General features: G+C 35.8%; 2 protein-coding genes and 1 long non-coding RNA gene across 3 annotated transcripts; 2 read left to right on the top strand and 1 right to left on the bottom strand.

Moving 5' to 3' along the window:
- Positions 1 to 24,677: 24,677 nt before the first annotated feature.
- Positions 24,678 to 24,914, bottom strand: LOC149956629 (uncharacterized). The gene is made up of 2 exons (XR_016478190.1): positions 24,883 to 24,914; positions 24,678 to 24,813 (listed from the first exon to the last, which is right to left on the bottom strand). It is a non-coding gene; the product is annotated as an uncharacterized LOC149956629 (long non-coding RNA).
- An 8,232-nt stretch (positions 24,915 to 33,146) lies between these two features.
- On the top strand, positions 33,147 to 33,993 carry LOC149956628 (uncharacterized). The gene is made up of 2 exons (XM_090166892.1): positions 33,147 to 33,217; positions 33,287 to 33,993. Exons 1-2 carry the CDS (start codon positions 33,199 to 33,201, stop codon positions 33,991 to 33,993), a joined length of 726 nt encoding a protein of 241 aa, XP_090023018.1. The 5' UTR covers positions 33,147 to 33,198.
- Positions 33,994 to 34,741: 748 nt separating this feature from the next.
- On the top strand, positions 34,742 to 35,401 carry LOC149956627 (death-associated inhibitor of apoptosis 2-like). The gene is made up of 2 exons (XM_090164731.1): positions 34,742 to 34,762; positions 34,947 to 35,401. Exon 2 carries the CDS (start codon positions 34,955 to 34,957, stop codon positions 35,315 to 35,317), a length of 363 nt encoding a protein of 120 aa, XP_090020857.1. The 5' UTR covers positions 34,742 to 34,762; positions 34,947 to 34,954; the 3' UTR covers positions 35,318 to 35,401.
- The last annotated feature ends 36,688 nt before the right edge of the window (positions 35,402 to 72,089 follow it).

Here is a 72,089-nt window from a genome sequence, read left to right as displayed (position 1 = left end):
AGTAAAATGACCGTTTAATCTTAAATTAATAAGTGTAATTACTTTTTATTAATTGCCGAATAATACGGAAATCTCTTTCGGATAGCGATATTCGCAAATTTATTTTGAACGGGTTCCTTTACGGCGTACACACTCGAAGTTAAATTCTTTTCAACCAGCTTTAAAACAGTTTCTTTTCTCATTGTCAAGAAAGCCAATCTTTGTTCGATTACTCGATTTAAATGATCGTCTTCGGGACTTAATAGTTTCAAGGATCTTCCAATGAAATCCGGAAACAATGTCTAAAAACCATAAAATACTTATTGAGTAATGTGCATTTTTATTAAGTAGAAATTGGAATTTAATTTTCTATTAAATGTACTAACTGTGACTATTTCCATAAAATGATCTTTTTATTTACATATTATGAGCTACTTTATTTTCTAGCTTTGTACACTGACTAGTTTTTAAAGCGCTAATTAACCGGGATGCTCGGTTTTGAAAATATGAAATAGGGTTAGTTGTGAAATCTTATACCGCCGCGTAGGCACACCTTGCAGAAGTATAATTTTTGTAAATATTACGGTCTTCCAAACCGTCTGCCACGCATTTTTATGTTTCGACCGTATGGGGTTTCATATATCTTGGCAAATTAGCAACGAATGATCCGTTTTAAGCCAGCTCCATTATAGAAGGCAAAAAATGAGGCTTTTAAATAACTGATGAAGAATTAGTCGATCTTAAACGGCGAAAGATAATTGGTCGTTTCCGTAAGACCAAACCTGTTCAACCAGCCCTTACGCTGCCATCGTCGAATCTTTAGGCTTTAATTCAGTTGATTTGAAGTATTTCCGAAGCAAGCATTTTGAGAAAGAGCCTGATTTTATCAAAGCGGGTGACTCATTTCCCTCTCGTTGCGTTTGGTTAATCATCGCAATCCAAGAATACCTCATGTTAAGTTAAAAGAAACCACCTATGGGCTGAATTGCAAAGGATGATAACATTAGCGAAGAAGTAGATTAGTCCGTAATAAAAAGGGATAAAAAAGCTTAACGCTAAACTAGGTCTTCGAGCAAACATAAAGACGCGTAACTCAGACCTAATAGATCTTAAAGTGAAACACTAAATTAAATTAAATAAATAAGATAAATTCCAATTGTAAACTGTTTCGTCCTATTTGGGACTCGTCAGTATCGTGCGGGAAATCTGGCTTGCTACTATTACACCGCAAAGAGAAACTAAGCCTAAACCTTAAAATAATCAAAACGCGTAGACTGATTTTTACAGTCAGATCGAATTTTCAATATATTTCCACGTTAGTTTAAAGAAATAATTAAAACAATCTTTACTAAATATTATCATAAGATACGGTGTTTAAATTTGCTCAAAAAAGTAAATATAATCTTAAATTATAATTTCTTCTGGGAATTTCATTTTTAAAATATCAAAGAAATATATTTTTTCACCTCTAGATAATTGTAGACAAAAGTTACAAGTAGGCTAGAAAATTACCCTTTTTTTTTGGTTTATGATAATCATCGCAGCTCAAAGTTTTTCTTTCAATTAAAAATTTAATTGAAGCCTAATAGCAATGGGAAAAAACTTCCACGATAGAGCTACTATGTTACAAAAAACACGTTTTCGCATTTAAATGTCATATACGAAGGTTTGCTTTCCTTTTATTTCCCAAGCGACGCCTTTCTTAATTAAATTAAATCTCGAACGTTACTTAAGAATAAACAATTTATTCAAAAAAACATCTATACACTTTGTGACGAAGCCAGTAGTGAGTGAAGACTGAGTACGTCAGTCGTTTAGAATTGGCTGTATTAACTAACGTAAGTATCTAGTCATAAGATCATCCTCTGAGCTGTTTGAAACTTCAACTTTTTCAGTATCAATTATAGGTTCTGTAGAGGTGGTCGTTAAAACATCGATATGGATGACGCTCTCCTAGCATACTTTATTGCACACCCTGAAGTTGCACTAAAAGCCCACATGACCATCAGGGTTTGACATCCTACCGTGTCCACATGGCTCTTCACAATGACAATATCAATTGTTTCGAGCAATTTTCTACCAATTCCATTATAAAGAAGATAAGTAACGAAGTGCAACCAACGACGGGATAATTCCCCAACGCATACCGTGTCGGTTGGGATAACAAGTACGGTCTTGAATATATGCCTACCCTTGCTCAAAGATATTAATTCACCAAGGCGCTGGAAGATGGCGACACAGTGCGAGTCGTGGCCTTTCGTGGCGTGAATCATATCAGGGACAAGGGAAAGGAGGGAGATCGGAATTCAGAATGGAAGCTTTTGTTTTTAATCAATCACAAAATCTTTATTTAACACTTATAAAAACACTAAACATTAATAAACAAAATACGGGGGAAATTATAATATTTTCTTTTCTTTTCTTTCGAGAGATATAATTCTACTTTACTCTCGTGGAGGGTTAGGCCACCACAATATCGACACTAATATTAAATGAAAAACACTACAATTAAAACGGGCGACAATTATATCTTTAAAACAAAAACCACTAATTTCAAATGGCTAGAGCGAGGGCAAAAACGAACGAAAGTGGTAATCCTAACGGTACAAACATATAAGTGGGATGAGCTCTCAAAAAAAAATATATATATAATCAGCGAGGCTAATACCCAAGGCACCACCTTAGGTCAGAGTCATCATGCGACCTTTGAAGCCCTTAATTCAGGTGGCCGGGTTACAATGCGTAGGAGGGTGGTGGCAAGCCCTGCATGCCACGCGATCGAACCAACAACTCCCTACACTAACTATTACCGTTAACCTAGACAAGTTTTTACGGAAGGGGAAACCGAAGAACTCAGGGGAAAACCCCTTAAACCAGTGGGGGAGAGAACTTGCAAACTCAACGCAGAAGGAGTTGTTCCGAGTTTTCACCAAGTGCCACAAGCTGGGATCGAACCCGGCTCCTCTTGCTGCTAGGCGAAAGGGCTAACCACTCCGCCAATCTAAAGGGGACCTGTCTTTGGCCCTTTCTCGAACAATAGCGAGGGCTTTAACCTTCTTTCTAGGAATTATCCTCTACGTTTCACTGGCTATTTCAGATTTGGTCCCTAGGTACTCTACAAGTGGAGAGGGATTTATGGTAAATTTATATTCATCTGTTGATTCTATTCGTGGCTGCTCTTCGGCTTAAGGGATTCCGGATTACGGGAGGTTCCGGATTACGCAAGTCACACGCGCACGCGGTTTCAACGGAGGGGTTCAAAGGGGGCTTCTAATTGTTTCGCGGTGACAGTTCTAAATTGTCAATTCGTCTCGCTTGCAGCGCGGGTTTCCGGATTACGTTAACTTATGAGGCGGATTACGGTATGGATGTGCGGGCTCAGGAACTTTGGGTTTTGGTCTTGCGGTTGTGGGGTGGTGTTGAAATAAAAACAAATGGTGACCTATTTTTTATGTGGGTCATTGGTTCTTTTAAAACTCGAGTCCTGTCATGCTACGGATTTCGTCGTTTGACCTGGGAAGATTCGCTCGTGATTGCGCGCGGGGGGGGGGGAGATGGCAGATGGTCTTGGGATTGTTTTTAGTGTCGACTTTGTGGCGGCAGCCTTGGAACGTAGCGCTTTCGTTTTGGTCTTGTTACCTGGTAGTAGGTCTGAGGCCTGTGAACATGAAAATGGTTTCATGTGGTCTCTGTGAGCTGAGGTTGTGTTAAAAATTATTTTTTCATTAAGGATAAATAACCAAATAAACGTTCTTATAGAGTCTAATTCAACGATAAAGTTTCAAAATTTAACTTAATACTTTAGTATATCGTTGTTAAAAATACTACAGCAAAACTTCTAAAACTTATTTTTGGTCTTACAATTTTTTATTTACCATATTTTCACCCGAAGTAAGTTGCCTATTCGTAATTTATCCATCTGTAGAAAAAAAATTCATTTCATCCCCTATCTCAAGCTGCATAGCTCAAGTGATGTGTTATAATAATTTATTTTATTGTCGGGTATAGAAAGTGATTGAACACTTGTTGTACCCCGAAACGGGATTCTAGATGTTACAATTGTAATGCGCGTAGGAGTGTGGTGGCAAGCCCTTCATGCCACGCGCACGCGGACCAACAACTCCCTATACATGCGACCAATCGAAGTTGGCTGTGGCTCTGCCCAGGTAGAGATTATCTAAAGTGAAAGTAAAAGCAGTACCTACGCATTTGTACTATAGGCAGTGGTAAAAGTATCTCGCCATTAGGCATTAGCACGGTCGGTTTTAAACAATAGATAGTGCCTGTAATTTGAATGAATATGGTAACTTTTGGTAAGTATTAAATATATTATCAAGTTAATGATAAGCTTATAAAACATGAATAGATATTTACTAAATGTCATTTGACATGATCACTTGGGATTTAATAATGGATTATCGTGACCCAGCAGTTAAGCCTTTGTATCACTTTCCAGAGTCTCATTTGCATTAACAAACTTTTTTTTAAAACTATGATTTTATGAATTTATTCAAGCTATAAATCGGTTCACATGGTGTGCAATAAATTAACTTAGGTTCAATTTGTTTCCAATAAGTTTAAAATTTAGAAATGATGCTTTTTATTTGAACGTTGAGTATTGAAATTGAGAAAAACTACATTTTTCTAAATTTTAAAAAGGAATTATTATTACCAGGGCTATATTTACTGCTAATCTTGAAAAATAAAGGCCATCACAAATTCATATTATTAATTAAAAAGTTTAGCAATAGAAAGTTGTGACAAAAAATTCAAATATTTAGCTCTGATTTCATGATTCTTGGTATGCGATACAGCGGGTGAGCAAAATACCTGTGTATTTAATGTGAACATATTAAAATCTGGGAGAAAATATAATTCCATTCCCAAATTGATAACTCTACATTAGTTCACCATGTTTGCATTAAGTGATTTTAGGGAAAAAAAAATAGAAATAATGCTTTTTAATTCAATGTTGAGAGTTGAAATTTGGAAACATTCTACATTTTTCTTAACCCTAAAATATGACATTATTTTCATTAGGGCTATATATACTGCTAATCTTAAATACTATAGGCCATCACAAATTCCTAATAAAAAGTTGTGTAATAGTCAGTTGTGATAAATAAAAATAAAAATCAATCTTCATCCGCAGTTTCTTAGTTAGTACTAAATAAGTTTGAGGAATTTATAAATGTCATTATTGTTATATTTTGAAGTTTTTTTTTCTGTTGTCATTGAGTTTAGGTGATTTGTGTACCTTTAATAATGAAATAGACTTTGTAATACCATGTTTATGTTTTTCAAAATTGGGATTTAAGATTATCTCATTTGATGGAAATTAATTTCAAAGTTTTTTTTATTAATTTGAATAAGATTTAATATTTAGGAAGTAACGACAAGTAAGATTAAACTTTTTTAAGATGTTTGACCAAATTGATGGAGATTTTAGATTAAGTATTGCAATAAATACCGTGTATATTTTCCGCAAAAAGCGGTTTGTGATATTTTAGAAACATGTGAGATATTAATATTCGCTGTATACATCGAAATTAATATTTAAAATTCGTCAATAAAATGTCGTTTAGTTTAAAATATTCTCGATTATTGGAAATACGATTTAAGTATTTCGAAATAACGTTTATTCAAGTTTTAAGTAGATCCAATTTTTTATTTTCCAAAAAGTGATTTGTGTTGATTTAATTAACTGATATGTTTTAGTAGTTCATATTGCATTGTAACCCAAAAGTTTTATAAAAAGTACTGTTCTTTCTTTGCTTAACTTAAATTTTTTCCAGTGTCGGTTAATATTTTTATGGCTATCAATAAATTTTTATGTGAGAGATACATTAAATAAAAGTTGAGCTATTTCGGAGATCACGCCTGCTTTAATTAATATGTAAAAGGCATACATTCTAGTATAGGAACGACGTTATTTTAACTCCTAAAATACGTTGATTTATAGTTGGTTTTAATTAGAGCACTAACTTTAGAAGAACGTTTTATGGTAGTTTATTGAACGTTTAATAAAGGATTTTTTTGTATAACGTTTTATTTACGTTGCAAAAGTAACGTTACTATTAGAAAAATATTAACGTTAACTAAACGTCTTTCTAACGGTTTTTTTATAGTATAAATCACCGGACATGATCTACGTTATTATAACGTTTGATTTCCTACTATTTATCAACGGTTTTAAAGCGGTTTTTTAAACAAATTTTACTACCTGGGAAGTTATTTAAGTTTTTAGTAAATGTTAATGCCAAAGTAAAAAACACATAAAATAAAATAAAATAAATGTAAATATGTGGGGGATGATGAACCTGAAGGGTTACAGAAATAATGACCTTATATAACTGGCGTCACATCATGTCTGAAAACTATAAATTTTATAAACCTACTGTTATCGTCCGAGAATAAACAAATGTGGAGAAATGTAGACCATCAATGCAGATTCGCTCACCTACACCATATAAAATTTTATATTAACGCCTGCGATCGACTAATTTAACTCGATTTTCTTCCAGATCGTCTAAACGGGCAGAACAACTAAGCGCTCTAGCATAATAGAGTACTGAACGTGTTCTTAAACATTCATTTAGTCAAAAATAAACAAATGTAGTTTCAACATGACGAATTCCTACCACAAAATACATATTCAGTCACAGTGGCGTCGCTTGAGCCACCTCTAACATTTTTGAAGCGCCACCTAAAATTTTCGAAAAGTACCTCCTAAAATTCAGAAATTTTTGAATTCACTTGGAGAAAAGTTTCTTCGAAATGCTTCCTTAAAAAAGCTTAACAAAAACTTCATTTTTCGTAGTCGGCCTCGATGTTTCAACAACCAAACCTTTTGGAGAGGGCCCCTTCTCCCATATCACTCATTGGGATGCCACTGACCATTCAGGGCTCATGGCTTAAGCGCCTCTAGTTTTGAAATCCTGGTGACGCCACTAATTAGTTGTAAAGTTTTCAAACCTCAACATTAGATTAAAAAAAGGGAACCGTGTAACGGCCACCAAGATTACCAGATCTTACAGATTTGCCCCTTATGAGCTCCTTATCTGTTAAATCAAAAAAAGAATTATCTAATTTTTTGGGAATGCAATACATTTTTTACATTTAAAGTCTGGTTTTCAGTTATGGGTTAAAAATACATATTTCAAAAAACTTTCCCAATAAAAAGATGAGCCTTAAATTATTCCATTTTTGAAGTTTAACAACGTGGATTTTTGGCCAGATTTTCCAAACACCAGTCTGGAAACGATAATAATCTAGAGATCAGGAGTGCCCAAATAGAAATTTATTATATCAACCATGATAATGATAATATCGACTTTCAAAACTTATAAATTTAAATCATGATCTTGACCTTCAAAATAGCCACCGTGAGAATTGGTAATCTTGAACACCCTTGAAATAACTAATTTCAGACAAAATCTTCCCAAACTTATTAAGATGATAAACCGTGAAGGGAACCTCTTTTATTGGAAATTACCACGTATCTGTTCTTAAAATTATTTGCTATTAGATTTATTCGAAAAAGGTTTGTGCAGGATGACCGTTAGATGGTGCTGAATAATGTTTGGTACCTGAATAGTTTTTGCAGAGAGTGTTCCCCGAATCGCTCCCGCAGTGTAGTACCCTCTTTTTATTTGCCAATATAAATCTTGGAGGGTCTCTACAAGGGGCTCTGTGAATTGAATGGTGCTTGTAGATTGTAGTCTTGAATTGTAAACGCACACAACGGTGAAAGATAAGATACAGGAACAAATCCGCATTATTGTAACAGAAACCACGAAGAAACGAAATTTCTAAATAAAAATTGTAAGTCTATGAACCAGAAATATCAAGAATTTTTGATCAATTAACTATAATGAGCTGTGATTGAATCTATATCTCAATCAAGAAACCTGAACCTTTGGTTTTAATGTAACTGTTAGAGCGTGTTAGTTCTCCGTCTTTTACGTGTACATTTCTACTTGAACTAGAGTTCAGATTTTGAAGCACGCGTGCTACTTGATCATGCGAAATCTAAATTAATAGAGCTCGGCTTTGCAACGTAAGAGAAACGTGTTATATTCCTTTATTTAATTAAATCAGTAAGAAACTATAATTTTACTTTAGGCAACCTGGTGAAAAGAAACATAATTTACAGTTTTGGATATTTAGTATAGTTCGCATACGCCACACTCTTTTCAAACAAACGGCTTAAGCAGCTACTAAGTTCATCAACAATGGGCCGTGTACATCATTAACAAGTGTTTCGTACACACAACTATTTCTAGGGTCATTCCATGTGAAATCGAGAGGTTCGGAGGCACTACCTCACCGATTTTTACATGAATTTTTTTGTGTTAATGTAGGCTTGAATTAATGACAATTCCCAAAATTTAAGAACTCTAGCTGTCAAATTGGGCGTTTAATGATTTATTGAAATTTACACACAACGAAGGCTTCGTGGCTCCAAAAATTCAAATATGTGACCATAACTCGCAGTGAAATTACCCAATACAAATAATAATGAGTCACTGCATTACAAATTCGACATGAAATCCGAATCTGGCAATGAAATTTAAATCGGACAATTATTGTAGAAGATATTAAGGTATTAGGGCGGTTCATTTGACCCCCAAAAATCGAAAATGAAGTCACCTTCGATTAGTTAGTTCTTCTGACTTAAATAACTTAGATTTAAAATATCAATAATTTAGGTATAACACTTAGTTTATTTTATTTTGAAAAAAATATTTCTAATTTGTAATGTTGCATATAGAGGTCACTTTTTCAATAAAATGCAATTTAAATGTTTTGTATTGATCATAAAAAAAATTGAATATCAATCTCTTATTTATTTCAATTTTAATTTTAACATTAAAAACCATTCAGTGTATCTTAATTTGGCCCCGAATTTTTTTAGATCATTACTGTAGAAGACATTAGGGGGTTCTTTAGACCCCCAAAAACGGGAATGACGTCACCTTCAATTATTTCGATTTTTTAATATGTTAATTAGTTATTTTGGCAAAAATAGCTTATATTTAAAATATCAACAATGAGAAACGATTTATACTATGAAAATTTTTAATTATGGTGTTTGGATTTAATTTTTTTATTTAAATTGTAATTTCATCATTAAACTCCATTAAGCATAATTTAAGAGTATGATTAGTTCATTAGCTTTTCACTAGATGTAGTGAAGATAAATTTCGGCTATGCTCCACTTCTCGAAGAACGGTTGAAAGGAGCTAGAACAGTTTAAGGCACAACGAGTCACTACTCCTTTGTACCAAAGGATTTAAATCATATGTCGATTTCTAGACTTTCCGGAGATAACGATTATTTACGGTTTCTGTTTGGTAACAGAGAAACTTCATTTTTAATGTCTCAAACCTGGAAATACGCGGCTCGCGTTTATGGGGCAAAATTATACTTTGGCGTTCTTCTTGATCTTAGAGAAGACCAGGACTAAGCTCTTATTAAGGGTCTGCACCCTCACCAATTTGTGCATTCACACAAATCACCAAGGAGAGACGATCTGTGCTGATCCCATTGTTGATATTTAATATATAATCTACTTGGGGCAGGATAACAGTTATCCTGCCCCAAAACATCGAAATACTCGAAGGTGACGTCATTCCCGTTTTTTGGGGTCTAAAGAACCCTCTTATGTCTTTTACAGTAATGATCTAAAACAAATTTCGGGGCCAAATTAAGATACACTGAATGGTTTTTAATGGTACAGTTATAATTGAAATAAATAAGAGATTGTTATTCAAATTAATTTATGATAAATACAAAGCTTTTAAATTGCACTTTATTGAAAAAGCGACCTCTATATGCAACATTACAAATTAAATTAGTTTTTCAAAATAAAATAAACTAAGTGTTCTATCAAGAATGTATTTATTTATACTCAGAGAGAATGACTATGTCGAGACTATCGACGGACACGTTGAGGCCCTAACCCCGTCACGCTAAGGGGGGGGGGGGGGGAGGCGGTCTTATTTTTCTCCTCGCAGCAGCGTTAATCGCGTCGAAAAACGTAATTTTTATGAACCAATGAGATTGCAGTATTATTTGATTTTATTAAAGCGGAGGAGCATACCGGGGGGCCCAACGGGTGGAATTGGAGAAACGCTAAAAATAATCTCGACATATTCATTCTCCCTGAGTATAAATAAATACATTCTTGGTTATACTTAAAATAAAAGTTTCTCATTGTTGATATTTTAAATCTACGTTACTTGGATAAGGCAAAATAACATACACAAAAATTAAAAAAAATCGAAGGTGACGTCATTTCCGTTTTTAGGGGTCAAATGAACCCCCCTAATGTCTTCTACAAAAATGATCTAAAACAAATTTCGGTGTGAAATTAAGATACACTGAATGGTTTTTAATGTTCAACGATAATTAAAATAATTAAAAGATACATATATAAATTCATTCATGATATATAAATTCATTCATGATGTATAAATTCATTCATGATAAATAAATTCATTCATGATATATTAATTCATTCATGATATATAAATTCATTCATGATATATAAATTCATTCATGATAAATACAAAACATTTAAATTGCACTGTATTGAAAAAGCGACCTCTATTTTCAACATTACAAATTAAAAAAAATTTCAAAATAAAATAAACTAAGTGTTATACTTAAAATAAAAGTTTCTCATTGTTGATATTTTAAATAAAAAGTTACTTGGGTCAGGAGAAATAACATAAGAAAAATAAAAAAATCGAAAGTGACGACATTTTCGATTTTTGGGGGTCAAATGAACCCCCCTAATACCTTAATATCTTCTACAATAATTGTCCGATTTAAATTTCATTGCGAGATTCGGATTTCTTGTCGAATTTGTGATAAATTGACTCATTATTATTAGTATTGGGTAATTTCACTGTGAGTTATGGTCAAATATTTGAATTTTTGGGGCCGCGAAGTCTTCGTTGTGTGTCAATTTCAATAAATCATAAAACACCCAATTTTACAGCTAGAGGGCTTAAATTTTGGAAGTTGTCATTAATTCAAGCCTACATTAACACAAAAAATGCATGTAGTGCCTCCCAACCTCTCGATTTCACATGGAATGACCCTCTAGCATTTGATTTTCCTCCCACTAAAAGTCGTTTTAGGTATTTTATTATATTAGTGATAAACATGTTTCTTTCGAGGAACCCAATAAATTCTAACCTTTATGTGTTCTTTACAAATATATCTTTGAAACCTTAAGTATGCTACAATGTTTTTAAAAACCTTGTAAAATGGTTCAAGGTTTCTCAAATTTACCGTAGCGATTTCTTTTGAACATGTATACCTTCAAAATTTCCCAATTTGGACACCTTTTCTATAAATGCAATCATGCACAATATAATATTTATATACAGAGTGTTCCAGAGAAGTCTGGCACAAACTAACAGGCGTGTTCTTTGGGTAACAAGGAGTGAAAAAGGCCCGAGAAAAGTTATCCTAAATTGAACCATATCCGAGTAATTGTCCGCCAAAAATCGGCCTCCAAAACGTCGGAAAACGCGCAAATGTGCAGTTTCTAATAATCCTTGGACCCAATTGTTTCCTTTTACTAAGCTTTTTTTTTATCGAGAAAGATAAGAAAACGATAAAAAGTTCGTTATTAATTTCTACCTGTAGAAATAAACAATAACAAGGTGTTTTATAGTGACCACGCCAATAGACGATTTCAGAAACGATAGAGACCTACGGCGGCATATTTTTCCGATTTATGTAGATGTATCGGCTGCTAGATTGGAGTTTTGAAGGGGCCTGGAAATAAGCGTACCGAGTCACTGATTAGCGAGCTGCAGCGAACTTTGCAGCTGGTCTGGATTCAGCTGAGCTGCAGAAAACAAAAAGTGTCGTCTGCTAGTTAACATTATCGATTTGTTTAGGCCTTGTATGCTTGTCGTAGCTTTCGATTTGGTGGTAAAATAAAAGTTTCCAAAATCAGGGTAAGTTTATGAAATATTGGAAATTAGACCAAAATATTACGCAACTTTAACGAAAATTTGTGTAAGGAACCTGCCAAGCATCTTTCACTCTGAAAAAACAGTATTCGGTTTTTGCTATCATTACCCTGAAAGGTACAGTGTCTTATGGAAAATGTGGTTGAAAATCTGGAGCTGGTAGAAGGTGGAAATGTTCCTGATACAAGCGCCGCTCTTCCAGCGCATTTCCCTGAGTCAGTCCTTACATAAGATACATATCCGCATATTCTTCATGTGTGAAGAACGTCATAGCAGGCTTTAGATACGAAATGTGAATTTAATTGTTGAGGTTAAATTATTAATTATATAATTCAAACCTTGTACCCGTCCAAATAACTATTTGAACATGACTAACCCTGTAGACTTAAAATATTTTTGGTGGACTATTCAAAGAGACCATTAGTTACGCAAGCCAACTACATTAAGTGTACTAGCATTCGGGGAACAAACAAGGAGATGATCTCGATAGGTTCCAAAACCAGTGGTGTAGTCGGGCCAGGGCGGGCCAGGGCGTCGCCCTGGTGCTTTTTTCAAAGGCAGGGCGCCGCCCCGCCTTGGTTTTTCCATTTTGCCAGGGCGCGCCCTGCCTCTTTTTTTCAACTTTCCAGGGCGCGCCTTGCTACTATTTCGTAAATCATTTTTCTCGAATAAAGGGTGTGTGAATTTATTATAAATACCATAACAATTTCAAATAGTTACCTAGGTACGGCCAGCTTCGATCACGCTAAAAATCGAAGTTGAATGTACATTTATAGGTTTTATTTTTTATTGTTGCCGTATAATTCAATATACCCTTTTGAAACAGGGCGGCTCCAGTGGGAGCGCAGCATTAAAATTACAAAATAAAATAATATTTACAAGGTAAAATAGCTCTTTTTTTTCTTTTTTTACAAACTTTGAGCTTTAAAATTTATGTTATTTACAATATTTACATTGGTGATTAGGAGAGCGACCGAAGTTTGTTCCTTTTACATTGCCAGATTTCCAGGATTTTCTGCACCACAGCTAAATCCCACTTTGCACCCTTAAGTCCAAGAATTACGCTAAGCGAGTTCCCAAAATTATCTGCCCGCCAATCCCAAATAGACTGGTCCACTTCTGTCTCAGGACCTTCCAACAGTACATGGTACAGGTCTTCGTCGACTAATCCACATAGCTGTGCAAAAATTCGGACCTAACAGCTGTACCTGACGTTTGCTGGTAATGAGAGCCCCAGTACGGGCTTGGAAAATGAGGCCACTTCCCCATGAACCATTGTAGCTGCTTTTTGACTTAATAATGGCACAAGCTTTCCTTTCCACCAACTTGTGATTTCCAGAGTACTAGCGCCCGTTTCTTTACCTCCTTTTCCACCCATTCCTTATAGGAACTCGCCCGGTCTCTCTTTGATCCCCCACAAAATTGACGGTCAATACGTTCAATGGCACGCGTCCACTCCGTACTCAGTCCACCTGCACGGATATACGTATACATTTTACAAGCTAAACGACTAAGGTGCATAAATTTGAGCCTTCCCAGGTACTTAATCTCGCTACGAGCCTCTCTTGTAGCCATTGTATTCCATCCCATTTCTCCGTCCACAGCAGTATTAGCTGCAAATGGGCCTGCATTCAGTGCTATTTTGCCTACCAATCTTTGAGATCGCTCTAGTATGTTTCTAGTCTTTGCCTAGTAGCATATACTACTTCATTGCCATATGTTATGGTTGGAACCGCTACACTCTTCCAGAGTGTGCGGCCTACGGAGTATTTCTTGTAGGAATGTTCTGAGAGATTACGGACCGCCCAACGCCTCTTATTGCTTTTACTAGCCACTGTCTCCTCCATGGTTGTTAGGTAATGGTCATTGCTACTAATAGTTATCCCAAGGTATGTATAACGAGTCACCTGTGGCATACATTTTCCGTTGAGGACATAGGGCTGGGGGTCATTTTTATCCGCGTAAAGGCTCATTGTATTTGATTTCTCCATGCTGAAGACCAAATTTCTATTCCTGGCAAAATCAGAGCATACGTCAAGCAGTGGCCGTAGATCGGAGTGCTTGTTTGAGAGCAGTACAATATCATCTGCATAAAACAGGCATGACACAACCAAATCAGACCGGTGGTCCATGGACCCCCAAAGCGTAGCACCGCAGCCAGCGTCCATAAGTACGTGATCCAAATCATCGAAATACACTGAACAGCGTGGCGGACATCGGACACCCTTGCCGTAGGCCAACGCGGCTCTCAATTTCTTCAGTTTCCGTTCCATTTAGGTGGTAAGTATACCTGCACTCCGTGTACAGCGCCTCAATTTCCGATTTCAGTGTATCCGGAACTGCCTTGGAATTCTGACATTCCCACAATATGTGACGGTCAACGCTGTCATAAGCTTTCCTTAGATCCAGAAATGCAATTTCCAGCTGGGTAGACATTTTTTTAGTTAGATCAATTCGCTGTGTGATGATGAATAAATGGTCTCCAGTCTGTGTGTCCTGACGAAAGCCGCCCTGAGCGTCGCAGAGCACACGATTGTTCTCCAAAAAAGCAGTGAGGCGACCCTTTAACAGCATAGCATACACTTTGTAGATTACCGAGGGCACAGCAATGGGGCGATATGAATTTTTACCTTTACCTTTATAGATAAGCGATACCCGTGCAGTGAGCCAAGACTGGGGTATGGTTTTACCTCTCTTAATGGTATTTAAGAGGAAGCATAGTGTCGATCTTGCACCGGGTCCAAGTGCCTGTAGACACTCCGCATATACGCCATCCATTCCCGCCTTCCCTGTCTTCAAAGTGAACAGAACCATATTAAATTCCTGGATGGAGAAATCATCCTCGGGGGTTGATACGTAGTTGGTGTTACTTGGGGATTCTGTAGTCAGATTACAACTCTTTATGGCATTATCAGGCATTGGTACTGATCCTGACAGTAACTCAACCTCTAGCTCTGCAATGTACTCCATGATTCGTATAGAGATAGTTTTTTTGTCCCACAATAGTGATCCATTCTTGGCCCTAATCCCCTTGAAAGTCTTTTACACTGCCCGCCCCTGTTTTTTCAAAGATTTCATGTATATCCAGAAGTTCTCAGAACTTTCGCCCTTTGTCTTTGGCAGCTCTCTCAATTTCATTTTCCATTTTGAAGTTGACTTTTTTCATTTCCCTTGCTATCACAGCTTTTGCATTTTCCTTAGCGGCTTTATAGGATGTCCAGTGACCTAGAATAACCTCACTTCTATCCTCTTTGGCTAGGGACTGTCGATGTGAAAATCTGCCTCTAGTAGTATGCTGTTATGATCACTTGTCACGCTTTTTGAGCCAGCTTCATCAATCTCTATTTTGGTAACAAAATCCTCCAAGGCCTCATTATATAAAATAAAAACCACTGTAGTTTGAACTCTCGAATTTTGCCAAGTATATCTTTCCTTACAGGTAGGAGATAGATTACCAATTGTCAACCCAAACTCTTCAGCAAACTGCTTCAGTTGACAACCAATTAAATTATCTGTCCCATACTCTGATATGTGACCATTGAAGTCACCCATTATGCATACATTGTGTACATTCATTACTGCTTCAACAACATCACTACTAAGGCAATCAAAAATATGCGTATTCAACGTCTTAGCTGCTACCGACTCTCCTGTAGCGCCAACTTCGATTACGTGCGAAATCGAAGTTGGCCGTACCCAGGTAGCGCCCCGGTTCTTTTTTTCTTAGGACTACACCACTGTCCAAAACACCTCACAAGGTGTTAAATTTGTACTTACTTATGTAAAAAATTAAGAAAACGAAATTCAATAATTCCTTGTTATTGCTAAAACGTATTTCTATATGTAGCTTACTTCTTTCATTTTAACAAGTTTTATTTTTATCGAAAAATATAATAAACCAATGCTCAGTGTAAGGAAACAATTGGGTCGAAGGAATAATAGAAACTACACATTTGCGCATTTTTCGACGTTTTGGAAGCCAAATTTTGACAGCCAATTACTCGGATACGGTTCAATATAGGAAAACGTTTCATCGGACCTTTTTCACTCATTGCTACCCACATAAAACGTCTGTAAATTTGAGATTTCTCTATATATTTATATATCTATTCCTCATTGATTCCCTGACAGTGGTAATTTTTTTACACTTCTTATGAGGGCTTTGCTCCGTATGTGTAAGATTCGGGAACAGATTTGAGAACGTGCAAATGTCTTGGTAGTGCTTTATTTCGGTATCACCTTTTCAAGATTCAGAATCCGTACTAAACACTTTTCCAAGACTAAAGTATTTTTTTAGATGTTTTTGAATAGTAAACCTTTTTCAGCTTCACTTAAACGATTGCGCATTTTCTTTCTTTTAGTGCGCATTCCTTTGTTTTTCCTTTACGCGGACTCTACACTTTATTTTCGAGAACATTGTAATGAAATGACAAAAACATCTTTAACATACCTGTCCGAAGACTCCACGACCTTCAAGGCGCTGGGGCCAAATATTAATTAACTTCTGGGAAACTTTTATTATGATTTGGAAAATAAGAATGGTTATCCATATCTATAAAATACTAAATATAATTAAGTTCAAATTTTTGAAAAACTATGTGCATAAACTTGTTTCAATTCTGCTTAATATTTTTAATTAGTAAATTCTTCATTATTTATTATTCATAATTATTCAATAATTTAATTCGTAAAATATCTATTGTTAACTTACGTGAAAAGAGAATGGTCGTAAAAAGAATTGTGCGGAACGATTTTCGGAGTATTCAGGGTAACGAATGAAGAACGATGATTTGTCGTCCAAAAAAGGAACTGTAAAATCCGCCACTTGCAATCGGTCCGGATATGCTCCCATTGTGTCGACTGCGACAGACACTTCCTTCAAAAGAAAATTCAAAATGAGATATTATAAAGATAGTTTCGTAAGTAGCTTATTAACCATTATTTTCAAATGCAATCTTCTAAAAAAATATTTTATTAAGTAACGCAATGACCACTATTCTATCAAGACATAAATATTTAGAGATAATGTCATATGTAACCTAATACCAAATAGAAAATTTAATAAAATCTATTATAAATAGTTTAATTAATTTTAAAATACCAAATGAAAATTTCATAATAATTATTATTATAAATAACGTAAAAATATGATATCAAACCGACATGTTTAGAAATATTATTATACGACGAAAGCAATATAGACTGGTTCACTCTTCGTCAAAATAGGATTCTAGCGGCATTTTGGGTAACATTTGGCTAAATGAGTTTTTTTTACTAGTTCGGACCTCCTGAACACGGATTTCGATGTTGGCACTCCCGATTTTGGACCGGAAGCTCAGAATTCAAGATGGCGCCCAATATGGCGGATGCTATTCCGTAAATGCCGTTTTCAGGGTTATTTACGTCATAGAATGCGAAAATAATTGTTATAGACTGTACAAGCAATTTATTAGCCCTGGTCCGAAACTTAAAATTCAAAATGGCGTCCATGATGGTGAACATAATATTTTAATCCAGGAGCAACAAACACAAGGAGAACGCAGTTACCCTTTAAACGCGCTAACGAAGGGTTGTGTACAACTATCATTGGACGGACCTTTACGCTGCATGTTTTACGGAGAGGGGGAAAACAATCTCCGAAATTCCCCTTCCGACGGCAGCAGGCGCTAAAGCGTCTAACCAATGAAAACTGTACACAAGAAAATGCACGACTTTTGACGGGTTGCGTTCTCCTTGTGTGGAGTGCTGTGTTTGTTGCTCCTAGATGTTAGTTAACATAGGAAAATCAAAATATTTAAAATTTTCTAATGCTATTTTTTTAAAAAAGTGGTTAAATTTGGGCATATATAATTAAACTGGGTAAGTTAATGTAAAATGGGTAAATTTGGGTAAATGCAAGTAAATTTTGAAAAATTAGCGAAATTTTAAGAAATTGACAAAATGTATGTGAATTCGGGATAAAATAGAGCAAATTTACTTGAAATATCTAAAATTGGGTAAATTTATATTCTATGTCTAAATTTGCGTAGAATTAAAGAAAATATAGACGAAATATTGGAAATTTGATAAAGTTTTGGGAGTTATATAAATTTATAAAAATTTGGTAAAATTGATAGAGATTGGTCAAAACTTTATAATTTTCTGTAAATTTGGTTAAAATTGTATAAATTGATGAAATTATTCGATAAATTCGTGTAATTTTGGGTTAACTTTAGTAAATACGTGAAAAGGTAGAAATGTTCCAAATTAAAAGAGAAGCAAAAAAAACTAAATCCACAACAAATTTAAAGTCATTTCAAAATGAATAACCCGTACTAGGAATCTATACCTCTACTTGGAATGCTTATCCTACCGTATAGCGTATGGTAAGATCACTTTGACGGTTTTGGCACGCCTAAGAGACCAAAAATCCCCTTAGCGCGCGCTACGCTCTCACGATGTTGGTTGTTAAGTTAACATAGTGACGTCAAAAAAACCGTCAGCCACATCGAGACGATTATCTGCCGCGATTAGCATTCCAAGTAGAGGTATGGATTCCTGCTTGTACCAATAAGTCTTCGAAAAAATATAAAAACGCAAAAATCGGGTCAAATAGATCTTCGAGTCAAAAACTAATTTAGAAAAATTATAACCGACAGAATTTCCCAAAAGGTAAACCGCTTTCGCCATATTTGGGGCTCATCAGTACCGTGCACGTAATCTGGCATGTGACTAACTAATCTGAAAAGAAAAACTAAGCCTAAGCATAAAAAATTCAAAACTGGTTGGGTAGCAACGTAAAGCCAAATAGGAGAATAGTCTTGGATAATAAAATATACGAGAAGATAAAGATTAAGGGCCACACCGGCGTTTGAATTTGACCAGAAAAGGAATGATCGTATCTGCTACCACGTGCTAAATTTGGGACGAATTTTCAAACACCGGTGTGGCCCTTTAATAAGAACCACCTATGGACTATGATGCAAAAACTGCTTTAAAACGCAGAAAGGTAGGAAGGTCCACAAGGTGTCTGGAATTGAACAGACTGGGCATTTTTCTCAAAAACAACAAGAGTTAGAGTTTTAATTTATAGGGTATTATTTTTAACATGACAATGCTTCATATTCAAATTTTTGGAAAAATCGGAAAATATTTTCACGTTTAAGAAAAAAATTTCTTAAATTAAAATATTTTCGGTGAATGTTTTTGAACCGTAATATCCGAAGATTTTCTTCACTTGGGAACATGTGGAACGTTAACTCTTTTCTATTGCTTGTATAAGAGGTACAAGATGGTACACAACAAGAAGGCATGGTCTACAATTTATACTTTTTATATGAATAGTTACAGATACATTCATAAATTCGTCTTTCATATAACGCTTTTAAAAATGGTGTTTTCACATCAATAATGAGTGTCGTCTTCACATCAATAATGAGTTAGAAAATGTCGTCTTCACATCAATAATGAGTTAGAAAATGTCGTCTTCACATCAATAATGAGTTAGAAAATGTCGTCTTCACATCAATAACGCGTCTCCTATATATTCCTCACTTTTCCCTTTCCCGTCGAGAAACACATTCTCGTTTAATTAGTTTATTTAATTTAGTAAATGTTTTTAATATAATTTTAAACTTGTCACATTTACTTATTTCAACATAGTTTGTACAAAAATATTGCGTAGGCACGCGAAAAAAGCTTTTTTTTATCAAAAGGAATTCGATTTCCGCGCCTTCGCCCTGTATTAAAATCTTATTAAATCTTATCGCCGAAATAAGTAGCCCAGTAGACAATATTATGGAATTTTTTCCATGATTATCTCTTTAGTTTATGGAAAATGATAATATAAAACGGTCAAATAATTGCTTTAACAGTCTATAACAATTATTTTTGCACTCTAAAATTTAATTTTCTACGACAAAAACAACCTTGAAAACGGCCTCGGGACTGAAAATATCGTACTTGTAAGAACTCGTCCGCCATCTTGAATTCTGAGCTTCCGGTCCAAAATCGGGAGTGCCAACATCGAAATCCGTGTTCAGGAGGTCCGAATCAGTAAAAAAAACTCATTTGGCCAAATGTTACCCAAAATGCCGCTAGACTTGTAAAAATGACCACTTTAGAGAAAAGTGAACCAGTCTAATACTCTGTACTAGTGTAAAAGATTTGGTAAATTAAAAATTTTCAACGTATATCAGTACACTAAAAAAGTTTTAATAAATTTAAAATATCATATTTAATATTTGGGAGGTTATATAATATTTAAGATTTTAAAGACATAAACATAAGATTGGCAGCTGCAATATTTATTCAAAGTAGTATCAATGGATTTAACTTACGTTTCTACTGATCATTCCAATAAGTCCAGTCCACGAGTTGTTCTTTAACTTTCTACCATACTCTCGGTCTGATGGAGATCGCAAACTGTAACTTTAAAAATTGGTCGTTTTTGTTAAATTGAAATATTTCTAAAATAAAAATTAGAAACACTAACTTTGTGTTTCTCAAGCTTTTATTTTTAAAAAATCGTGTCTTCTTCAATTAAAGTACCAATTGAAAAATGTTGGTAATTTTAATATTTTCTAAAATCTTAATTTCCGTAAATGGAAAACAATGATCTATATGTAAGCAATAATTCAATATTAAGTGATTTTCTTCACGGGTATTTCATGGTTGTTAAATATTCATCAAACAACGATGAAGCTCCCATCAGCCAGAGATTCCAACAGAAAGTCACTTTCGGGAACATTATTTTGACTATTCTCGAAAACTATGTTAAGCAATTTGTGAGCATTGCAATGAAATTCATGCTGAAATTATTGAGCACTCTCACATATATTGTATAGCAACAAAGTTGACTATTTAAAGTATTTCTTGAAAATTTATATGGAAGAGAGATACGGTCGAAATTTTCAGAAAGTTATAAAAGCTAAAGGTAACAAATATGATTTAAGCTATTCGGTAACAGTTTTAAAATTTAATGTTTTAAAAAATTATTAATATTTTGTTTAAGAGTGTTATAACTCATTTTCGTCAATTAGGACGGTGTTATACTGCAATTTAAAATCATGGTGTTTCCATAAAAGCCTTACAACTACTAGTGCTACTTATAATATGTAAATAATATCTAACGGAAACCACTGACTATAGACTTTACTATTCTGAATACCCCGGCACCAGAAAACTAGAAAATATTAACTTGAAATGTCTATGGAAAGCTATGATGATTTTTTTAGAAACGGGTGAGGTTTTAAGTAATATTTCTTACCTAAATCATGTGAGTGTGAACTTATCAGGCTTTGTTAAATTGGTGAAGAATTTCACTATAAATTGCACTGGACTGCTCACATATAGGGCACTCTGATTGTTTATTAGTGTTACTGATATCGGCAGATTTCCGAGGATAGCCAGAGTTCCTACACAGTGCTGATGAGCCCTCAAAGGGCGAAACCGGTCTACTGTTGGAATCTCTGGCTGAAATTTTGACTTTTAATATTTGATAAACTCTTTTTCTGGATGGTCTTTTTTACAAATTATACTTTTTTTTATAAATAAAGAATAAATTTGACGTGGTTTAGCGCCGCCCGTTCGTCCAGACCATTTAACCATAGGCATTCCAAAAGAATGAAAACATTGTTTCGTGACTGCACTTGTATAGTTAAATACTTCCCATTTAAGAATCAAATTCAGATAGATCAAATCAATATTAGTTCCTCAAAAATGTAAAAACGAAGAATAATCTTCACCATTTCAAAAATTGCAATAAAATAATTATTTCGATAAGGTTAACTGAGGCTGTTCGAAATTTATTTAACTTTAAAATCTGTGTTTTTACACCTCCTCTCGCCCTCGCAGCGAAGGCGAACAATTAGTAAGACCAGCATTACTCTGACCACCTATGAATAAAAATTGCACCAAGAACACTTAAATCATTTAACTTCTTTCGAAAGTCAGTTGATTTTTTTGCATATACACATAGAAATTTAAATATTATTTAAAAATAAGAAAAACAAGTTTTAGAATTCTAGGGAATCCTAAACTAATTAAGAATGCAGGTTCCGATAAAGCATTATAATGTAACGCTTCTATGAAACCTCTCTGAGCGTCATACATTAAACAATTAGTAACAAGAGAGTATTCCCAAATGATATTACAATAATTTCTAGACATAATATCGGAACTGCCTTTCTCACGTAAAAAATGCTTACCTAAAATTAAGATAGTTTGATAGAATTGTTAATATTTCCGAGCAGTAGTCCGTGATTGTGGAAATTCTCTGGTGGTTTTGTGAATCTCTTCTTACTAGATTCATCTAAATGAAAATATGGTATTTTGCGTTATTCCAGCAACAACGTTTTTTACCTTTAGAACTTAGGGACAATGAGTATGTTGAGACGATTTGTAGACTTGCTCGAAGAAAAATTCTCACCCCAATAAGAAAAAAATATGGTCCTAAGAAGAAATAAATGAATTCTTGGCCTGAGACGAAGCTAAAGTTAAGTCCCTGAGCCGTATTTTAAATCAAGCCTTGGGGCCCGGGTGTAAACAAATCAGCCTTTGGGCCTCGGTCCATAACGTACTTTATAAAATAATTTTTTATCAAGTTAGGCAACTTTTATTAATTTCTGAATGTCTCTATTTGTTGGTGGAAACTTTCTAAGTTCGAGCGTCGAAGGGTGTTGACGGAAGCTTTCTTAGCTCCAGTGTCGAGGGGTGACGGCGGAAACTTCCTTAGTTCCATTGTCGAGGAGTTGTTGGCGGAAACTTTCATATTCCAGTGTCGAGGAGTTGTTGTCGGAAAATTTCTTAGTTCCAGTGTCGAGGGGTGTTGGCGGAAGTTCTTTTAGTTCCAATGTCAAGTATATATCGGTGGAAACGTTCGAAGTTCCAGTGTTGAGGGGTGTTTGCGGAAGCTTTTTTAGACTGTTTATAAAGCGATAGTTGTTTAATTTTTAAGAGATATTCATGGGATAACAGAGAGGGGGATGTCCATCCGGTGATTGAGAATTTCATTCTCAATCACCGGAAGGACATAAAGAGCTTGGCTCCCGCCGTTCACCCGCGCCTCTCCCGTTCCTCCCCCGCCCGCGCCTCTCCCCCATCTCAATCACCAGAATTTCTAATCACCAGAATTTCTAATCACCAGAATTTCTAATCACCAGATTCTCTCTCTCTCTCGTTCACGGGTTGCTTTCCCCCATCTCAATCACCAGAATTTCTAATCACCAGATTCTCCCGTTCACGGGTTGCTTTCCCCCAACCCCCATTCACTGGATACTTTATATCTCGTTCACCAGCTCCTTTCCCCCATTGCTTTCACCCCTTCTAATCACCAGTTGCTTTCCCCCATCCCCATTCTCCAAAATTAGTTTTCTTCGCGCAGATATCTGGAGATTAGATTTTTTACCAGTTTGCTTATCGCTTCAGAACCCCATTAATTTCTAATCTCTAGGCAATAAAAACAAGAAATATACATTTCCAATTTTATTTTACTTTTAATTACATGATTGCGTAAAACAGGTTCTAATATTAGACCGACATTATAAATAACGCGTTTAAATCGCATTTTATCAATATAAAAAAAATTAACTCGATCTTCGTAAGGAATATGTACAATTTCATTTAATGGGCTGAAACGAACTACCTTCTGCAAGTGCGGATTGTATAAATAATTTTATTAAAAGTTCTACCTCACCACGTCTGACCGGAATAGATATGAAATCGTCATCCTCCAGTGCCGCTGCCCGTGGTGGTGCCGGGATCTCCCATTCTTGCGAAAGGTACTTTTTTTCCGATGGTGAATTATCCCTCGACGGACAGTGTGGAAAGAATCTAGCATGTTCCCATTCTGGTACGTCTCCTGATTCCCATCCTTCTAATACGCCGTGGCACTTGTAACATCGTACTTCATCGCCCCGCTGAATATAGTAGAATCCAGCCTTCGCTAGTTGTTCCTTAGTAACGTGCGGATTTCTCCAGTGACGAAAAGTTTCAAGTCGATACGCTTCGATGTCCATACTGTAAACTGATAGTTTCTATAAGCTATTGTCAACATTCTTAAGCCTAATTGGTTAAGCCTAAATTTCAATAAATGTTTTTCTATTTATTTTGGTTAGACTCTATGACTATTTGACTAGAATCTAAGTCTATTTACTTCAATTTAAACAAGGCCTAATTTCCCTCTACAGTAAAATAATAAAGTCACTTACTTTTACGGAAATCCTGAAGCCTTTGCCAGTAAATAGAGTCGAGAAGGCGGGGAACGGAGCGCGAAAATCTACGTGTCTCTTCTCGATGAGGTCCAGGAACTAAAAGAACGTTGAGTCGTATATCTAGAGATCAAATAACACTCGAAACTTCAAGTAAATCCTGATTTCTCATTGGCTGAAACCAATTGACGTCACGGGAGAATGTAAAATGTAACCAAAAATAGAGGTTACTGCTCATCGGTTAGCGAAAAAAATTCGTCACGTGTTAAATTAGGCAAATTAGAATAGCTGAAAATACATTGCGCTTACTTCGCACTAATTTACTTCTGATACAACTTTGATAAAAATTAATCCTGTTTCGGGGGGGGGGAACCCCCAGGAGGAAATCTTAGAGACTATTAACTCGGTAGAATACACTATTTTAGCAATTGCAATTGCATATAATCCTTGTTATTGTAATGTTTGATATATACTGAAATGATTATTGTTGGATAGGAAAATAAAATAATCGTGATAAATGTTAATTTTTTTATTATAAAATAATTGGGACGATGAGTAGTATCCTACTGGAATGTATTTCGCCCTCATCGTCCCAATATAATTGATGTTCCCAGACTTGAAGAAGCTTCCTGGGCTCTCCAACCTCAAAGCTAACAGAACAATACATAAAATTTTAACTTTAGTACAGTATAAATAATTCGTGAAATTTAATTTATTACCTTATTCTAATCTCAAATTTAATAGAATCATCGCTCGCACTTTGCATTAATATCCCCTTAATTTCTTCAATTCTACATGAAGAAAATTAAAATCTAAAATTTTTGTTCTAAAAGTTATTTAAATCTTAAAATAATATTTACCTCATTTTTGATTTCGATTTAGTTTTTGCTCCAAGCAAAGAAAAAGGTTGGAATAATTTGTTCTAATTGATTTACCCCCTTTTTATACCATTTTCCATCCCCACCAATTCCTAGCCCCTATATCCTATCTCCTTCTTTTCCGTGATGAAATCTAAGTTAGTGATTGAGTGTGGAATCTATTCAGTGTGTAAATAAGTGGGTAAAGTCTGTAAATTTTTCCATTGGTTAAATAGTGTTCGTAGATAATTAATTTCGTGAGACTGGGAATTTCCACCATCTTCCTCTTAGCGTACGTCACGAGAAGATGGTTTAGGTTCGTGCAAAGTCTAACAAATTTACAGATAAGAGTCCGCATTGTAGTACGTTCTTGCATCGGACTGGTTGACTTAACGAAATTCTGGAAAAAAAGGGTAAGCGATTTTCAATAAAGAGTCTTTTTTTGTTACGTTTTTTAAAGTATTTATTAAGAGTGAAAAAAGTTACATAGGAAAAATTGTTTACAATTGTTTTTTTCGCGTACATGAGTTTATATTATTAAATAAAATGGTAGAGTCAAATTTCAATCTTTTTTATCATTACAAGACCCAAAGCTAACTAAATCCCTGTTAAATTATCTAAGGCAATGTTTTTTTTCACCAATCTTATTTTGCGTGTACTAAAGATATTTTGTTAATGACAGGGTAGAAAACATATTTCAATGGTTCAAGACGGTAACAGATTTCAATGACTTTTAGAAAGTACTTTAAATAGAACGTACAGGAATAATGCAATAATATATTTCTACCAATGTTTTGTTTTGTTTTCATGCTAGATTGCGTAAACCACCCACGTTGTCCTAACTAGTTTACCAATACTTTCTGATTCTATTTTAATTTTTTTGTTTTTGGATGGTTTATTTTATTCAAAAGTAAATGGTTTGGCGCTCATAGAAGCGCGCGCATGTTTTCGAGAGAGGTCGGGTCATATCTCTAAAAGATACCAGATAGCGTGGGAATATATTGTTTTATCCTCTGGAACCGGATTTTTTCCAGTCAGTCACCATACCTCTCTCTCTAGCTAATGGATTCGCTAAATTCGATGTGATGATTTTTCTAGCATGATTTGCGAAAGATAAAAATATCTTGCTGTCATTTTTTTCCCAATTTTTGGAAAACTTTTGGTAGTACGTTTTTGTACTCTGTCCTTTAGTTCTATGCAAAATATACATTGCGCAATATTCGCCGCAAACGTTACTAGTTAGTCCTTGCAATCGTCTTTTGCTAAATGTCCACGTCTTACACATTGAATTTAAATATTTTCTGATTGTGGGTAAAAATGGGGGAAGCCCCATTGAATCAAAATAGAATCCCCGTTTTCGGCCATCGACGTAGACGCAAATCCAATGAGAACCTGTTTCTCCCCTTTTATCAAAATTAATGATAAGCGATTGCGGATATTTCACCATGGGTTTTAAATTATCTGAAGAAAACACGCCTAAAAAGTTCGGTGTTTTATACAGTGCCTGAGATAAGTCCACGTTTGTCGTAGTCATTTTAATAGTCTCGAATAATGTTCCTATTTTTATCTATCTGTAAACAAGATTGAAATTCAGCGTACACGATAACGACCGTAGAATCTTTTAAAGGGGTACCAAATCCTAAATCTAAACGTAGTTGCCCTCTCTTTACGGGGTTCCAAAACGTGACGTCACTGGCCGAATTGTCGGGGGTTAAATCAAAAGCATATAGGGCAAAGCCTAGAGGAAAGTGAGCCAACGCGATGTGATTTCCCTCGTCTTGGTAGAGTATCCCAGATCCCGAGAATAGCGAATGATAGGCTAGCGTAAATTGTTTACTATTAAAATTAGGGGTCAACGCTTTCGAAGGGATTTGTTCGTTATCAACGTATAGAGCCAGATAATTTAGGTCGAAATTTTCAAAATTATAAGGATTAGACTTAACGGAGCCCTTATACGCTTTGTTGGTGGCTAAACCAATAATGACTCTGTTGGGTATCGGACCTAAGAATATATTGTCAAAACTATCGTTCTGAATTGAACTAGCTAATGTTTTAACTTTAATTTCAGTACGAGTAAAGGGATATTTGGCATTGCTACGTAATAATCCTTGCTGATGGGCTAATAAAATTTTAGGCATAATTTTAACTTTACGTACAATTAGAGCAGCGTCTATAAATTCGACTTTATACGCGTCGACAGTGTCGCTAAAAAGGGTAAAATTATCGCTATTTCTAGTGAGTGAAACCTTAAGTTGTACGCCATTAATTAAATATTTGTTGAAATTAAAAATGTCACAAAAAATGTTCCCGTAAAGTTCAATTTCTTTTGATTCAGCAGCTAGAACCTGACGTTTTATGAATCCTGCGTTTGTTATCAGATCCATACTTCCAGCCGTGTCATCGTACCATCCAGATGTCGCAAGGTGAGTGTTTTTTGCATCGTACCCAAAGTTGAGCAAGGTTTCGATATAGGCCCTATAGGGGTAATTTGAGGCCGATGGTGAAACCGTCGTATCATTGAGTTTCACTTCGCATTGTTTGAATAGCGAATGCAGAGAATTGTTCACGAGCGAAACGTTAGACCCGGCATCCAAGTTGTCACCGTTGGTTTTGACGATTTTTACTTTACAATATATCATTGTCATTGCCAAATCTGTGTAAGAGTCTCCCGTACCCGGTAGCACGAATTCGATGATAGAACTGCTGTCGATAGATGAAATTGGCTTACACCATACCGTTTGACCCTTTTCAACGCTGAGTTGAGTTGGTAGTTCGTTGAAAATATTTAATTCGCTTTTAAGTACTTCCATTTTTTTAGAGAGCAAAAATATCGCGAACCGTACGCGTGAACTTGCGGCGTTTAACTGAACTCTTTTTCTTCTTCTTCAATGCTTTCTTAGTAGTTTTTCTTCTCTTGCGACGACCCGAACCTTCTTGCGCTGCCATTTCGTCCACAGTTTCTGTCATTCGTTTATTGGCCGACGTTTTTAAGTCCTGACCTTGCAAGACGTCTCCGAGTACTTTCTTTCCTGTAGAAAGGGCCCTTTTTCCCACGTATTTGGCAGACTGTTTTAGGAATGGGAATACAAACCTAGCTAGCCCAGAAAAAAAGCTACCAATTCCGTGTCCTTTTTGTCCCGCAAACCCAGAGAAATAAGGTAAATCTACTCCGCCCCCCGCCTGATTTAAATAATATTGCATGTAGGGACAATTTCTATCGACGTACTGATAAGCCATTTTTTTTTACTGAGCTCGTCGTAAATGTACTTTACACGTGACTGAACCAAACTGAAATGGCACGAATTCACCTAAACTAGTTCTTATATTAATGTCGATACAGTCAAAATAATTTCTACTCAGTTTAAGGTAATGCGGAGAATCGAAAGTTTTTGAAACGGTTGATCCATTGGGGGCGTTTTGGTCTACAACAATTGTTCGCAAAAGGGGGGCTAATGTATCCCCAACCATTTCATTTCCTACCAAATCGGAATACACGAACATAAGATCGGGGATGAATAAGTTTAATTGCATAGGGGAATCTGATCTGAATGCTACCTTAGGTGAAATATCAGTAGCATTATCTCTAAATCCTAAAATTTTCCTCAACTTTGGCGTTAACTCGAGTTGATAATAATGTTTACTATAGGAAGTGTATTGTACGTGTCCACTTTCTAAACTATATTCAAATTTTCCTAATGAATCATTATCGAACTCTGAATTAGCGCTTTCCTTTAAATCAAGGTTCAAACTTTTAATACTTTCATTAAGTACGGCCAAAAGTTCATGAGGATTTTTGTAGTAGCCCTGAGGTATCTCGCGGAAGTCGTAGGTATATTTGTAATCTACTATGTTTCGATAGTAATTCCTTAATTTCTATTCCACATCCCATTGGCTCGCTTACGTTATAAAAAGATAAAGGATAAATAATTTCTACCAGAGCAATTTCCCAATCTCCGCGTAAACTAATGGGTTTGGCCAACGTTGTAGAATACGAGGCTAGAGTATTTTCTGAATTATTCTTATTCTTATCTCTAGTATTACTAGGAAGAGTTATGTAAATCCCAGACGTCATCTTGATTAACCCAACTATTAAACGATGGAGGATATCCTAGCCAACTAACGTACAATTGTTTTACTCCGTTTTTAGTTCTCTGACGTAAAATCTTGTTTAACTTGAACGAACGAGGCGCACTGACCTTTTGAAGCTCTCTCGAATAGAACGTCCCTTTTATATCGATTTCTGATAGGTCTTTTATTTTATAAACGGGAGGATGTCTTTTAACTATAGCTACGACTTTAAATATTTCTTCGGTATAATTAGCTTCGAAACCCTTTTGAAATATCATTTTAGTTGTATTTATTCTAACCAAATCCCCTACTTGGAATTGCGGTTTCAGTTTCAGTTTCTCGGCATAATATTTAGAGTAGATATTATTGTACACACGTAATACGTTATTTTCCGAAACGTCATTAGGGGCCATTTTAATTGAGCTATGATAAGAGGAATTGTACGCTTCGACCAAGTCCTGTAAGACTTCCAAATATCTATTTGTGGAGTGATGGGTAAAATATCTATACATTTTTGTTTTTAACGTTCTATTAAACCTTTCTACGATAGAGGCTTTTATTTCGTCATTTTCGGTACTAAAAAATTTAACTTTATTCTTTTTGAAATATCCTTGTACTTCTTTATTCCTAAATTCCGTGCCCTTGTCCGATTGAAATTTATCTGGAATTCCGTCTTTAAAAACAATTTTTATATTTTTCAAAACCTCTTTCCCCGATTTAGTTTTAAGAGGTAACCCCCCCGCTTTTCTACTAAAACAGTCTATAATTGTTAAAATGTATTTGTATCCGTCATTATCTGCCTCTAACGAGCGCATATCGTTAATATCAGCCTGGTATTGTTCCCTTATATTACTAATTACTATTTTATTTCGTTGAAACTTTTTATATTTCGGCCTATGCATCGTAAAAGCGTCGATTCCTCTTAACCATTTTTCTACAGTTTCCCTACTTAAGCCGTGATACTTTACGGACTGGAATAACCTTTCAGCGCCTCCGAAAGAAGCCGGATGCTTCGGGTTAAAATATATTTTTTTCTAAAATAGCTTCGCCCATACTTTAGACTTTTGCGCGCGACTCCTTGTTTGTTTATAAGAGTGAAGAGAAGAGTCAGACGTGGAGGAGTGATCTCGGTCAAGGCTACGAGTGGGACGGGGCTTATCTGTCCTGCGCGCACGCCCACTTTGAGGAACCGGATACTCGCGCTTAACGGGAGAACGTCGTTGTCGGGTTCTCGGAGCTAGCGGGGAGGGAAAGCCTTGGATTGCCGGTGAAGAGTTAAATTGGGTTAAATTGGAAATAAACGCGAAATATCCGATAGGTTTTGGGTGGGTTTTAGGATTTAAATACGCTTTGGTAATTTCGCTAATATTGGAACCTTTAATAGGTCGACCGTTTATTACGAGCTCCCCGTTTTCATCCCACCGTATTCTTTCGGGTACAGTTTCCAACTGATCCACCATGCTTTGCGCTTTTTGGTAATATATCAAAGGCAAATCGTCTATCCAGTCCCTACTTAGCGAGTCGAATGCGGGGGCAATTTCGATTTCTTTAGGAGCCGAGGCTTGCTTACGTAGATTTCCGTGTCTCATTAAAGCTTGTTCGTATAAAATCCATTTCGAGGCGTCGTCTAAATCTTTCATATTTAATATTTGGTCCATCTTAACGTCTAATTCAGAGACTGTCAGAGCGAGGGGGTGCGGGAACGGGTCTGGCTTTAAAACGCCGCTAGGGACGAGAATCATTTTTCTGGCGTGTTTCATTGTTTACTACCGAATATAGAACCAAGAAGGGTTGAAACGACGGGTAGAAGAAACGAGAAAAATCCGCCCCCAGACTGAACTAACAATTTCTTTTTACTTTTCCAAGCTACCCGCTTACTAGCTAGTTTTCGAAGGGTATTTTTATGACGAGATAACCTGGTTTTTTGGGTATTTGATAGTTTTACGTTACCAATTAAAGTGTTATGAATACATTCACTGATAGCGTCTATGAGGGATTTGTCGGCTTTAGCTAAAATGGCTTTTCTTTGAACGGGTTTGCAACGACCGAGATATCGGAGAGCGTCTCTCTCGATACGTACTCTACGAGACATGATTCATAACTGATAGAAATTACGAAATGTTAGTTCTATTTATTTATTTAGGGAGATAAGCGTAGCACGTTTCTCCCGGTAAAATATTAGTCAAGACTCTTTGATCTTGGGGACAAGTTTGAGTTAAATTGAATACTAGGTAACCGTGAGGTCTCGAAGTCGCGTCTTCGTAAGCGTCAACTACAAAACGCCACTTATCAGGGAATATTTGTCTAGCGAGATAAGCCACTTGCTGACGGTCTCGGGGGCTTTTCAATAAAATTATGTAATGCGAATTCAGGGAAATGGATCTGCTATCTTTTGATTGATGGAATAAGTTCTGTGTAATAAAAATAACGCTTAGAGAACGGTGATGGGTCCCTTTCACGAATAAATCACCAATTTGACCTTTACTCTCGCTCATCTGGTCGTCGATAACTAATAATATAGGATCTTTTCCGTCATAATCAGATAAAACAGGCAATCCTTCTTTAAAAACTACCCTGTGCTTCATTTTATCGTATAGAGCTTGCCATTCTCCGTAATACCAATGTATTTCTTTGAAACCCGGAACAAACATTTCTTCTTCGTGATTAATTATAGATTCAATTAAATAGCTTTTGCCACTCTGACTCGGGCCTGCCGTTACGCAATTAAACGGATGAATAAATTGCATGGTTATCTCCCTTCGAGTACTAGCGTACAAATGAAAATTGTACGTTCTCAGCTACTGAGGGACGACATGATAAAATTATCTTCCAAAGATAAAGAGTGACATGTGTCATCTGATTCTAGAAAGGGTGAGGGAGCATCCATAGGCGTATACGAGGGCGAAAAACGTACTTCGTCAGGTGGAATAGAACTAGGTCTTAAAAGGGGTGAAGGTAAATTATCGATAGGGGGCGAACAGATTTGATGGGTTAGTTGATATTCTCTAAGAAAATCTCGTACCATTGTCATTTCTTTTAAACGTTCCAATTGCGAATCAGTTACTGTAGTTAAGGAAAGGGTAGGGTCTTGGGTATCAGTTAAATCTATTATTTCCATTTCTGGAGAATTGGGTAAAGTTACTATGGGTACTTCCGGGAGCTCGTTATCAGTTATATCAATCAATTCAGGGGAGTCGATTATAATCATTTCCGGGGTATCAACTAAATTAATTTCTGGGTATTGTACACCTTTCATTTTAATGCCGATTTACTTAAACCTTATTCAAAAAATTACGATAAAAAAAAATCAAAATAAACTTACGTAGAGAGAGAGAGAGAGAGAGAGAGCGCGCTTCAAAAATCCTGGTACTAGACGCACAAAGAACAACAATAGAGTGACGTTCCCCCGGTTCAGGCACCCCCCCCCTTATATAGGGCCTAGGGGAAGATAGTAAGCTTATCTCTTATTCCCAAAGAACTTGTTCAGTTCTCGAGAATATATTAGGGTTATGCTAAAATTTATACTTATTTACGCAAAATATTCCATTTAACTTCATTTCCGATATGGACACTGAAGTACAAACATCTGCCATAATCACCGTCCTGAAACAACCTTCTAAAATTATAGCCGTAGTGATTATTTTAATTACAATTTTCTTATTTGAGTTCATTTTGTGGTATTTTGAAAACGTTTCTACCGTAAAATTGCAACTTTTTTCACTGTAGTTCACAAAATGGTATTAAAAGTATACTAATTTTATGTTAATTTCTATTAATTGTATTGTTTTCTAGGATATGATTGCATCACAAGCTCTCGAGAGGAAACTACAATGGGTTTTTTTCTTCTTCCAAGTGGATTAATATGTGACGTCAATGGGAATAATTAGAGGCAGTTTCGAGCACGGGACGGTTTAATTTCGAGTGTCTAGAACTGTTATCTCAGAGAGAGAGAGAGCCGATAGAATTTGAGGGTTATTTGAAGTTTAGATCACGTGATGAATTAATCTCAACAAGATAGGAACTGATTAATCTCACATGCGTCATTTCTCTCTCTGAGACGCTGAACTGAAAAGAAGTGCATCCGCTTTGCTCTCCTCATCTACCGTAAACATGGAAAAACGATCTATTGGTAAGCATTATTTTATTAATACTATTACTATTTCAATAGACAAAGGCTTAACATTTTCATTTTCTATAGCCGAGACGCATACCGTATCCAAACGCAGGGGCCAAGAAAGACGTATCAACATAAAAATCACGTTAGGAGGATCAGTCTACATTTCTTTTGGTTTCGACGGATCAAAATTCCAAGTTCTCTTCTTCAAAAAATCGAACGAAAATATTCTGTTCCTGACCTCCGAAGCTTTCACCAATCTACTCTCTCTTTGGGGAGAGCTTTTCGCCGCTACGCAAACCGGAGCATCGTCTCTAACCCACAACATCATCGACTATCACGACAACAACGTATCCGTCGTCGCCACTACCAACAACATCAAATTGAACTCTGCCTACGGTCATGTTCTGGATCTGGGAGCTCGCGAAATCGGTGAGTTCCAAAAAAAAATTGATTTTATTCGGTTTCAAATAAATCTTTTAAACGAACATAAAAATGTTATCGAATGCATGTACTTAGCTATTGTTAAAAACCTTAAAAAAATTCACGAATTATTATATGGAAAACCTTTCGAGGGTTTATTTTTGTACCCTGATCAATTTAATTCGTACCATCAAGTAAAATCTTATTTTGGCTGTTTTAAATCACCCTCGGAAGTACTACAAGATTTTACTAATTTACTCGTAGATAATCAATTAACCTGTAAACTTAGCTACTTTAATTTGTTTTCATTGTGTAATGCACAAGATAACCATCTAATGGAATATCTGATAGTACCTACTAACATGTAAACAAAGTTCTAAAATAAAATAAAAAATTAATTAAATTGAAAATAACTTGTTATTATTGCCTAGAGATTAGAAATTAAGGAGTTCTGAAGCGATAAGCAAACGGGTAAAAATCTATTCTCCAGATATCTGCGCGAGCAAAACAAATTCTGGAGAATGGGGATGGGGAAAGCAACTGGTGATTAGAAGGGATGAAAGCAATGGGGGAAAGGAGCTGGTGAACGAGAGATAAAGTATCCAGTGAATGGGGGTTGGGGGAAAGCAACCCGTGAACGGGAGAATCTGGTGATTAGAAATTCTGGTGATTAGAAATTCTGGTGATTGAGAGAGAGAGAATCTGGTGATTGAGATGGGGGAGAGGCGCGGGTGGGGGATGAACGGGGGAACAGAGGGAGCCAAGCTACAGCCCCGAAACAGGATTAATTTTTATCAAAGTTGTATCAGAAGTAAATTAGTGCGAAGTAAGCGCAATGTATTTTCAGCTATTCTAATTTACCTAATTTAACACGTGACGAATTTTTTATCGCTAACCGATGAGCAGTAACCTCTATTTTTGGTTACATTTTACATTCTCCCGTAACGTCAATTGGTTTCAGCCAATGAGAAATCAGGATTTACTTGAAGTTTCGAGTGTTATTTGATCTCTAGATATACGACTCAACGTTCTTTTAGTTCCTGGACCTCATCGAGAAGAGACACGTAGATTTTCGCGCTCCGTTCCCCGCCCTTCTCGATTCTATTTACTGGCAAAGGCTTCAGGATTTCCGTAAAAGTAAGTGACTTTATTATTTTACTGTAGAGGGAAATTAGGCCTTGTTTAAATTGAAGTAAATAGACTTAGATTCTAGTCAAATAGTCATAGAGTCTAACCAAAATAAATAGAAAAACATTTATTGAAATTTAGGCTTAACCAATTAGGCTTAAGAATGTTGACAATAGCTTATAGAAACTATCAGTTTACAGTATGGACATCGAAGCGTATCGACTTGAAACTTTTCGTCACTGGAGAAATCCGCACGTTACTAAGGAACAACTAGCGAAGGCTGGATTCTACTATATTCAGCGGGGCGATGAAGTACGATGTTACAAGTGCCACGGCGTATTAGAAGGATGGGAATCAGGAGACGTACCAGAACTTGAACATGCTAGATTCTTTCCAAACTGTCCGGCTAGGGATAATTCACCATCGGAAAAAAAGTACCTTTCGCTAGAATGGGACATTCCCCCGACGCCAAAAGCAACTACGGTCTCTGACAAAAGCTTCTCACCTGTACCAGAAGAAGACGTTTGTGACTGTCCCTCGGATGTCAGACGATACTGTTGCTAAACACTACAAATACGTGAGTTAGAACTTTTAATTAAATTAAGTTGCAGGAGATCGTTTCACCCCATTTAAATGCCTGTAAACTTAACTACTTTAATTTGTTTTAATTGTGTAATGTACAAGATAACCATCTAATGGAATATCTGATAGTACCTACTAACATGTAAAACAAAGTTCTAAAATAAAAAATTAAATGTAAATAACTTGTTTTTATTACCTAGAGATTAGAAAATTAAGGGGTTCTGAAGCGATAAGCAAACGGGTAAAAAATCTAATCTCCAGATATCTGCGCGAGGAAAACTAATTTTGGAGAATGGGGATGGGGGAAAGCAACTGGTGATTAGAAGGGGTGAAAGCAATGGGGGAAAGGAGCTGGTGAACGAGAGATAAAGTATCCAGTGAATGGGGGTTGGGGGAAAGCAACCCGTGAACGGGAGAATCTGGTGATTAGAAATTCTGGTGATTGAGATGGGGGAGAGGCGCGGGTGGGGGAGGAACGGGAGAGGCGCGGGTGAACTCATTCTCAATCACCGGATGGACATCCCCCTCTCTGATAACCATATTGTATTTTTCCCTAACAAGTAAATGAACATTAACTGTAATAAAAATTAAAATCAATGTTGTTGAACTTACAAGAGATCCAATTTCGAGAGTTTCGTTGAACATTGTATATTAGTTGTTTTTCTTGAAAATGTAAGATTCAATTTTCCTGATAATTTTGTTAATACACGTTGTACATCCTATCGGTACATAATATTTGTTTAAAAAAAGTGCCCCAAGTGTATTAATCTCTAAAGAAACGTAAGCGTTATTAGTTTTATTTTCAAGAATTAACAATAATTAAATGTGTATTTTAATTATTTTTCAATTATACTTAGGTTAATGGTGTTATTAAAAGTTGATAAATTAAAGAAAGGCCAAGTATCACAAAATGATAAGGAAAAAGAGGGAATCAAAATAGTTATTATTATCGAACCGTTGTTAGTGAAACAGGTAGCTATTGCAGCGCTGGTAGATTTACCTCGGTCACCTGGTTTATGAAAACCTGATATAGTGCACGCGCACATGCACATTGAGTACAATCTTTCCTTATCACGACATTTTCATAATATTTATTCTACACCAACTACGGTACAATTAAGCTACGACTTAGAAATGAAAATGAAAATGAAAATTTCACGTACTTTATTATATTTCGGGTTCTTCTTTAAAGTTATTCTTTATTATTCAATAACTTTCTAAGAATATCTTGCTGGTAATACGAACCGCCGTAAATATTCGGTCCAAATTACTCCAAATATTTATGTTTATTGTTCAAACGTATGTTATTCAAAGTGAAAAATTATCTTAGGGGTGATTTCTCAGCGAAGCATTTCCACGTTTGTTGTCGATATAATTTAACTCCACAAACAGACACAAACCCTGTTGAGAAATAACTCGTTAATATTATTGTATTATTTTCGAGAGTCAACTATTGTTTGAAATGCCATACTAATCTAGACGTCTATCATTAAAGTTGACTATTCTCGTAGAATGTAACGAATGTATACTGTGAGAAAGCGCATATTGGCTACATTAGAACATTTACAATTTCGAAGTTGATTGTTTTCTCTCGTGTTGGAAATGAAAGTCCACTTTAAATAGATTTTTGCAACAACAAATACAAATATTTAGCTTTGATAATAGACAGGTAAAGCAAAACCTTGTGGAACAGAAAAGTGAGGCTTCGGAATACTTAAACAGCACTGTCAGTTAAGTTGGGTGAAATGTCATCGAATCACTTAGGAAGGATAGACGAAAGAGATTTATTTACTGATTATTGAGATATTTATTTGTAACAACCCACTCGGAAATGTATATCTTTATTAGAGCCAAGCCTATAAGTCGCAAGATGACTTGCCCCCCCCCAAACAAAAAATGTACAAACACAACAACTATGTTAAATAAATTAAATTGAAAAAAATTGATATTGAAGCCGGCGTTAGCGAGCAAAGCTTCCTCATCACTGACTATAACGTTTGTCATAATCGAATCCTTGCCATTTATAATCAACAAGTACAGTACGTGTCCATGTATTAATATTTTAATAAAGAAATACCTAAAGGCCATTAACGGCGTGTTTTTATTTGAACGCCCCAAGCATGGTTTTTGGATGCTATCTTTAAAACTTGCAAATTTCAGAAAAAATCGTAGAATTTTTAACGCTTTTGGAATTTTTCCCCCCACGAAAAAAATCTAGAGCATATTCCCAAACTTTAAATAAAACTGGTTCGATCAAAAATAGTCAACGTTTCACGGATATTTTAGGTTATTACAAAAATAACTCCGTAGTAGGTGGAGTTACCTTTACAAGCGAATAGGTGATAGCGTAAATTGTTTTGGTCTAAGCAACTTGTTAAAATGTTCCCGGAAGTAAGTCATAGCACTCTCTATAAGGTGTTTCCGCGATCGGGTTTGGCCGTGATCAAAACATAGGGCCTGCTTCACTAACCCTTTGTTAAAAACGTGTTCTACTCCTACATTTTTCTTTACAATTTCCTAGTCAGATAACTAAGATCACTATCACAACAATAATACCAATGTCCAAGTCTTAGTTATGTTAAATTTAATAAATTATGGAAGTAAAGAATGGAACTGGAGCTATCGGAAAAAAAGTTTAAAGAAATTAGTTTACACGCGATACTTATGTAACTTAACCTATTATCCCTTTAGTTCAAACCTATATACAGGGTGTTTCAAAGTTTATGCTAAATTATTTCTACGATGAGTTAAAAGAGCACTAGAGAGCTTCAAAGTGTGGCCTACTAGCCCCTGGAAGTAGGCTGCAACAAGCAAAAAACCAAGAAGGATGGAAATGTGAACATTAAGGTTTGGGTTCCGGTAATAGGTAAAAAAGGAATTTGTTATCAAATTGAGGTAACCAGTGTAAAAAAGTAAACGTAAACAGTATTTAAAGTCTTAATGGATGCGATTTCTCATAACTTTCAAACTGCAACAGTGGAGTTCACTGCGGTAAGACTTCCCCACATTCATTTCGTGTATGGACTTGAGGATGGCAATGCTTTGGCTGCTCAACGTCTCTACCAGCAAATGAACTGGAACCGGCACATCCCAGTCTTAAGGACTTTTACCAATGACCATCATCGATTACGTGAGACCGGGACATTCTGGGTACGTTACTTAATATACAACATGTATTGTATACGTTGCTCTTTTCCTACATTCCCTGTAAAACAGACCACCAAATTATTACTTATATGTACTTTTATGTCTAAGTGTTAAAGGTGATAAAAGAATCCACAAAAACATAAAATATTTCCTGTGTCCTCCGAACCTATTGCTACTATGAGTGCCGAAACACTAGACCACGTTGCCCTGTCCTTAGTAAATTATCAAGAACGATTGAATGGGCTTTTGGAAATGATTCTAAACGAAATGGTAGCCCAAACAAAGCAAAATGAGCAATTCTCTCTCACCTTTTCGAATCATTCGACAAAAGGAATAAAATTATGGTGGCCATACACAACTCTCTTGTTCCAGTAGAAAACGAAATTTAATATTTTATTTCAAAGAGCTCGCCTTTATCAACGAATAATTAATAACCCTGACACATAAGAACATTTGCCAGCAGTATGTGTACGCCATTAAAATAAATTAAATGAATATTACTAATTACCTTTTCCCGAGATTTGAGGTGTAAAAACTTCCCACAACAGTGAAACTATTTCTTTATAATTATCAGCTGACCAAAGTGTTTGTTATTTTTCAATGGGGCCTTGTCCATCTTCATTCTGGTTGTTCTCTTAATATAACAATCAGCTAGGCACTATTATTAGTTTGGTGGATATTTTTTAAAGTGGCTATCACCTTCCTGTATTTTTTTACCCATAAAAGCAGTCTGGGGCGCAACAAATATGTCATTAATTATATTTGGGAGATTTAGTTATTGGGTCTCAGGTCAAAAGGGAGATGTGTCCCCCTTTTAATTTGAACAATAGCTGCAATAATATATAAATACTTCTATTTTAGGAATTTATATAATGTTTATTATAGTGGAGCAAATGTTAAAAATAAAGGTGTAATAACTAAAAGATCTTAACTGTCGATGTTTACACATTGAATGATTCGAGAAACACTCAAATTGACTGTTCGGTGTCGCTTATCATTGACCTTCTTTCAAAAACAAATACAGCATATGATTTTGAGGATCTGCAATAAAATGGTTTTATAGAGGAAAGGCTCCAAAAGTGACTTTTAAAGATATTAAAACGAAGAGATCGTTCTATCTTCGTTCTTATTTTCGTTTTATTATTAGATAATTATTATGGTTTTTAAATTCTTACCATCCTAGGAAACTCGATTGTGTGCCCTTCAATTCGGGCCTTCGACATTCCCATTTGCAGCTTAATAAACGTGGTTTCGGGTTAATTTTTAATATTTTTTAAATTAATTCCTAGCATTGGGTCACTCTAGATACATCATTTTCAGCAGAAAATCTGTTTCGATATTGTTTACACCTTGATTAATTAGCTCGAAGAAACTCCGCTGCCATTTTTTCAAAGAAATTATGAATTTTTGCTTAAGAACGTGTTTACCCAAACCCGTCAAGCCATCAAAGGACGTTAAACTCACTCACGCCAAATCAGTAAAATACGCGGAACCAGACCCGTCAAATCATTTAAAGACGTAGAACCTGACCGTCAAATCTTTGAGGACGTGCAATCCAACCCGGCAAATAAAGACGTGGAAGCCAAACCTGTCAAATCATAAAAAAAAGTGTAACCTTGACCCGTCAATTCAATCTAAAAACGTGGTACCCAGACCTTTCGAATCATTTTAAGACGTGGTACCCGGCCCGTCATCAAACGACATGGAACCCAGACCCGTCAAATCCTCAAAAAAACGGGAAACCCAAACCTGTAAAATCATCGAAAATTGTGGAACCCTGACCTGTCAAATCATTAAAAAACATGAAACCCAAAGCTGTCAAATCATAAAATGGCGTGGAACTCAGACCCATCTATTTACCTCCAGAATAATCAACTGCTGGAGCAGCTCAAAGATATCGTTTAAATTTAAAGAAACGTCTTCCATGCTTTACATGCTCACCTGCGAAATGCGAATAAAGCAGCACGTTCTAGTAACGATTCTGGGTTCCTGGTTGACTACGAGGACAATGCAGATGGGTATCAAGATAACGTCTCCAAGCTCAATGACGTCCTGCGTTCCCGAGAAGTAAAGCTTAATCTGGATATGTGCATCACGAATATCAGGTTTCCTGTTCCAGAGGAAGTTCCCAAGCCACGGTGAGCAGAATTCCGAAGCTTCGTACTGTGGAGACTTGGAACCCAGACCCGTCGATCTACGTTATTGGCCGATATCGAACGAAGTCTTTGTACGTCTTCGAAAAAGACTGAAGTTACATCCGTTAGAAAAAGTTTTCATCAACGGCGAGTGTTGAAAAAAATTATGTAGACTTTTTCTTCTGTAAAGATATTTTTATCAATTGCATATACATAGGTTGTTTCGGAAAAGCATGTCAAAAATTAAGTGACGTGTTCTTTGGGTCATATTAAATCGAAAATGTCTCATAAACATGGGTGCCAAAATGCATTGCTTCCGAGTATTTTACCCTCAAAATTCGGATTCAAAACGTCCAAAAACGGGTGAATGTGCAGTTTCTAATATCCTTAAGACCCATTTGTTTCCTTTAACATAACATTTGTGTTATTATAAAAAGATCAGAAAACGATCACTAGTGTGAAAAGTGCAATAATATGGTAATGTGCCAATTGCGCAGTTCCCATTAGCGCAGTTCCCATTTCCGCAAATGAAATTTCGCGGTTTTCCATTTTCGCAGTTTTCATTTGCGCAGTATCCCATTTCCGCAGTTTTCCATTAGCGCGTTTTTCATTTGCGCTTTTTCCGTAAGCGCAGTTTTCCACTTGCGCAGATATTTTCCATTTGCGCAGTTTTCCACTTGCGCAGATATTTTCCATTTGCGCAGTTTTCCACTTGCGCAGATATTTTCCATTTGCGCGGTTTATCATTGGCGCAGGTTTATCATTTGCGCAGGTTTTTCATTTGCGCGGTTTTTCATTTGCGCAGATTTGTCATATAGAGGTAGTTATATCAAGGCTAGCGCGCGAAGCGCGTAACGGTTAGGTTAGCTGGGCGCGCCGCAGGCGCGTAGGCACCGTTTTCATATAGGGAAACCGCGCAAACGGGAAACTGCGCAAACGAGAAACCCGCGCAAGTGGGAAACTGCGCAATCGGGAAAAAGCGCGCAAATGGTAAATTGCACAAATGACAAACTGGGAAAATGGGGAGCTGCGCAAATAGCAATTCCGCAAATGGGAAACGCGCAATTGGGAACGTGCGCAAACGAAAACTGCGGAAGTGGGAAGTGCGCAAATGGAAACTGCGCAAGTGGACCCAAACCCAATAATATATTTCAATTAGTATAATAAACGTGTAAATTACATTTTACGTAAAGCGAAGGTGTTTCAAAGTGTCACCGTTGTTTAAATGAAAGTTTCTAATTGAATTGGTATCATTTTATTGTTCAAATGCCATGCAACACGTAAAAATTTAATTAAATTACAAAATTGTTTAAAATGTCCACCTACAAATTATTCTTGAACCTGTTCGAAGATTCCAGATTTGTTAGGTATAGTTTCAAGGACATTTATTATTCGTTGTCGTAGGTTATCAATGTCGCGAACCAGATTTGAATGTGTCCAGAGAGATAAAATTTGGGATATCAAGCGGACCACTCAATAGTGATCCCTTGACCAATCCATCTCGTTACACATTTTTAACTCAATATTACCCAAAGAACACTTCACTTAATTTTGACATGCTCATCCGTAAAACCCATACATACCAGTTCTGTTATTGCAATTGCCTTTTAGTGTTTGCATATTGTAATCTTGTAAATATGTTTAAATTTTAATCAATAAATTAAACTAGGTTTACTTTAACACATTGTCTTGGGTCATGTTTGCGCTTTGCTGCTTAGTTTAATTAATTTTGAAGCCGTTTTGACAAGAGTCAATGGCGAGCATGATTTAAAAATATAAAACAGTGGAAGTTTAAATAATAAATGAAAACCAATTTTCTTACGAAACAGAAGTTTCAAAATTACTTTAAAATTCACTAAGCATTATTAGACGTTTTGAATACTCTTTAACATCTACCTTTTTTGATAAAAAGAAGAAAAATCAGCTTTTGGTACAATTTGTTTTGCAACGCCTAAAATTTAGTTGTAGAAATCTATGATCACCTACTAAGAACTTGTTTTTGGTCTTAACCTAATATCTCCGTAAAAACGGTTCCTTTTTGGACCGAACTACCCTTATTTTCAATTTAGGAGCAGTGAGCACGCTCAACAACTTTATTATTGAAGGCTGTCGTATACAGCCTAGTGGTTAAAATATTATTGGAAAACCGTGAAAAATTCCACGATTTTTCTGAAATTTACAAGTTGCAAAGATTGCTTTCTCCCACGTGTATAAATCCTGAAAGTTTTACATTCCCAGAAAAATAGTTGGGACAATCAATTCAAAACCCCCTGCATATCAATAATTTTCTATATAATTTACACTTATGTTATATACGCTCTGATTGTTGTACTGAACAATAATAAATACTTCTTAAATTATGTTTGTTCATTACAGTGTGAGGTCTCTTTAGACAGTCGTGTAAATATTGGACATGGATTCGTTTTACTGCGGCTTAACCCCGAAATTAAGGTAAAGGTTTCAAGAAATATCATATATTTCTAACATGGAAAGTACTACTCTACAAAGAGTTTTGTTTTAACAGATCGTCAAGCAGATAACCATGGTAACGGATATAAAGAAATGCTGTTTTGAAAAAGGCGTTTACACAAGTCTAATTACAAGTCAAATTAAGGTCGCATTTTTGGATAAAATAAAGTTAGGCACTTTCGAAAGTCCGATAATGTTCATTTCTGCGAAATATTTTACTATCGAGCGTCTAGTTGTTTTATTGTTCATAGTTCAACTATCTTGAGCATGAAGTACTAGTGTCATTAGCTGCTTTATATATTTCATGATTATCGAACGTTTGGAGACTCATTATAGCCCCTACGAATAGCTTGAACACTTTGACGCATAAAATAGAAGTATAACGGTGTAGCATCTTGAATTTTTAACGTTAATTTTAAAAGGACTATTTTGGTTGTGTTTAATTGCCCTTGTCACAATAATCTTGTGTTTTAATATACTATTGTTTGATACTAGAATAAATAAATATATAATGCTTCCCATATTTCTATTTGAATTATTTAATTGAAACAATGCACAGCGCATGAAGTTATTGGTGCGCAGTGAGACCCACAGCCAATTGATGCTGCTGCAAAGTAGTTTGTCGCAAACACTTCACTTGTGTTGAGTTCGCACGTTCACTTTGGTTGCCAAACTATTTCTTTATTATTTGTTCAACAGAAAAGACGAATGAAAAAACATAAACTGCAGTATAAAACAATAAGTGGTCTTCCGTGGAGGCTTTATGATAGTTATGATCTTAAACGCTGTCGGCCATTGTAGTTAGTCGACATTAGACGGTTATCAATTTCTTATTCCATAGTTAGTTTGGTATTTCGAAGAAATTATGGAGACACTCCTATTAAAATAAGAAGTTTCTTTTCAATTAAGGAGTACCTCTGCGTGTGGTGCCATAACAGAGTGATTGAGAAAAATCATTTCACCTCGGGCAGGAATCGATCCTACGACCACTACCGTTGGACCAAGGATTCTATACATGTATTTTTAAAAGGATAAGAAGTTACTAGGTTCCCCTGTATAAACGGCCTGGCGGGAAGAGCGTGGAGTTTTACAAAAGAGTAACGTCACTTTTACCGCTTTTACTTAACCCCCCAGACCAAATCACTCAACGGCTAAATGGGCTTTGGTGCCTTCACGGTAGCGATATTTGACCTTGGCTTATTTTTCAAAACGTATAATTGCTAGAATATTCAAATTTTTACGGTTTTTTATTCATGCCGGGGGACTTAGTTTTCTGAAAATTCATTGGATTCTGATAATATTAACGCAATTTTATTTGTTTTTACCACTAGGTGCTATATTAAATTTTCCAATGATAAAGCGTGATCAAAAACGTACGAATATCGATAGTTCAATAGATCACGACTTGAAAAATTGATACATTTTTAATTCTATGAGGGGGCTTATTTATTTCCAAAATTTCTAAATGGTTTAGTTATATTTAAAGTATGTTTTTGTCATCCCTGTTTGTATTATGGAGAGGGCCAAAGAAATTTAACCATTATGTGCGATATTTTTGCAAAAATACATCGAAATAGGGAACAATCGTGGTTTGGGACCACATTATATGTATTTTGAGAACACTGTGCCCGCATATTTTTATGTTTACCCACACAGTAGCTGTTCCGCAGTAAGTGATAATTTGGGTTGTAATCAAATTGAAAATTGTACGCAAAAATCACTATCATCCGAACCCTGCAACAAGGCTTAGGAGAAAGATATCTCGAAACACGATTCAACTTCTGCCACTGGTCACTCAATTCTGTTGACAACAATCCCCTATTTATACGCGAAATTTTGGTCTTAAATAAAGGATCATTTTCCACCTCTGAAAATAATAATCACCTATGGCAGTAAACCCTCACCGAGGATTTCAACACTATCCACAATTGCAATTTGAAAGCTTTAATGTTTGGGTTGAACTCGTGGGAAATCACCTCATTGGTCAGGTGCTTTTCCTCGAAACCTCAATGGACAGAACTATTGGCTTTTCTCACAGAATGAACTTACAGCAGAATAAACGATATTCCTTAAGCTCAATCAGGATCTTTTAATTTTGGTATTTATAAAAGAACGGGGTTTACACCTAACTCCGGTTCAAAGTCAAGACGACCTTCATCAACGAGTAGTAAATGCTGGCCGTGAAGTATCCCCAGAAATTATCAAACGTGCGTTTGGCAACATGATCGTTCGAGCTCAGCCTGCGGGGCAGCCGATGTGGGAGGTGGCGATAATAAAACCGTTGTTGAAACATGCTTTAAAATTGTAAATTTGATCCAATGTGCGATCAAATGAAAAATAATTTTTATTTATTATTCATCGAACACTTATTCTTAAAACCACAAAACCTATCAACGTAAACATATTTTTTTAAACAATTAGCTAAATGACACCCGAAAAAGGTGTTTGATAGAATGATTAAGTCATTCTTTATAGTAAAAGTGTGAATTCAAGGAACTACCTTAGGCCCAAGTCATCTAGTGACTTATAATGCTTAGACACTTTAATTGCTAAACTTTCCGTGGATTGTTCACGGTCTTGTTTGGTTTATCAATTTTAATTTTAATTTTAATTTTGTATTCGTGTCTCAATATGACTGGTTGCTTTTTACCTCTCCGAGGGGACATAGTCCACCTAGGAGGGATATTACAATCACCGTTTCTGTAGGTCTGTTGGTCTGTCTGTACGCGAACGCATTTTCGGGGCAAAGCGTAATCGCTGCGTAATCAGTTTTTTAGAATTAGTGAAAAGATTTTTCCAAAAGCGCCCTCTTTTTTTCATAGGGTGTACTATAATTTTTTTTTGCGAATTGTGTGTACGTGAAGAATCTTCGACGCATTTGACGGATCGAGTGCTGAGGGTTACGGTAAACGTCTCAACGTCCAAATAGCAGGGTTTCAAGGTATACGTCATAGAATAATTTAGCGATCGCATTGGGCGGATTTCCAAATCGAAAGCTCCTGCATGATAGGCATGTTTTCTACTACAGAACCACTGATACATGCACGGTACATTGAAAATTATAAGCTCAGTTTAAGCGGAAGAGTATATTAATATTTTTTAAAGACTTAAATTTATTTACGTATGAAATTTAAAGGTCAAATCTTGTTTTAGCGCAGTCATCAGAGATAAGCGGGTAAAGGGTAGAACCCGTGGGTGGTTCACTTACGAGGAGACGACCCGAGGTGGTTCTCACCGATTTGGTTAAAAGTTGGGGGATTGTTAGACCTAGATGTAACATGAAACCCGTTAAAGGGAAAAGTTACGCTGAGCTTCCGTTTTGCCATGGCAACCAAAAATGTTTTTCAGAACATAAAATAAGAAAAAGTCTATGTAAAATAACATACGAAAATGACACATTCTAAGGGTCCCCCCTGTGTAAAACTTCAATAAATCAAAAGAACAATTATTTTAAAAAAAATTAAAAAAATAGCTAATTTAGCATTTTTGGATTACTTTGGACAAATAGGGGGGAATAAAAACCATTTTGGGTGAACTCGAGCGAATGTGAATAAATACGTCGAAATTTTAGGTATAATACAAAATATTTGTAAAACTTATGCCGTGATAAATCTTAAAATCTCTACATTATATTATCTGAACGATGTAAACAGATTTTTAGATTTCGATAGGAAAACGACGCCATTTTATAAAATGGCGGATACAAATATAAATCATGGTGCAATAAGTTAGGTAATTTGTATCCGATTAACCTAAGATTTTCTACGTTACATTATCTGCCCGAATTAATTCGTACTATAGATTTTTAGAAATCCGACACCATTTTGGAAAATGGTGGATATCAATAAAACTCATCGTGCGATAAGTTCCGTAAATATTCGTCGATTAATCAGAAATTTTCTACGTTTCATTATCTGCCCGAGTTAATTAGACCTATGGGTTTTCCAATAATAATCCGACGCCATTTTGAAAAATGGTGGATATAAATATAACTTATGATGCGATAACTGCCGAAATTATTTGTCGATTTATGTGAAATTTTCTACATTACATTATCTGATCGAATAAATAAGCCCCTTACACTGTGATAGAAATATGACGCCATTTTACAATATGTCAGATATTAATTATATCTCCTAATGCGATAACTGCCGAAATTATTTGTCCAATTACTTGAAATTTTCTACTTTACATTATCTATTAAAGATAATAAATCCTATTAATTTTAATAAAATTCGAGGCCATTTTGGAAAATGGCGGATGTCATATAAGTTCCGTTATTATTCGACGATAAATCGGAATTTTTCTGTTTCATTAAATGATCGAATAAATAAGTCCTTTCTATTTTGAAAGAATCCCGAAGCCATTTTGCAAAATGGCGCATGTCTGAGAAGTTCCGTAATTATTCGTCAACTATTCTGAAATTTTCTATTTCTGACCGAGTAAATTAGTCCTATTTCTTTTGAGAGAAATACTCCGTTTTTTCAAATAACGCACATCAATGTATCCCTTGGAGCAATAAATTCTATAATGTTATTGTTAAAAAAAATTATAGGAAACTTCATATAAAATGGGTAAATTTTAATACATTTCGGCAAAATCCAATAATATTGGGTAAGTTCTTATATCATTGGATTAATAGAAAATAATTATGGTTAAATTTATCATTTAGGCATAACTTGGGTAAATTGAAATATTATTAAATTAGTTCAATTGTGGCATTGTAGAATTATTGGTAATTCGGAAAATTATTATTAATTCAGAAAATGGTTGTAATTCAGGAAATTATTGGTAATTTGGGAAATAATTTGTTTTTGTGGAAATTATTGGTAATTCTGGAAACTAATGGTAATTCTGGAAATTATTTTTAACTCGGGAAATTATTGGTAACTCGGGAAATTATTGGTAACTCGGGAAATTATTGGTATTTCGAGAAATTATTGGAAACTTGGGGAATTATTGATAACTCAGGAAATTATTGGTAACTCGAAATTATTGATAACTCGGGAAATTATTGATAATCGATAATTTTTCTAACAACAATCAAGAGAGATATTGTTATGCGCTATTTTGCAAACAGCAGATTTCAAATTATTGTACAAATAAATTCGGCAGTTATCGCATTGAGATATTTATATCTGCCATTTTGTAAAATGGCGTTATATTTCTAACACAGTGTAAGGGGCTTATTTATTCGATCAGATAATGTAATGTAGAAAGTTTCACGTAAATCGACAAATTATTTCGGCAGTTATCGCATCATAAATTATATTTATATCAACCATTTTTAAAAATGGCGTCGGATTAGTATTGGAAAACCCATAGGTATAATTAACTCGGGCAGATAATGAAACGTAGAAAATTTCTGATTAATCGACGAATATTTACGGAACTTATCGCACGATGAGTTTTATTGATATCCGCCATTTTCCAAAATGGTGTCGGATTTCTATAAAAATCTATAGTACGAATTAATTCAGGCAGATAATGTAACGTAGAAAATCTTAGGTTAATCGGATACAAATTACCTAACTTATTGCACCATGATTTATATTTGTATCCGCCATTTTATAAAATGGCGTCGTTTTCCTATCGAAATCTAAAAATCTGTTTACATCGTTCAGATAATGTAATGTAGAGATTTTAAGATTTATCACGGCATAAGTTTTACAAATATTTTGTATTATACCTAAAATTTCGACGTATTTATTCACATTCGCTCGAGTTCACCCAAAATGGTTTTTATTCCACCTATTTGTCCAAAGTAATCCAAAAATGATAAATTAACTATTTTTTTAATTTTTGTTAAAATAATTTTTTTTTGATTTATTGAAGTTTGGCACCGGGGGGGACCCTTAGAATTTGTCATTTTCGCATGTTATTTTACATAGACTTTTTCTTATTTTATGTTGCAAAAACATTTTTGGTTGCCATGGCAAAACGGAAGCCCAGCGTAACTTTTCCCTTTAACGGGTTTTATGTTACATCTAGGTCTAACAATCCCCCAACTTTGAACCAAATCGGTGAGAACCACCTCGGGTCGTCTCCTCGTTAGTTAGTTTTTTTTTGCCTATCGCTAAGGGTCATTTATGAATACAATTTCAAGTGGTTTACAAAGCGGGTTTTTTCGTTTTGCTTACTTTACTTGTAACTTCGTAATTTATTTTGTGTTTTATTTTTTTATATTGTGTGATACATTTTCATTAATGTGATTACGTTGGTTTTACATTTTGAGATATGCGCTGTTGTTTAGCCTTCACTATTAAGTTAAGGTTTTTTTTGTGCGTTATAAGCCGGGAATTGTTAACGGTAAGATGTTTTTGGTTTTTTCTATTACAATAACCTTTACCGTGGGTATATGGATTGACATTTTATGGATTTCTAAGTATTTGAATTACCTTGTTGTTTGATTGGGATATTATTATATATTTCTGTAAATACAATGTTTATTACTATGGGTATTTAGATTGACCTTTTTCTTGATTCCTAAGTATTTTACTTAACTTGTTACTTAGTTGGGTTATTATTATATATTTTCCTATTGGTTTAATTCTTGTTTGTTTATAATCCATGTCTACGATTTTTATTTGCAATGATTTTTATCGGCTCCGTTGGATTGTCGTCACGAGCCCTAGCAGTTTTTATTGGTGCTCTCACTTATAGTTTTGGTTTTCGCTTTAACTTTTTGGTTTTTCCAAATAAATTTGGTTGTTTAAGACCTATAATACAACGGGTGGTTTTATCATAATTTTTTTAGTCGATGGTAACGGAATACACTTGAAATATTCTGAACTAGTTCGATAATGCTATCACGCGGTCTATAGCAACAGAAATAACGAATAATTTTTTGTTGATATTTAGTGTGTACAAAGCATCACCTGAGCACCACCGAAGGCTTGTAGCTTTGACAGTTCACTACTAAGTGCTGCTGAGCTCCAGAAGGCATCCCGGGCTTTTAATCCCTACTACTGCCTTACATATTCATCAAGTTATATTGTTTCACTATATTTTATTGCAGGATGAGCGAATTTTTCTTTAACTTCCAGTGGCTTCTCAAATGCATGTGTTTGTCTATTATGGGGTTTTTATCGATGAAATTGTTCAAATCTTGGCTTTCGAAGTCAATAAACGTTCAAAGAAAAGAACGAGTAGAGGTGACTTAATAGTTTAAACGGTCAAATAGGCGATTTCTAAGGTCTATAGAGCAAATCAAATAGTTTTCGGTTTCGTTTAAGAACAATGAAAAGCAATGTACAAACAGGCAAAACCAGAACTAACTTATAGATATATTTTTAATATTTCAAGTGCTCATTGATTCAAATGAGAGAGGGGAATTATCGTCTGGCGATTGAGATAATCAGACTGATATCTTATCTCCATCGCCAGATGGTCATCGCAAGATTTTCTCTCTCTGCTTCCCCCTTTCCCCCCTCTCCACTCGCCAGAATTTCTTATAGTTTCCAATCGCTATAATTTTCATTCGCTAGAATTAGTTTTCCTAGCGCAGATTTTTGGAGATTGGATTTTTACCCCTTTGCTTTTCCCCAATCACCAGAAATTCTTATAGTTTCCATTCACTATAATTTATCGCTATGTCACCCGTCGCCCCATCCCCTCGTTACCCATAATTTCTTAAGCGCTTCTAATGTCTATAAAAAGCAATAAAGAACAAGTTATTTAAATTTAATATATTTTATTTTAGAACTTTGTTTACATGATTACGTAAAACTGGTTCTACGACTAGTCCAACATTATATATAATCCGTTTAAATCGTAATTTATCTATAAAATAGTAGTTAATTCGATCTTCGAAAGGATATACAATTTCATTTAAAGGATTGAAACGAACTACCTTCTGCAAGCGCAACTTGTATAAATAATTTAATTAAAAGTTCTACATCATGACGTCTACCTCTACGTTGAATGTAGTAGAATCCGACCTCCGCTAGTTTTTCTTTAGTGACGTGTGGGTTTTTTCAGTGACGAAACATTTCAAGTCGATACGCTTCGATTTTGATAGCTGTTCTAGATACAATATGTTCTATAGTTTCAAACGATACATTCTCTAAGCCTACATGCTGAGCCTAAATTTATCACTAAACCTGCATGCTAACCCTAATTTTCTCAATATGGTTAAATTTCTACGCTAAAATTCTCAATATAAACGTTTTTTTAAATTTGCAAATTGTTTGGAAAATTGTCTAAAATATATAGTCTTCCACAAAACAAAAATATTTACTTACTTTACGGTTGGAAATCCTTGTTCGAGCTGTAAAAAGACGGAACTAACCGACAGCAGGTCTTTACTAGTCAATACGCCGAAGAGAAATGAAGCGTGGAGGATTAATCAGTTCGTATCTGGTCGAGATTAATTCATCACGTGATCTAAACTACAACTAACCCTCAAATTCCATTGGCTCTCTCTCTCTCTGAGATAACAGATCGGCACTCTTGAGATGAAACCTGTCTCGTGATCGAAACTGCAACTAGTGATTCCCATTGTTTGACGTCATAATTTTACCCATTTGCATATTTGGAAAAACCCATTGCTACTCGAACGAGAGTTTTGGAAATACCACGTTGACGTTAACAACATTGAGTGTGTTGAACTTTCACTTGAAAATGTTTACGAAAACAAACCTCTTGGAAAATTGAGTGACCTAGAAGATTGCTAAAAAATGGGTAAGTGTGTTTTTCAATAAAGAGTCTTTTTTAGAATTTAAAGTATTTAATAAGAGTGAAAAAAGTTTCATAGGAAAAATTGTTTACAATTGTTTTTCGCATATATGAGTTTATATTATTAAATAACATGGCCGCGTCAAATTTAATTTTTTTTATCATTACAAGGCGCAAAGCTAACTAAATCTCAGTTAAATTAACTCAGACAATGTTTTTTTCACCAATCTTATTTTGCGTTTACTGACGTTAACAGATTTCAATGACTTTTAGAAAGTACTTTATATAGAACGGGCGGGAATAATGCAATAATATATTTCTACCAATCTTTTGTTTTCATTCTAGATTGCGTAAACCACCCGGTTGTCCTAACTATTTGTACCAATACTTCCTGATTCTATTTGATTTTTTTTTGTTTTTTGTTAGTTTATTTTATTCGAAAGTAAATGGTTTGGCGCTCGTAGAAGCGCGCGCATGTTTTCGAAAGGGTTGGGTCTTATCTCTAAAAGATACCAGAAGGCATGGGAACATATTTTGTTTATCCTCTGGAACCAGATTTTTTCCAGTCAGCCACTATACCTCTCTCTCTAGCTAATGGAATCTTCAAATTCAATGTGATGATTTTTCTAGCATTATTTGCGAAAGATAAAAATATCTTGTGGTCGTTTTTTCCCCAATTTTTTTGAAAACTTTTGGTTGTACGTTTTTGTACTCTGTCCTTTAGTTCAATGCAAAATACACAGTACGCAATATTCACCGCAAACATTACTAGTTAGTCCTTGCAATCGTCTTTTACTAAATGTCCACGTGTTACACATTTAATTTAAATATTTTCTGATTGTGGATAAAAACGGGGGAAGCCCCATTGAATCAAAGTAGAATCCTCGTTTTCTGTCGTCGATGTAGACGCAAATCCAATGCGAATCTGTATCGCCACTTTTATCAAAATTGATAATAAGCGATTGAGGGTATTTCGTGACGGGTTTTAAATTATCTGAAGAAAAAACCCTTAAAAGGTTCGGTGTTTCATACAGTGCCTGAGATAAGTCAACATTTGTCCTTGTAATTTTAATAGTCTCGAATAATATTCCTATTTTTATCTATCTGTAAACAAGATTGAAATTCGGCGTACACGATAACGACCGTAGATTCTTTTAAAGGGGTACCAAATCCTAAATCTAAGCGTAGTTGCCCTCTCTTTACGGGGTTCCAAAATGTGACGTCACTGGCCGAATTATCTGGAGTCAAATCGAAAGCGTATAAGGTAAAGCCTAGAGGAAAGTCAGCCAACGCAACGTGGTTTCCTTCGTCTTTCTAGTGTATCCCAGTTCCCTAGAATAGCGAATGATAGCCTAGCGTAAATTGTTTACTATTAAAATAAGGGGTCAACGCTTTCGAAGGGATTTGTTCGTTATCGACGTATAGAGCTAAATAATTTAGATCGAAATTTTCAAAATTATAAGGATTAGACTTAACGGATCCCTTATACGCTTTGTTGGTGGCTAAACCAATAATGACTCTGTTTGGCATTGGACCTAAGAATATATTGTCAAAACTATCGTTCTGAATTGAACTAGCCAATGCTTTAGCTTTTATTTCAGTATCGCTAAAAAGGGTAAAATAATCGCTATATCTAGTTAAGTCGTACGCCATTAAATAAATATTTGTTAAAATTAAAAATGTCACAAAAAATGTTTCCGTAAAGTATAATTTCTTTCCCACGTATTTGGCAGACTGTTTTAGGAATGGGAATTCAAACCTAGCTAGCCCTGAAGAAAAGCTACCAATTCCGTGTCCTTTTTGTCCCGCAAACTCAGAGAAATAAGGTAAATCTACTCCTCCTCCCGCTTGTTTTAAATAATATTACATCTAGGGACAATTTCTATGAACGTACTGATAAGCCATTTTTTACGGAGCACGTCGTAAATGTACTTTACACGTGACTACCAAACTGAAATGGCACGAATTCACCTAAACTAGTCCGTATATTAATGTCGATACTGTCAACATTATTTCTACTTAGTTTAAGGTAATGTGAAGAATCGAAAGTTTTTGAAACGGTAGTTCCGTGATAAGCATTTTGGTCTACAACAATTGCCCGTAAAAGTGGTGATAATGTTTCCCCCACCATTTAATTTCCTACCAAATCGGAATACACGAACAAAAGATCAGGGACGAATAATTTTAATTGCATGGGTTTATCTGATTTGAACGCTTACTTAGGTGGAATATTAGTGACATTAACTCTCAATCCTAAAACTTTGCTTAATCCTTCAGACAATATGAGCGTACAAAAATGTTTACTAAATGAGGTGTATTGAGCGTGACCGCTTTCTAAACTGTAATCAAATTTCCCCAATATTTTCCACACGCTATCCTCTGAATTTACGTTTTCTTCTTCCGGTAACACCAAACTATCTTCTATCTTTTCTCTTACATTCCAAATTTTTATACTTTCATTAAGTACACTCTGTTTGAAAAGTCTTCGACAGTTAAAATTTTTGCCCTCTTTTTAATTCTGCTAGAAAACTATAATAGATAGCTCGATGAAACCAATTGCAACTTTTATTTATTTTCCAATATCTTTCGTTATTTATCGGTTTCGTCCGCCAAAAATTAATAGTTTGGCGGGAACCGTCAAAACTCATTTTTGACAACTTTTTAAATATTGGTTCTACGGCACTGTTTCGCGCGTTTTTGAATTCACAATGGTCGGTTCATATTTAGAAAGTGGAAAAATTATACCTCTACAACCAACGGTTGAGAAGTTATCGCGTTTCCAAACTTTCGTCGAAACAAGGAAACACCTAAAATGCATCAAGCGATTATAAATAACGCAACTTCGACGACAATTTGGAAACGCGATAACTTCTCAACCGTTGGTTGTAGAGGGATAATCTTTCCACTTTCTAAATATGAACCGACCATTGTGAATTCAAAAACGCGCGAGTCAGTGCCGTAGAACCAATATTTAAAAAGTTGTCAAAAATGAGTTTTGACGGTTCCCGCCAAACTATTAATTTTTGGCGGACGAAACCGATAAATAACGAAAGATATTGGAAAATAAATAAAAGTTGCAATTGGTTTCATCGAGCTATCTATTATAGTTTTCTAGCAGAATTAAAAAGAGGGCAAAAATTTCAGCTGTCGAAGACTTTTCAAACGGAGTGTACAGTTAAAAGTTCGAAGGGTTTTTTTTGTAGTATCCTGGGGTTTGTATTTGAAGTCGTACTTATATTGATAGTTAGCTAGGTGTTTGAATTTTTCTGGTACTAATTCCTCAACCTCCAATCTGTATCCCTGATTTTCGCTTACGTTTTAAAAAGATAAAGGATAAATAATTTCTACCAGGGCAATTTCCCAATCTCCGCGTAAACTAATGGGTTTGGCCAACGTTGTAGAATACAAGACTAGAGTATTTTCGGGGTGGTTTTTATTCGTATCTCTAGTATTACTAGGAAATGTTTTGCAAATCCCAGACGTCATCTTGATTAACCCAACTATTAAACGATGGAGGATATCCTAGCTAACTAACATACAATTGTTTAACTCCGTTTTTCGTGCTTCTCTGTAAAACCTTGTATAACTTGTACGAACGAGATGCGTTGACCTTTTGAAGCTCTCTCGAATAGAATGTTCCTTTTATATCAATTTCTGATAGGTCTTTTATTTTATAAACGGGAGGGTTTGTTTTAACTTTAAATATTTCACCGGTATAATTAGCTTCGAATCCCTTTTGAAATATCATTTTAGTAGTATTTATTCTTACCAAATCCCCTTCATAATGTTTAGAGTAAATATTAATGTACACACGTAAAACGTTAGATTCCGAAACGTCATTAGGGGCTAATTTAATTGCGCTATGGTAAGAGGAATTGTACGCTTCGACCAAGTCCGGTAAGACATCCAAATATCAATTAGTGGAGTGATGGGTAAAATATCTATACATTTTTGTTTCTAACGTTCTATTAAACGTTTCTACGATAGAGGCTTTTACCTCGTCAATTTCGGTACTAAAAATGAAACTTTATTATTTTGGAAATATCCTTGTACTTCTTTATTCCTAAATTCCGTGCCCTTGTCCGATTGAAATTTACCCGGAATTCCGTCTTTAAAAACCATTTTTATATTTTCCAAAACCTCTTTCCCCGATTTAGTCTTAAGAGGTAATTAACCCCACGTTTTTCACTAAAACAGTCTAAAATTGTTAAAATATATTTGTATCCGTCATTATCCGCCTCTAACGAGCGCATATCGTTAATATCCGCCTGGTATTGTTCCCTTATATTACTAATTAATATTTTATTTCGTTTAAACTTTTTATATTTAAGCCTATGCATCGTAAAAGCGTCGATTACTCTTAACCATTTTTCTGCATTTTCCCTACTTAGACCGTGAGCGCCTCCGCAAGACGCCGGATGCTTTGGGTCAACGTATTATTTTTTTCTAAAATAGTTTCTCCCATACTTTCCCCTTACGCGAGCGACTTTTGTTTGTTCACAGACTTGAGAAGAAGAGTCCCCGTCTGACGCAGAGTGAACTTGGTCGAGGCTACGGGCTTATCTGTCCTACGCGCACGCCCTTTTTCAGGAGGAGGAGTATACTCGCGCTTCACATTTGGCTTAACGGGAAAACGTCTAGTTTGTAGCCAGGTGTCGTAGCTAGCGGGACGGGAAAGCCGGGGATCGCCGGTGATGAGTTCAATTTGGTTAAATTGGAAATTAACCCGAAATATCCGATAGGTTTTGGGTAGGTTTTACAATTAAATAGGCTTTGTTAATTTCGCTAATATTGGAACCTTTAATAGGTCGACTATTTATTACGAGCTCTCTGAAGGCGGCAATTACTACGTTCTAGTTTGGGTAAAAAAGATTGATATCTTTCAAATAACGCCCACTTGACTTAAGGGGATAACTGATTTAACTTCTATATCGGAGTCTAAGAATAAATCGAAAACTTTTTGGGTTCGCTTATAGTAGCTGATTGGTTTTTGCGCGGGTTAAAACCGAACCGTCCCCAAAAAGAGTAAAGGCAAAGCTTTGCGATGGTACGAAGTCCGGGATTCTTTTTAATATTGGTAGGATCAAGTTTTAATCCTTCCTTATCGTAATATTCGTGAAGGTATTTCTTAATCTCTTCATCGGTCTCCATTCCCGAGGGTTAGCCGTTGGATTCCTGTTTGAGTTTAAGAAAGGCTTTGACGTATTCGGAGAATAGACAACCCTCTTTCGATAACGGATCGTATTTTACTATGTCGTATTCCCAAATTTCGCGAATAGAATTGACCTTGTAACCCATTTCAATTGGCAACTGTACCTCGTCAGCGACCCAAGTACCAGTTATTTCTCGTTCAGAGTCTTCGTGAGAGCAATCCTGCTGGTTTCGAGCCTCGCTACATTTTTGGCAGTTGCAAACAGTAGTTTCGATCCTATTCTTTGGGGTAAAACGGGATGGTAGAGAGATTGAGGCAGTAGCATTGTCGCTTTTATTAAACCGTTTACGGTAGAAATGTCAGGGAAAGTAGCTTTTACGTGTATTTAACGGTGTCCCACGGGTAACTTGCAATACTTGTTACACCACGGATAGAGTGAATAAATATCAATGTATTTAATTTCCTCCCCCTCTTTACACTTGTGATGTAATTTCAAGGCTGACGGACGTCCTCCGAAAAAGGTTTCGCGCGGGCGGATTGGTTCTTTAATTTTCTATTTTAAATTTTGTGTAGACAGATAGGCGTCGATGGCAGAGTTAGTACGCCTCTCGGTTTTGAACGTACACTCCCATTTATCATGGACAGTGTATCCCAATTGCTTCAAGCGGTTTATAGTAGCAACGGTTAACGCGTATCGTGAATTATGGGTCTGTGTGTGGTTGCCGTATAACGCAAAGTTTATATTGATAGCAAAACACTTTTTACAGCCGTGATAATAATAACCGTGATATTGAAACACTTCGTTCCCGAGAATTCCTTCCACGTTAATAATAAGAATTTTAGGTTCAAATCCCTTAACAGGAGACTGCATTTCCTTCCCTCGTAAGTGAGATTCCCATTCAAGCCATTCGAAAGCGCCAAAACTCTAGTTGCAGTTCATACAATAGCGGGCTGTAAAACGTGTTTCCTAAAGATAAAACCGCATACTCCCACAATCGTTATCGTGGTTAGAACGGGTTCATTTCTAATTTATCCATGAAAATAGAACGATAAGACATACATCCTTGCAAAAGAATTTTTACGTCCTGGCGACAGTATCGGATTAAATCTTTTATAATGAAACTGATTAAAGTTGGGGTCCGAATTACTGCAGGCTTCGGACAGGGAATCGTTATACCACTGGATAAATTCATCGAAGGCCTTTCCACTTAAATGATTAGGGTCATGCGCTTCGATAGAAGGCATGTCATTTTGTAGTACGTAATTGGTTTCTTCAACCGGCAGGATCAAATTCATGGTCTACGGTATTAAACAATACATGTGGGAAATGTCCTTTATTCAAATTATTATCTAAACCGAATGTGGAAACGAATTGAGAAAGAGCAAAAGGAATAAAATTTTAGAAATCTAAGAAATTTAATTTTTTATACTGTACATTCATGAATTTGGTCCCGTCAGTCAGGACTTTAGGAGTCCACTTTAAATCAACCATTTTACGTAATATAAATTGCGCATCGTAACCTCTAGCGTTATGGGCGATACATATTATCTTATCAGCCACTCTGTTAAGTGTACGAAGATACTCCAGAAAGTCACCTTCGGGGTCTTTTGAGATAAATATTTTCTCCCGAGGACCACCACCGCGTTTAGTGCACGCGTACTGATTATCTTTTTCTTTGAAACAGAATTTACACCCTTTTTGCGAAACGCATAAAATTGGTTCATGAATAAAAGCATTGGCGTCAGTACGTTTTGTTTGTATGCATTCAAGGTCATGAAAAACAAAGACTTCCATTTTTGGAATACCTTTCTTGGTTGGTGGCGAATGTTCATTGTCAGATTCGTGGACCCGTTATTTTTTTTCGAGAACGAGTAGTTTTTCGGCAGAATCTTTACGGTTGGTCTTTATTAGTTGCATGTAACATATATGGCCCGTGAAGTTAAACTCGCTATACGAAAGACAATAGGTCTCTCCGCAAACGTGTACCGCCTTACGCTTAAGAAAACTGATAAGATTACAAACGTAAATTTTATTACATAAGGGTTCGGATCCTGATAGATGATAATCGTAACAATTTTGATTAGGGAAAGCTCTTAAACATGATAAGCAGATTATCTTATCAGAAAAGAGAAAATTTATGGTCAGTGAGATTATTAAAACCCACCAAACATTTCTCGCAAAATCTATTAAACGCGAAATGGGGCTCGGGGTTAGTAATTACGTTGAAATGATTGTCAATATTTAAAAGGTAAAGGCGTTTGCGGAGAGGTCCATCACATTCCCTCTCTTCTTCCACGTCACCGAAAACAACTATTGGGGTCGGTTCGCGTAACCGAAACAGTATTATACCGTATTTGGGCAAGATTTCTTGGAACCGAGTTAATGCGTCCGGCCCCGCGCAATCGTCATCGGATAACGCAGCGTAAGCTAAAAATTATCTCGCTTCCAAGGTCTGTAATTATGTTTCAATGTTTTTACCCCTACAAAGTCTTATAGTGTTATATTTTCTTTTTAGTTCAGAGTCGTTCTTATTATTTAAATGTTCTCGGTGAGCCATGGATGCACCAAGAGCTCTAGCTTAACACATTTTATCTTGGTTATTTATTGTAATGGTACATTTGTTTATAAAAATAAAGCTCTTTTTAGCTGGTCTAGTTCCTCCTTGGGGCAGTTTGACTCGGTTAAAAGTAACCGTATCGATTCCTTCAAAAAACTACCGTCGTTCTCGGATCTATAGATTTTTTCATCGATATACGTGATTCTAGAAAACTCGAAAGGGATTCTGGGTAAACGTCCCCTTTTCAGTTCATTCTAAAACAGTTCAGTTCTACTCTCGTCGGATCCCAAATCAGGGATTCTCCCTGCGCAATCGAACCAAAGAATTTGCTGCTTTTGGCCTTTTGCTTTCAATTCTAGTGTCGATAAGGATAAAATCAAAACCTAAAAGGGTACTTATTATTATTGTTTGTCTAAAAGTGTAGAAACTAACTTCAGGTACGCTTTATTTTTATATCTATATACATTTGCTAGGTTTACTAGAATTTTTTAAGAATTTTTATACAATTTCAGTTAACCCTTGGCTATATTCAAGCCAGATTAAAGTTACAATTGGGAAAAAATCATGGGTGGACGACGATGTTGCATCCCAGGGTGTAAAACTGCAGCAGTCAAGAATCCTGAAGTGACATTCAGTCCTTTTCCTAAAAAACCCCACTCTATGTAACGAATGGATACAGGCTATTGCTCAGATTGTATAAAGTTATCGGAGCAAAGACCATGGAGTACACCTATTAGGAAAACATTTGGTCTGAAGTATCAACTTATATGTGGCTATCATTTTAATAAATCTGGTAGAAAAGGCTACGATAAGAAGATACCACAGTATTTTAATAAGCTGTATGACGGAGTTATACCAATCCCATCTCATGAGATTGAAATATCCGAAGAAACTGAAACTATTCCTGTTCCACTGATAGATTTTGGTCAGCAACTGCTACCCAGATATGATGCAGCATTTACCCTTCCACTACAAAATGCATATTTTATTTTTATTTCACCAACTTCTTTTTTTTAATTATATATAATATGTATATATATTTTTTAACAGACCACAACTACTCTCTCGTTGATGACCCACCATATCTAGCTATGAAAATCATATTACTTCAGGATCAAAACTCACACTTAAATGCCAAGTAGTCAGGCAGGCCCAAGAGGTATCTGAACTAAAACACTCACTCGCAGTTTTGAATATTGAAAATACAAAGTTCAATGAAGAAATAATGGAGTTAAAGAACAATACAATTGAGCTAGAAAAAGACAAAATGCAATGTACAACTTTGAAAGAAGAACTATTTTCGTTGTAACGAAATCGTTCAACTATCACTGAAGAAAATACCGAAAATAAAATTAGAATAACTAATTTGGGAAAACAACTAAAGGACACCAAGCGTTTCTCCTTAAAGACTGTTTCACATTCTCCAGCTGTATTAAAATTTTACACTGGTTGTGGTGACATAGAGACATTCCAAGACATATTTAGCACAATAGAACCAGATTTGAAAAACTTATCATTGTACGGCAGTTCAACTGGACATAAACGCAAAAATGAGAGGGACAGCAATCAACTTCACGGACGCCCTATGGCCTTATCATTTCAAGATCAGTTGTTCTTAGAGCTTTGTCGATTAAGAGTCGGGATACTAGAACCGGATCTAGCCTACTGATTTCAGGTTTCTATTTCAACTGTTTCAAACATTTGTTTGACTTGTTAGAAAAGCGTTTCACCAGTTTTAGCATTTGGCCTTCTCGAGCAACAATAAATAAAAGCATGCCAGAAGAGTTTAAAAAACAATTTCCCAAAACTCGCGTTGTGATCGACGCTTCGGAATTTTCATTCAGTGGAATAATAGACCTTTTAGAAGCTGGGGATTCGGTAATGGCCGATAGAGGATTTTTGATTAAAGACACACTAAAACAAAAAGGTATTGCTCTAAATATTCCACCTTTTTTGGATGGTAAAGCCCAACTAAGTGAGCAGGAAGAGATTTACACTAGAGAAATTGCAAGTGTACGAATACATATAGAGCGTGTAATACGAGCGGTTAAGGAATATCACATTTAAGCACCATTTTTCCAAACTCCATGTATAATCAGCTAAACAAAGTTTGAAAGATTTGTGCTTATTTGGTTAATTTTTGTAATGAGCCCTTATTAGATAGAAAACCAAGTTAAACACAAAAAGCAATGTATTTATTTTATTTGAGATTTCATTATAAAAATTGAAATTGCAAAAAAAAGGAACTACCTCTGCGCTTGTGTTATTATGAGCATGCAAAAAATCACCTAACTCGGATAAACATGAAACATGCTCATAATGAATGCAAGCGCAGAGGTGGTTCTTTTTTGAAAAAAAAAATTATTACAATATTGAACTATAAAAATACATCTTGTAATTTGTTTTATTAAATTTTTATATCTCGAAATATTTTTTAAGGTAAAAACATTTACTTTGTCAGAAAATATTCTGTTCCTGACATCCGAGGCTTTCAACAATCTACTCTCCCTTTTGAAATAACTTTTTGACGCAACACAAAATGGAGCATCGTCGCTAACAAACAACATCATCGACTATCACGGCAACAACGTATCCATCGTCGCCACGTCGATTGGTATTTTATTCCATGATCAACATAGAATGTTAAAACTGTAGATTTTCCAGGCATGTTTTTTATAAATTCAACCTGTGTGAACTTGGTAGTTGAAAGCTTCATTTGAGTACTTGGGACTTCCCAAGCTCGTGCTTTCGCAGTACATGCAAGGGTATCTGGAACGTAAACTCTTCCGTCTTGTTTGCAATTTAATAAATACCATAACGCTGCTTTTACGTGTTTACAAACACCCCCTTCGCCACCTTTGCAACCGCACCATGAACAATCAACTACACCCGTATCGCCATTTAATTTAATCGCTACCTCATAATGTAAATTTAGAGTGAATGAGGCTTCAACTTTGCTCTTGACAAACCAGTATGATGGTGATACATTATTCCCAGTGTTGGTTTTTAAGATTTTTTTGGGCTCACCAACAGAGCTTAAGAAAAGTTCAGCTACTTTATTGACTTTAAACATCCTATAGCCTTGAGGAAGGTGTTTTTTGGCTATAGAATTATTATGTAGTTTTAAAATAGTACTCTCATCAAAACGTCGAGGTAACACTTTGAGAAGTTTGGTCCAGTTCCCTTTTGGTAGGGTTATTTTTGTTCACACCTTTTTTTTGAAAGACTTGAGACTTAACCTAGTTAACACATTAAAGATATCAAATGTTTAGATCTTTAAAAATATTATATTATAATTTGAGATATTAACTTACTTGTTTAATTTCTTAGTTGAATCCATCCTAGCTTTTCACTAAGCCTAAGCCTAACGCAAGCCCCTACGTGTCGAAAATAGTTTCACCGCAAAGCTTCTTAAATCTAACGTCAAATTTGCTCGATCTGCGCAGGCGCGGGACCGCTAAAACAAGCCGTCCAGAGGCATTAAAAACTTTATTGAATTGGCTATTGATCCCTACGCCGGAAACTGCACCTTAATTTGGAAGCCTGGTTTGTTGACGTTCACGAACGAAACCGAAACCTTATCGGAAGGCAAACAGTCTTCCGATAGGGTTTCCATCTATGTATAAATACCGTTTTCTATATTGCTTTCTAACTGGAAATTTAAATTCCGTCCCAATAGTCCAAAATTTGGGAATTTTTAATTATTTTTCAATATTTTTACAGAACCTTGTCAATTAGGAAAAGACGGAGGCGGTATTAAAACGTCAACTAAACCACCCCAACTTGAGATGAAGCGGGAGCGGCTAAATTCTCGGGGTTAACGTTTTTCTCAGCAGCTATTGTCTGAGACGGTGGAGGTTAATAACGCGGAGCTCGTGAGGGGCCAGCGACCGATATGGGGTCGTTAATATGCGGAGGGGAAAAATACGAGGAGGGCTACTGCTACTTGTCGTACGGGCAGCTAACAACGCTTTAGTTTCCTCGAACATTTCGGCTGCCCTAGTGGCAGCGGCTGCAAGTTCCTCCACGTCCCGTCGGTCAACTTCTACGATTTCCGCTTAGCGCTGAAGGCTGTCCGTACTTTGGGACAACAGAAGCCCCAATCGTCTTCGTAAGAGTAAGGTGATTCTAAAAAGGGAGAGGGAGCACCCATGGGCGTATACAAGGATGAATTACGTTCGTCGTCGGGTGTGATTGACCTAGTTCTTAAAATAGGTGAACTAAATTAATTTTTGAGTACTGCAAACCTTTCATTTTAATGCCAAATTACTTTGAAAATGGAACCTAAATCCAAAAATTATGATAAAAAATCAAAATAAACTTACGTAGCGAGCGAGAGAGAGAGAGAGAGATCTTCAAAAATCCTGCTACTAGACGCACAAAGAACAACAATAGAGTGACGTTTCTCAGTTCAAGGACCCCCTTATATAGGGTCGAGGGTGAGATAGTAAGCTTATCTCTTATTTTCAAAGAACTTCTTCAGTTTTAGAGAATATATTAGGGTAAGGCTAAAATTTATACTTATTTACGAAAATATTCCATTTAACTTCATTTCCGAAATGGACTCTGAAGTAGAAACATCAGCCATAAACGCCGTCCTGAAATAACCTTCTAAAATTATAGCCGTAGTGATTATTTTAATTACAATTTTCTTATTTGAGTTCATTTTGTGGTATTTTGAAAATGTTTCTACCGCAAAATTGTAAGTTTTTTCACTGTAGTTCGCAAAATGGTATTAATAGTATACTAATTTAATGTAAATTTCTATTAATTGTATTGTTTTCTAGGATATGATTGCATCAAAAGCTCTCGAGAGAAATCTACATTCTGTTTTTTCAAAATATTCAAGTGGGTTAATAATGTGACGTCAAACAATGGGATTTTTTCCAAATATTCAAGTGGGAAAAATTATGACGTCAAACAATGGGGTTTTTTCAAGTGGGTAAATTATATGACGTCAAACAATGGGAATCATTAGATGCAGTTTCGATCACGAGACAGTTTAATCTCGAGTGTCTGGAGATACAGAAAATAAAATTTGAGGGTTAGTTGTAGTTTAGATCACGTGATGAATTAATCTCAACAAGATAGGAACTGATTAATCTCCCACGCGTCATTTCTTTCCGATTATAGCGATTGGAAACAATAGGAAATTCTGGAAATTGGGGAAAAGCAAAGGGGTAAAAATCCAATCTCCAAAAATCTGTGCTAGGAAAACTAATTCTGGCTAGTGACAATTAAAGAGATTGGAAACGATAAGAAATTCTGGCTAATGGAGAGGGGGGAAAGGGGGAAGCAGAGAGAGACAATCTTGCGATTACCGTCTGGCGATTGAGATAAGATATCAGTCTGATTATCTCAATCGCCAGACGGTAATTCCCCTCTCTCAAATGGTTTGTGGCACAGCTCATCTCAATAGTTATGTTTGAAACCTTTTCTACCAGCTCAGATTATCGGCAATCGAAGTTACGGTTTTCGATTTTTCACACACTAGAATTTTTTTATTCGATTGTAACATGTAGGACAATTCAGTCAGCTGGTCCATTTGACTAATCAGGGCGAGATATGTATAACGGCCACTGGCCAACGGGGGGATACGTGGGGACAGGGGTAGGGACACCCGTGGCGGAAGTATTCGGATCACCCGTTGGGGCATTGACTGTCGTCCTCACGGCCATACACAAACTCTGCCTCCCAGACGCACGGGAGTACAGGAGTACACTCTGTTAAATAAGTCTTCGGTCGTTGGGATTTTAGCACTTATTTGTGACTATCTCAAAAACTATGAATGATAGCAAGTTGAAAACAATTTAATTTTAATATTTTGCTAATATCATTAACACCTGTCTTGATTCAGGTGTAGAATTTCCATATCCGCCGGAAACGCCAAATATCGTTTTTGACAACTTTTATAATAATGATGTTACGCCCCTGAAACCTGCCATTTTGGATTCAGAAGGGTCGATTCGTATTTAGAAAGTGCCATTGTTATCCGGCTACGTCGAACGGCTGCTAAGATATGCCCTATCGAAACTTCGAGTCTCATTCGGAAAATTCTAAAATGCCTCATTAATCAATATTATTAATCCTGCGTATAACCACAGCGTTCCAACAACACGTTAAAATAAATATATATGGTTATTGTGTTACCCGCGATGAAACGACGAAAGTGGTTTTTTCCTCAACAATAAGATATTATTTCTCGGTCGCCTCGAGCATTTTAGAATTTTCCGAATGAGACCCGAATGTTCCATAGGCCATATCTTAGCAGCCGTTTGACGTAGCCGGATAACAATGGCACTTTAGAAATATGAATCGACCATTCTGAATCCAAACATGCAGGTTTCAGGGGCGTAACATCATTATTAAAAAAGTTGTCAAAACGATATTTGGCGTTTCCGGCGGATATGGAAATGCTACACCTGAATCAAGACATAGGTATGAAAGATATTTGTAAAATATGAAAAATAAAATTGGTTTCAACTTGCTATCATTTATAGTTTTTGAGATAATCTCAAATAAGTGCCAAAATCCCAACGGCCGAAGACTTATTTAACAGAGTGTACGTTACTTCTCCCAGCCACTACAACTTAATTAATTTTATTTCACAACCATATTCACACATCTGTTAAACTTTGTCCAAAAGCTTATTCGCAAATAAAACTTTAAGACTCAACATTAAAGTTTGATTTTTTATAAATTTAAACGGTGTTTTTGGTATATTAATTTGAGACTACACTCATTCAAATTATACAAAATCACCACTATTGTTCGATTCGTACATGGCGACATCAAGAGAATCGGAAGGGAAGCGCATTTACCCTATTTTGTTGAAATACCTTTTACATTTAAAATAAAAAAACTTCTTTTAGGTTTTCTCTTCAAAATTAAATAAGGTGCTTTTAACATTTAGTTTTAAAAACCGTATCGATTGAAAACGATGGTGACATTCACGAAGCGACACCGCAGCTGGTATCTCGTCACGAGGAAGGGAACTATTGTATAAATCTATTTCTTTCCTTGGACCGATAGCAAGAGGTTGACGATGATTAATGCAAGATTGAGAGAGTAGACGAAATCCATTTTGTGACAACAGCCACTAAACCGTTTTTACGCACTATTTTTTGTGTACTTTTACCTAGTTCGTATATGCCGTAATCTTCACTACCACCAGAAGAAAATAGGGGGAAGTACGCTTCTAGTCAGCTTTGGAAAGGCGTCACTTTTCACGAATTTTCGCGCCAAAACGGTTTGGCGGGAAATCGCGGATGCATACATCGTTTAAAAAATCAATTTTTCTTAAATAGAACAATTGTAACATAATGTCCTTCTCATTCTCTGCTAATTGAGCTAAGGCGTATTTGCTTTCGTCGTTTATAGCCGAGTTGAATCAAAACAAAAGTGGAACTACTTTTTCAGTTTGGTTTATTATGCGTAAAAAGGCATTTTCGTGGGTCACACGACGACTTCTATGGCTCAAAGCTACAGATACGTACTTCCCCTATTTTCTTCTGCTACCACTGATTTTTCGTGGAATAGCTCTGAAACTGTAATAAGTTAAGACCTGGAACGATAACTCAGTATTAATTTCGGCGAATCTCGCATAAATTAATTGATTGATTATAAGTGATTTTTGACACAAAGAATATATTTCTTTAGTTTGATTTTCATAAAAATTAAATTTGTAGCTAGCTGTTATCAGCATCATATTTCGTTAAGAGTAGGATCAACAAATTGAAATTTTAAAGGAGGTATTCGTCAAATCGAAAGATCACACAAGCCTCTACACGCTATTGTGATATTTTAATTTGTTATTTATTGAATATTAAGAAACAGGCGTATTGCATCTCAACGTAGAAATCTAAACGTGCTTAAATTTCCTATGCAAATTATATTATATCGTTTGCTGACGTTTTCGAATGTAACATCTTATAGTCAAGCACAAATATTGATCTCAACATGTTGAAATAAATACAATTTTGATAGATGTGTATTACAGTGATATGCTATTACGTACCAGATTTTTAAAATAAGTAGTCTGTAAATACTGACAAGTTACTTGTTGCGGTTGCTGTCGATACTACACATATGTTATATTTTGATCATTATAGAAAAACAAGTTGTTATATGTTTTTTCTTACATTATTCTTTGTGGTATATTCCTGATTTAGTTTTAGATAAAGTAGCCTTAACCCATAGCTTTCTCGCCAAATATTTATAAGAATAAAAAATCATTATTTCTTCTAAAGCTAAAATATATGGAATTTTCAAGCTACCACTAAATTTTGCTCAATTTAACCCAAATTTCCCAAGAAGTTTGTTTATGTACATTGCAATTAATTTAGAGGGTCAGATTTCAATATTTAAGAAATAAATAAAATAAGCACCACCCTAATGGAACAGTCATATCTGACAGAGGGCGTCGAGAACGATTTATTTAAAGTCAATTCAGTATTACCCAGATGGAGGAGGATCTATCCCATTCTTGCAGTGCTCAGCCATTTTATTCTTGCTAAACAGTCTTTGTATATAGGCATATTTCCTACGACGAATATATGAAGGCAGAAGCTGTAGGCTGGCACGTCGTTTAGTGTTTGGCCAAAGAGCGCTGGCTCCATTAACCATACCCAAAAATTAGTCAACTGACTCCAAGCCGCATGCGGAACGCCCTGTCATTATGTTATTTAGAGTAGTTGCCAAAAATTGATCCAACTCGTCACCACCTAAAAATTCCTTAAAATAGGTGACGAAAAGGTCCCTTTTATTTTCCCATAGCTTCATAATATTCTGAGTTGACATCTCGAGATCGATATCCTGATTAATAACAGGATTCACGTTAAACGGAGCCTCCATTAATTCATCATCAGAGAATCATTTTTGAGGCCAAGACTCAAGAGGCTAGTATCACCCTGGGATTTACGTTTCCGGAATATTATAACGTTATCCTTTAATCCTTTAGTTTACGTCTGAACTCAATGGATTCAATAGTCTTCTGATGTAAGAATTCACGGAGATAGACAATCATATGCTTGATATTAGCTGGAGCATTGATCTCATTTTAAGCCAGGTCAGTGAGCTCCGTATCCGACCAATAACATCGAAGGTCAAGGACTTCATTGTCCTTGAAGAAATATCAGGGTGTTTGGATCGGTATCATGTCCGTACGCCGTTGGGGTTTATGACAATGGCTTTTGTGACGACTCGTTAACGCCGATGCGTCTTGGCCGTTGGTCATTGCGCCGATGGGTATTTACGGCGATTAGTGATAACGGCGACGGTTTTGGTGCTGATACTTGTATGCCGAAGGGTACCTTCGTCCGCGGTCTTTTGACCGAGGGGTGTTTTGGCTGACGGGTTTCTGCTTTCGGTTGTTTTTATTTATAAATATTATAAGGAATGAACTGCCTGGGTCTAAAGAATATAACGCGTTTCGTGTTTGGTGTAGATCGTTAAAATTGAAAAATGGGATAAGAATTTCGTGAGGCGTTTCTGCTTTTTGTAGTTTTCTTTAGCGATAATAAAATTAAACGAATATTTTGGTGATTTAATGTTTTTGGGGCCATGTCGCTAGTGTTTCTTCACTGTTTGATAAAAACAATTATTTTTGGTTTTTTGGTATTTTTTCCGATATTGAAAAAATCGCGTTTCATTCATTGTTCCTGCTTTAGAGTTATCGCTATTGTTCCTTATGATTTATCTGCATGGCAATTTATCGCCAAAGAATATTCTAGGCTTAAATTTCCCTCGGTGGTTTGACCGTCGGCTTAGAATACCATTGGCTAAGTAAATATTTACCGAAGCTTGGGCCCTCGGCAGATTTTGGTTGGGGCCTATGGTTATATATTTTTATTCTTGTAACCAAAAACGCCTTATGTTGGTAGGGGCCCATAGGCCAGTGCCTAGTTGGCCCAGTCTCATTTCAGGGACGGGCTAAACTGCCATCGGCGGAGGTGCGTTGGCGTTTATGTAGGTTGGCGTAGTTGCGCATGGGCCTAAAATCTTTCGGCGTCGGCACGCATCAGCGTATTTATCTACGGCGTAGATCTCCGTCGGCATAGGTTCAGTGATCTAAATGTGTCCGCGCTGCTGTTTTAATGGCGTTATTGTTCGTCGGCAGTGGGTTTGTCGGCGTATATATTGTAACCGTTTGGATCGCATATGGATGGACATACCTCTGGTCATTGCAATTACTTTGTCTCGATCCTACTGGGGACGATTGACGGTGTGCAACAGTTATTCTACTTCAATTTTGGCAGTAATTAATAGTTCGTGATTTTAGAAAATGAAAATAATGCCAAACGATGCTACTAATACTCTCGTGTTTTTTTACCTCAAATAGGGCAGAAGTAATTTTAATTATCTTCCGAAATAACATATTTATGAGTATCCTTTTTCCAAGAGGTGGGATCCAGAAATATTTTAGAGTATCTACGGCAGGCAATACCGGTGAAATTTTTAATTGGGTTGATAAAAGCCGGTTATAATTCTGCGTTCTTCTAGCGTTTAGGACGTCATCTCTCCTACGTTAAAGTTATTTATCTTCGAGCCGCTTTAATATTTCCTCCGCATAACATTGTGGATGTTATCAAATCCACCACCAGTACCAATAAAACGGTTATAAGAATCTTGAGGAGGCGGATTATTTAAATGGTTGATATCACCAGGAGCCGAAAAGTCGTCAACCGCAATGGCCAGCACTGTTTCAGCGGTAACCCTGTTATCCACTTGAGTTTCAGGTTCCTGGATACGTTCCTCAGTAGTTCTATTACGATTTTCTACTATGGCAAGTAACTCCAATGTATCATAAAGGTTAGTGGCACCATTCAGATCTTCATTATTACTATTAAGGGCTTTACAATTAGATCTCTTTGAGAACTCTTCGGACGATGGTTTCGGTGTTAATATCTTTTTCACTCATACTGGAGAGATATATCCAGAGTTTGATCCTGAATTTTCAATTAATTCTTGATAGGAATGAGTCATCATGGTCGTAGATTCACTTGAATGACTGATTTATTTATTGCGCCAAATTGGGTCCATTTTACAACAGAGAGGAGCTATGCTAACAGAGGCGTAGGAGGGTGGGGCCAAGCCCTTCATGCCACGTGAGTCAACAGCTACCTACACTGAATAATAAGTGTCGTAAATTGATCGAATAAAAGAGCCAAGGTGCGCTGTTTTGGTATTCCAAGTTTTATAAGGTAACCGAAATCTCTGCCATCCCCTTCTTTATCCCACTTTTGGGGGTAAAAATGACGTTATCAATTCCAACCTTTGTTGTAATTATCCGATTTTATATTTAACTTGTAAGTCATGTTATTTTCATAAAGAAATTTAGTTTATAGCTAAATCTATTTTATGCTAAGGTTGTGTGCCACCATTTGATACCAGTCATAGTTCTAATTAAACTAAAAATTAATATTTTATTCAATTATCTGATCATTAACTGAATTATTCTTACCAAAGCATTAACATTAAATATGGAATCATACATTAAGGGGGAAGACTACAGTGGCCATTGTCTGCTTTCGCGCTATTTCAAGCTGAACTCTTTTAATTTTGTATTTTACTTATAAAATTAATATTTAAGTGTAGAACAGCCTCTTGTTTAGTGACTAAAATAATAATCTAAAAGTAATTAAGTTATTACGTTTTAATTCGGACCCCTGGAGCTAAACAAGTTGGGCAAACGCCCAAACTACCCTTTAGTTTGAACCTTCTATCTCCTTAACTATTAATATTGGAATGATCAAAATTATTTTAAGCACTAGAGAGAGGTGCAGCCTAATAAGAAAAATATAATTAAATTATGTAATTGTTGAAACAGAAACGTTCAGCTTGAACCAAAAAGAGGCTTTTACTGTATTCTTCCTCCTTAAGAGGATTTAATGAGTTGCCTAACCAATTTTGTACTTGCCTTAGGTTATTATTCCGGAGTAAGTGACTTTTTCGGAAAACAAAGGGATCCTTATCTTATAAATCTTTTCATTCGAATGAACGTGGTATAGTTCTACCGTGGCTTTTCTCCAGCTTCAATGACATCGATGTGATTAAAATTTGGAGTTTATTTTAGTTTTTGCTAGAAATCTTGTTTTCTGAAATCACCGTATTTTTTCCAAAATTATCTAAAATTAACAATTCTCTTGTTTGAGGTCAAACTGTATCTTGACCGTAAAAATATGGATAAATCACTTTAAACAAGAAAAAGAACAATCTTTTGGTTGTTAAACCATGACAGACTACTTTGGGTGAGAGACCGGTGCTCAACAGTTTGTAACCCGTTCGCGTAATCTTCGACCTTAACAACCGTACATATACATGTAGTTGATTCAAAATCACGATTTATGTGGCTTAATCGCTGCCTCATGTTTTGGCGTAAAACAAAGTCAATTAACGGAACCTAGGATATTTAGTGTATTTTATATCTAACACCTCAATAACTATATTTTTACGTTTCCAGGATTTTGATTGTTTGCGAGAACGCTCTCGGTGCAGACTTTTTACTCAAGATGAACTAAATCAATGAAGTGATGAAATGGAAGGTGCCGCCCAAAGAAACCACCAATGTGGCGTTCAATGACGTCAAACTTCTTTTAATAACACTTATTTTATCGCAT

This window comes from Leiobunum rupestre, chromosome 2, assembly GCF_980474605.1.
Source record: "Leiobunum rupestre chromosome 2, qqLeiRupe1.1.hap1, whole genome shotgun sequence".
Lineage (NCBI taxonomy): Eukaryota > Metazoa > Arthropoda > Arachnida > Opiliones > Sclerosomatidae > Leiobunum > Leiobunum rupestre.
The sequence above is the reverse complement of the archived record's forward strand: the minus strand, read 5'-3'. Positions and strand labels throughout refer to the sequence as shown.

What these genes read in the sequence shown, in the direction of transcription:
- LOC149956627 (XM_090164731.1), top strand. Translation starts at nt 34,955, where the DNA reads ATGGACATCGAAGCGTATCGACTTGAAACTTTTCGTCACTGGAGAAAT.